The sequence below is a fragment of the Anomaloglossus baeobatrachus genome, chromosome 4 (assembly GCF_048569485.1).
Source record: "Anomaloglossus baeobatrachus isolate aAnoBae1 chromosome 4, aAnoBae1.hap1, whole genome shotgun sequence".
NCBI classification, from domain to species: domain Eukaryota; kingdom Metazoa; phylum Chordata; class Amphibia; order Anura; family Aromobatidae; genus Anomaloglossus; species Anomaloglossus baeobatrachus.
In genome coordinates this window covers 597,952,336-598,024,424 of record NC_134356.1, presented here as the reverse complement: position 1 = coordinate 598,024,424, position 72,089 = coordinate 597,952,336, and the positions used below count along the sequence as shown (strand labels likewise).

The window sequence follows — 72,089 nt, the reverse complement described above, 5'->3', positions numbered from 1 at the left end:
TTAGAACCGGTCATCAATCTCTGATCAGTGGGGGTTTAATACCCAGCACCCCCACCAATCAGGTTCTTCTAGTGCCGCCGCCAGCCAGAACGACTCAGTTACAGAGCTGGGCTGCATAGTTCCATCGATGGAGTAATAGTCACAGCCAGTCATAGTCACAGCTATTGATTTCAATAGGGGGAAAATATGCAGTACCCAGCCATGGCCACTATACAGTTGAAGGAGCTGTGCAGCGCGGCTCTGTAACTGAGTGCTTCCAGATGTCACACCCCCACCAATCAGACATTGATGACCTATCCTAAGGGTACATCATCAGTGTTATAGTATCGGACAACCTCTTTATGGTGCTGAACATTCTTATTCAGCTGGTTCTGATGCTGCCCTTTCTCTCTATGGAGAAGAAAGGGGATTGTCAGGGAACAATGAGGTTGTTTCATGACAATTCCTATTCTATATATATATATATATATATATATATATATATATAATCTTGAGAGATATATAATATATAAAGCTGAATGTGTGTGTGTGTATGTATGTATGTATGTATGTATGTATGTCTGTCCGGGATTGGTATCTGCACCGTCGCAGCTACAGCCACACAATTTTGCACACTCACACTTCTGGATCCCGAGAGCGTCATAGGCTATGTTTTGAGGGGAAATTTTAACCCCGCGCTTTACAGTTATTCGTCAAAAAACCTGCCTCCATTAAAGCGAATGGAGCTGGGAGCCACAGTGCAGCCAGAACTTCAGAAGAATGCATAGCCACGGCCTTATATGGAATGTTGGCGTGTCACAATGCAGCCAGGGAAAGAGAAAGACACAGACAGGGAAAGAGGCAGACACAGACAGGGTAAGAAACAGACATAGACAGGGTAAGAGACAGACACAAACAGACAGACACAGACAAAGAGACAGACTGACAGGGAAAGAGACAGACAGGGAAAGAGAGAGACCGGTTAAGAGACAAAGAGACAGAGACAGACACAGGGAAACAGACAGACAGGGAAAGAGAGGGAAAGAGACAGACAGGGTAAGAGACAGGGAAAGAGACAGACAGGGAAAGAGAGGGAAAGTGACAGAGATAGATAGACAGACAGGGAACGAGTTAGATAGACAGACAGGAAAGAGATTGAGACAGACGGAGAAAGAGACAGAGACAGTCAGAGACAGACAGGGAAAGAGAGAGACAGACAGACAAAGAGATAGAGAGAGAGACAGAGAGATATATACAGAGGGGGAGACCGACAGAGAATGGGAGAGAAACAGAGAGACAGTTACTATCCGGGGCGTTAATATACTCTTTTTATACATTCTATCTCGGGAATGTTAATACATTCTATTTTGTTAACAGCAGTTATTAACCCGGGTGAAGCCGGGTAGTACATATATATATATATATATATATATAAACTACCTTCTCACCTACCTTCTGTGGGTGGTTATTTGTCCTTCCTCATTCTCGGGTCCTCTACCAGAGGCCTGGGAGTTTGAGGGTTCTGCGCAGGATCTTAGTTGTTCCCAGCACTGCATTTTTCTGGACAGAGTTCAGATGTTGCTCCTGGAATCTGTTGCTGCCAACTTAGGGGTCACTGCTCCAAGTTCTCCTATCACCACTGGAATCACTGTTACCTTCACCTTCCACATCTTCTGCAGTTGTTCTTTAAGGCTCTGGTATTTCTCCAGCTTCTCATATTCCTTCTTTCTGATGTTACCGTCATTAGGCACTGCCACATCTATTATCATTGCTGTCTTCTGACCCTTGTCTACTATCACAATCTCTGGTTGGTTAGCTACCACTTGCTTATCTGTCTGGATCTTGAAGTCCCACAGGATTTTAGCCCTTTCATTCTCCACCACTTTTTCTGGGGTCTCCCACCTGGATGTTGGGGGACTTAGCCCATATGCTGTACAGATATCCCTGTATACAATTCCCGCAACTTGGTTGTGACGTTAGGTGTACGCTGTTCCTGCTTGCATTTTACATCCTGCCACTATATGTTGGATTGTTTCCGTGGTTTCTTTACATAGTCTGCACCTTGGCTCTTGTCTTGTGTGGTAGATCCCTGCTTCTATGGATCTGGTAGTTAGCGCCTGCTCTTGTGCTGATATGATTAGTGCCTCTGTGCTGTCCTGGAGTCCAGCTTTCTCCAGCCATTGGTAGCATTTCTTCATGTCAGCCACCAGAATATGAGGTGCCATGGCAAGACAATCCGCTGCATGGGATGTACTAATATATATATATATATATATATATATATATATCTCAAGCATAGGAATTCCTATAAGATCCAGAGGTGTAAGAGCTGACCTTCACATGATAAAATACTGTTATTGATCAATATAATTGTAGAATGGAAATAGGAAGTGGAAAACTGAATAAAGATGACTAAGAGACCAAAAAAGGGGAGGAGAAAAATTTGGTGTCAGAATCATTTAATTTTTTACTTGGTTTTCTTTTTAATTGATTTTTTTTTCAGCAAACTCTGCAAAATATGAAGGGGAATAAACTTCAGGAACACATAAAATCCAACAAAGACTAGAGTACAATTGCGCAAAAAATTTAGGATCAGCCAAAAACAACTTCAAAGCACACTGTAGCACCAGCGTTTCTGCAGAGATGCCGACTTACTCACTACCCTGGCCAGGTCATATCCTCCCCCGCACTTCCCTGGCCTTCCATGTGTGCTGCTGCTTCCTTCCCTTCCTGGGCTCTGTACATCCCACACAGGGTTCCCGGGAGTGACGCATGTGTGCACGCCGGTCCTCCTCTTAAAGGTCCGTCATGCCATTTTTCCAGAAATGCCTCTCAGCCTATGGTTGAGAGGCACTGTGTATTTAAGGCACGCACCCATTTGGGGAGATGCCTGCGCAACACATTCAGTTTAGTCAGTATACCAGTCTACTAGCTAGTTGTCAGGTCCAGTTTTCCCTGTGTCTGTCACCTGAGTGTTGCCTTCCCATACTTACCTAGCCCTGCTGTGCCCACCTTTCCTGTCCATACCTGCCTGTCCAGACTGCGTCACTCACCTTGCCTTTACCTGTCTATTCCTGAGTCCGTCACCTGCCCTCAGGGTCAGCTGCCACAGTCCCAGTCTGCCCTGGGGTTGGTATCTGCTGTCCGCCTCATGGTGGCTGTTTACTTAAGCCTCTCCCACTAAAAGGTAAGCCCGAGTCCCCCCTTTGGTCCAGTTGGTCCACTAACCTGCCGCAAGCGTTACACACTTATCTTAGCCCACACTGCCAAACAAGTGAACACATGTAAAATAGACTTTACAAAAGGTGTATATTGAAAGAAGACTGAGGCACAAATATAAAACAGAAGAAAAATATAAATAAAAGGGCAACAGTAATAATGGATTGGAGCCATCAGGTATATTGCGACCACAATGATCATAAGCGTTTTATGTCCTGAGAGAACTGCTATTGGTTGCATGGAAATTAAACATTATTGATTATGTATTAAGCCATACGGCATTTTCGTATAATTGAAATTCAGAGTCATTTTCTCATCTCTCCTTCTCTGGCCTTTGCCTTCACTATCCACCACTGTAGTAGTACGTTGGGTCCAATCTTGTTTGGAATAGGAGTTGCCTAATCCAGAACTGGCTAACACAGTGCCTGTCATAGCCTAACTCCTTCCAGCTTGCTAGAGTAATTACCCCTCTCTCAGCTCTAATTGCTCCCGGCTGTAATTACTACGGGTGGTAGACACCTTCTTATTCCATACAGTTGATCTCCACACTTCAGCCGCAAAGCAGTTGCTGATAGGTTACTTTTTTCTAAACATGCTATCATTATCTTCTTCCCCCGAGGTATTACTTTACTAGACATGTGGCCTGTATTCTGAACAACAGTATAAAACACTTTCTTCCTCTTCAGTAGCTTATCTCGAACGCCCTCACAACCAGGAATGAGCCTACTTAACCTGTCCCAACCTGGGCCGAACCCTAACAGTTAGCCCTAACTCCAATATCCATGAAAGTGCAGCCCACATAGAAATCAAACAAATAAAAAAGCATATATACTATACTAGATGGTGGCCCGATTCTAATGCATCGGGTATTCTAGAATTTATTGTGTAGTTAATGTAGGATTTTTGACTAATAATGGAAGGAAGACGCAGCATATTTTTGGTCAAAGATAAATTTTATTGTTTAAAAATTGTGAATGTTTAACATGAAGATGTAACTGTATGTAACTAAATATTGTTGGGAACTAACTGCATTAACAGTATACTGTGTGATTTAGCAATATCATTGAAAAATATTCTTGTACACAACATTGCGTTTGATATGAGCGGGGTTGTGTGTGTATGTATGCGTGGTGGTTTTTGTGTGCCGGTGTGTGTTTGTGTTGGGCAGTGGTGTAGCAACTGCTTTTGCTGCCCGGGGCGGTCGTCAAATTTGCCGCCCCCCTCCGTTGGCCGTCCATAATCCAGAAACCTTCAAAAATCCGGAAAGCCATCAAAATATTTATTTTTCATGGAACTACAATCAAAGATATAATTGTAGACTGCTGCTATTAGTCCTAGACTTTCACCTTTTTACACACATATGTAGGCCTATTATACACACACACAGCTCTGCTGCATACATATAGACACACACACACAGCTCTGCTGCATACATACAGACAGACAAACAGCTCTGCTGCATACATACACACACAGCTCTCCTACATACAAACAGACACACACACAGCTCTGCTGCATACATACAGACACACACACACAGCTCTGCTGCATACATACAGACACACACAGCTCTGCTACATACATACAGACACATATAGCTCTACTGCATACATACAGACACACACACACACACAGCTCTGCTGCATACATACAGACACACACAGCTCTGCTGCATACATACAGACACACACAGCTCTGCCACATACATACAGTCACACATAGCTCTACTGCATACATACAGACACACACACACACAGCTCTGCTGCATACATACAGACACACACAGCTCTGCTACATACATACAGACACACACAGCTCTACTGCATAAATACATACAGACACAACTCTGCTGCATACAGATAGACCCACACAGCTCTACTGGATACATATAGACACACACATGGCTCTTGGGGGCCCACACACGCAGGTCCGGGGGGCCAGCACATACGGCTCCGGGGGCCAGCACATACGGCTCCTGGGGAGGCATACACCCGGGGTGGGGAGAAGCCCATACAGCCCACTGGGACCCATAAACCGGGTGGGTGCAGCACATACCGCTCGGTCACGGAGGAGAGGGGGCCCCCACAGCGCCGCAGGGAAGCGCTGTGCTGGGGGTCGCTGGCTGGCACTGCACCTCCTTCATCTGTGGGACTCAGCAGGACACTGCGCGGTAGCTCCGCCCACAGATGAAGCTCGAACCAGGAGGACGCTGCGAACGCTGTGGTCTGTGCACCTTAAAGGGACGGCAGCCACAATTTCCTGCCGAGGACTGCAGTCCCCGGAATTCGGCCCGGGGGCAGCGGAACTGAAGGTCGAGTGGCCAAAATGCCGCCCCCCTGACACATGCCGCCCCCGGGGTGGACCGCCCCTCCATCTCCCCTTTGATACGCCACTGATGTTGGGCTGTGTGGGAGTCGTGGTGTGTGTGTGTTTGTGTGTGTGTGTGTGGCTTCATTTCCTGCTGGCCGTGAATAGTAATGATTGGCTCATGAGCACTCTGGGATGCAGCTCTCCCACTAACCACCGATGAATGCAGGGGAAGCACATAGCTACTTAAATATTAACACTGCAGTGAATGTTAAGTAGCCGCTCATGAATAGTAATGAGCGGCTCATGAATAGTAATGAGTGGCTCGTTTACATTCACAGCAGTGTTAATATTTAAGTAGCCATGTGCTTCCCCTGCATTTATTGTTGGTTAGTGGGAGAGCTGCGTCCCAGAGTGCTGGGTTCCTAGTGCGCCGCAGCTGTGTCTCCTCCGGTTCTTGTCACTCTGTGTGTCTTTGTGGTGCGGGGAAGCCCTGCAATGCCGCAGCTGCGTCTCCTCCAGTCCCCGTCCCTCTGTGTCTCTGTGGCGTAGTTGGGTCACTGACCTGCACTTTGGGGCCTCCTGTGGGTCGGGGTTTACTGTGCTCCGTCGCGTCGGGTGTAGGAAGCTTCTATGGCGGTGTCCCTTGTACCTGTCCACCGGCTGTGTCATGGCGTTGTCAGGGTTTCGGTGAGTGGGCATGTCCTAATTGAGCGGTCGTCGCTGCTGATTGGGTGTGGGTAGAGTAAGGTGTGGGTGTGTGGGGGATGTGATGCAGAGCCACTGCTGATTGGGTGAGGTGGAGTAAGAGGTGGGTGTGTGGGGGGGTGTTCGGCCCGTTGGAGCTGTGTGGGCATGGTTTAGGCGGTTTCAGCGTATGACGTCATTTCTTGGACAGACAGAGAGACAGAAAAGGGCAAGTATATATATAGATAAGAAGTCTTTAGAAAGAATTTTTGGATGATTTTACCTTTAAATGCCATATATTCCATAATGGACTTTTATTCTTCTTTAGTGATACACTTCCCAGAGGTCTCAACCTCAATTATTCAACCCTTGACAAGAAGGACATAGCAAGAAACTCTATAGAAGTATGTAACAAAAGCAGTATGTAAAAAAGTCCGTGGAGTCTCTGTTAGGCTGTTAGGAGTCTCGACACAGAAACCAGCCAGATATCCCTTCGGGAAGGACCCAGCCAAGGAGTGGCTCTTTTTAGGAGACCAACATAACCACCATATTAAGTGGCCCTTTAAGTCAATATCCAACTTTTTGACAAGTTTAAAGATATGACAAGGGAAATACCAATGTCGCGGGCGGGGAGGCAACCGCCGCCGCGCGCTCGCTAACGCTCGGGTCCGGCGCTGCTGCGATGGCTGCTCGGTGGCTCGAGCGGTGGGCCGGATACGGGGACTCGAGCGGCGCTCCTCGCCCGTGAGTGAAAGGGGTGGTTGGTTTGGGGGATTTAGTCCGTGACGCCACCCACAGGTCGTGGTGAAGATAGGCACCACCGCTGCTGGTGACGGGGATCCCGGGACCGATGGTAGGGAGCAGCTGGGATGTCGTTTCCCCCCTCCGTGGGTAGGGGTCGGTGGTCCCGGGGCCCAATGATGTGGTGACGGGGAGGCAGGGTCGGTGAGGTGCAGGGTCGCAGGGACAGCGTGGCGCGGTGCCGGATGGCACGGGTGTACTCACTCAGCAAGAAAGGTATAAAGTCCTCGGTAAACCAAACGGCTGGATGGATGGGTCCCGCAGCCGGCTGAAGTGTCTCTCCCCGGACAGGTGATGGCGGCTGTCTTTCCCTGCACCTTGATGTTCTTTTTCTGACTACTATGGATTCCCAACGGTAGTCCGCTCCCTGGTGTATGGGTACCGGAGGAGCCCGTTTGCCCGCAGGCGCTGGCCCTTGGTTGTCTAGCCCTAGGCGGTAGCTGTATACCCTCACAGTGTGGGCGGTTGCCTTCAATCGGAACTTTTGCTGTTGTGAAACCCCTAGGGTTCCAGTCACATTCGGATCTGACTATTGTCGGCGGCTCCAAGCTTGGTCGGGGTCCGATGGTCCTGCCTGTGTGTGCTGGCTTCACTTTGCTCCCCGGTCGGTACCTGCGCGCCGTCGCCCGTCCCCGGTCCTACGGTTCCGCGTTGCTCCACCACTCTCCCAGCGTGAGATACAGAGCGGGCAGCAGTCAGCTGGCCCTCCCCCTATGAAAGGAAGCAGGGCATGCCTCCTTACAAGTGATGGGTGCACAGCCGTGTCAACCTCCAGCCAGCAGATGCAGGCGTGCCCTCAGATGATGACGACTTCCGGTCAGCCGGGGCAGGCTCTCCCCTAGCCGATGACAACTTCCTGCCAGCAGGTGCTGGATCTCCAACATCAACTGATGCCTCCCGGCCAGCAGGTGCTTGGCTTGCCACTGCAAAGAATGCCACCTGGTCAGCAGGCGCTGGGCCTGCCACTGCAAGGGATGCTGTCCAGCCAGCAGGCACTGGGCCTGCCATCTCAAGGATTGCCTCCCAGCCAGCAGACACTGGGCCTGCCACTCCAAGGGATACTGTCTGGCCAGCAGGGATTGGGACCCTCCTCTCCGGATCATAATATGGCAGCAGTCAGTGATGAGGATACTGCTGGAGTTGGGCAGCAGACGGCTGGCCCACTCCCCGACGTCGACAGGGATGCACTCGCATCGAGCCTTCCCTCTCAAGGTCATAGGGGCTCTGCTGGAGTCATATCTGAAGATTCAAGACAGCATCAGGATTTCGGATCTTTGGCTGCTGGGCTCACAGCTTCCAGGCAGCCAAGTGAGAACCTCTTTATTTTTCTTCTAACTCTGTACTACCTTTCCCATAGTTAGTGGTTCTGGGGGGCCGTCGGGGGGGGAGGGACAGGTGTGGATATGTTAGCGCAAGGGCTACGCACATTAGAAGCTATGTTAAGTTTGGCAGGAGTCCAAAGTGGGATGTCACCGGCGGTTCTAGTTTAAGTTCGTTAACGGCCGGGGCTTGAGGGCTTGGCTTGCTGTCAGGGGTCGCCGCCAATCCTTCAATGGAGGTCGGGGCCTTAGCGAGTGCATTCGGCGTCGGGGTACATAGTAAATCCGCTCCGGTTAGTCAAGGTGAAAAGGAAAACAACGATGTTGTGCGGCTCGACGATTCAGCCAGGGGGGAAGTGTATGTGTGTTTTGAGGGGCCTCTGGGGGCCCATCTTAAACAAGAAGTATGGGAAAGGATTTGGTGTAATGAATACGTCGACATTTTCTCCCTTTTGCTACTTGAGCGTTTTAATTTAGACAGAGCGAAAAAAGATGAAGGAAAGAAAGAGGACGAGGAGAAAAGGAGGTACCATTTGATTACGCAAACTTTTTCTAACTGGCTACAGGTGTTCGCCATTTTAGCCAGCGTGATAGGGGAAAAAACACCGGATAATTGTTCCGGCCTTTTTTGTTACATGGATGATATTGGCGAACCATACTGGGTGTATGATGGACAGGGGTGGCTGAGATATGGCGAGCAATTTCGGCAACGCAAGGCCGTGCGTCACAGCATTCGTTGGGATCATAAAGATATTAGTCTTTGGATGAAGGTTTCTGCACCCAATAGATCTGGTTACGGGGGGCAGTCATTTCCAGGGAGCGGAGCCCGCCCTGTCCATTGAGGGCACACAGTTGCCATGCAAAAAGGATTATGCTTCCTTTTTAAGGAAGGGGCATGCAAGTTCGGGGGCAAGTGTAAATTCAAACACGAGTGCTCCGTGTGCAATGGGGGTCATAGCGCATAGCTGGACTTTTGGCAAGTGGCCGACGAAGTGGAGGTCCGCTGGTTTGTTGCAGAATGCAGCATTGATCGAACTGTTTCCCTTAGTAGTGTCACTGACACTGTGGGGTGACAGGTTCAGAAATAAGAAATTAAAGTTCTGGTGTAATAACGAAAAAGTGGTGTTGGCAATTAATTTGTTGTCAGCGGCGTCTTCCCCGGTAGTTAAGGTTTTGCAAAAACTGGTTCTTTTGTGTTTGTCATTAAATGCTTGGTTGGTGGTGGAATTTGAGGCAGGGGCACATAATCTCATTGCTGATTCATTTTCTCATTCCATTCACAGACTAAAATTTTTCAGAGATTGGCACCCATGGCAGATGCTATAGGCGTGGATTGTCCAGCGGAGTTGTGGGATCTGCCGTTCGAGCGGCAAGGGAGCTGATTTCTGGATCATTATCTGGTGGTACCTGGTCATCCTATTCATAGACATGGAAGGTCTGGGAGGATTGGAAGATATCTTTAGGGGAGGTATGAAGGAGGATGGTCAGTTGTTACTGCTAGTAGGTCACTGTTGGGAAGCCAGTTGGTCTGTCCCTAAAGTTAATCGTTTCTTAGCTGGTCTAGCTTTTGGCTTCAAGGTTAGGGGACTTAAGGATATATAACAAAATCCTTTTTAGTCGTGCAAGCTCTTAAAGGATGGAGGAGAGGTTGGAAAGTGGCAGATAAGAGAAGACCAGTTTCATACTATTTGTTGTTGACTTTGGGGAGTCAGGTGGAGAGTGTATGTACATCTCTCTGGGAGAAGCGTCTCTTTAGGTTAGCCTTTTCGTTGGAATTTTTTGCGGCTTTGCGTTTAGGGGAGCTAGTGAGTACTTCCAGATTTAAAAAGGATGGTCTGTTGAGAGAAAATGTGGATCTTTATGAGGATAGGATCGAAATATTAATCCGGTCTTCTAAGACTGACCAGATGGGAAAGGGTTGCAGAGAGGTGATATTCGGAGTCCCCAGATCGGCGATGTGTCCGGTCCGTTGTTTAACGGAATTCGATACAGTAGCTGGCGGGGCTAACATTCCGTTGTTGGTACATGCTGATGAGTCCTAATTGTCCCGTTTTCAATTTACAACCATTTTTAAATGTTGTTTAGAGCAGGGTAGTTTCTCATCAGCGGATATTGGCAGTCATTCCTTTAGAATAGGTACAGCTACTGAAGCAGCCAGGAGGGGGCTCAGCGATGAAGTGGGAAAGAGGATTGGACAGTGAGAATCTGCGAGATTCAAGTCCAATGTGCGTATTGACAGATTGTGACACATGGTAATGTTTAATTTCATGTTCAAGTGTCTAGTTTTTCTTCTTAGTTTTTTCCTTTGTTTGTTTCCTCAGGTGCTGGGCCCCTGCTAGTGTGGATTATGGGGCATTCTTTTGTCTTCTGGGCAGCGTTGCGTGCAGCGGTTCGTCCGAGTGGTAGGCAATTGCATTTCTCTAGGGAGGAGGCCATACTTCGTTAGATTGGTAAACGGGGCATGGTATGGAAGCAGTTCCTCCCTGAATTTCACTATTTTGTGAGGCTAGATCGGGCTCCTGATGTGCTAGTGTTGCACATCGGGGGCAATGATCTGGGAAAAAGGCCCTTTCGGGAACTGATAAAAGATATAAAATTTAATCTCTTGCAGTTGTGGGCAATGTACCCCAAGGTAACAACAGTGTGGTCAGATATTGTTCCAAGGAAGATCTGGCGTGATGCAAGATCCATGGATAGGGTAAAAAAGGCACGCATAAAGGTTAACAGAGCTGTGGGTCGCTTTATGGCCAGGAACGGGGCACTGGCGGTCCGTCATCCGAATTTGGAGCCAGGGGAAGGGGAATCTTGGAGACGGGATGGAGTCCATCTAAATGCGGTAGGTTTGGATATGTGGTGTGTGTCAATACAGGAAGGCATTGAGGTTGCTCTAAAGTTGTGGAGGGACAAAAATGTTTGAGGCGTCCAAATATTTATGCTGGTGGTGAAAGGGAAGAGGGTCCTCGAAGTTGGAATTTGGGGTTTGTGGAGGAATGGTGGGGGGGGGGGAACCCGTTAGGTTCTGGACCCCTCAACTGGACTCTTATATGCCGCTCGGGTAGAGGAATCCCGTGTTAGGCCTGGATGGGCCGCGGGTTGGGGCTTGTGTTCATATGAGGCCAGGTTGTTTGTTAACTGGTGCCTCTGAGCCGGTGCTTGAGCGGCTGGAGGTAAAGCTTCAGCCTGGTTACAGTTTAGGTAGAATACGCATCAGCAGGTTTGGGGCTTCGAGGACCACTCTCCGTTTTTTTGTGTTGAGAATATTTCTGGTATTTATGTTGTTTTGTTACAATAAAAGGCTGCTGTGGCCAATTAAATCCATATTGGTGTGCAGTCTGTTTATTTCGGGGGAGGTAAGGAAGGGGTTATTTGGAGTATTCCTTAATGACTCGACTATACCCTTGGTCATGTCATTATTCTTTCATCCTTAAAAGGGTTGTGTACGTTTTGATCCCTATGTTTCCCTCCAGTAAAATAATAACTTGTTTGGGGTTAATAAAGTGGTGAAAGAGGGTGGGTTTTTTTGTATTTTATTTCAAATAAAGGATTTTTTGGTGTTTGTGTTTATTTTCAGTTACAAATTAATATAAAGGGTCTCATAGACCCTCCCCATTACTAATCTAGGGCTTAGTGGAAGCTGTGAGCTGCATTAACCCCTTATTACCCCGATTTCGAGCGTACCAAGGCAATCAGCATGAGTTGGGTAAAGTACTGGGATTGTCCCATCTAATGGATGTGACAATTCTGTAGAAAAGGAAGGAATTCCAGCGACTCCAGGAGAGCATAGATTTTCTTTAAAAGCAATTTCTTTATTGATAATAAAAATATTCCATCAATGCAAGACAAAAATGAGGAGGCAAAAAGACAGAGGAGCTATTTCCTACGCGTTTCAACCTAAACAGGTCTTAATCATGGAATGCCAATTCCATGATTAAGACCTGTTTAGGTTGAAACGCGTAGGAAATAGCTCCTCTGTCTTTTTGCCTCCTCATTTTTGTCTTGCATTGATGGAATATTTTTATTATCAATAAAGAAATTGCTTTTAAAGAAAATCTATTCTCTCCTGGAGTTGCTGGAATTCCTTCCTTTTCTTCATGTGTTTCCACCCTGGTCAGGGTGTTTCCGTGCACCAGAGGTAAGATTTGGGAGTGAAGAGGGGTGAGCTGAAGTTTCTCTTCCTTTTGTTAATGACAATTCTGTAGGTTCCTATATTTAGGCTGAGGAGGCCAATAACCATGGGCCTCCACAGCCTGAGAATACTAGCCCCCAGATATCGGCTTTATCATGGCTGGGTATCAAAATTGGGTGGGACCACCCGCCATTTTTTAAAATTATTTATTTAAATAATTTTAAAAAGGGGTCCTTCTTATTTTGATACACAGTCAAGATAAGCATGCGACTGGGGGCTGCAGCCTTTTACCATATGCTTTATCAATTTTTTGAGCAAAAGGTCCCAGCCTTTCAAAGCCCTGCGAAAGTCATGATGTTTTGATTTAAGTGTAGATAATCACTTCAGCGGAAGACTGGAGTGGAGATGCACCAAATTTAGCAACGTTTTTAAACGTCGCAATTGATGAATCAGTTGAAAACATCTGCAATTCCTGTACTCCGCCCACGTAGCATAAAAAAAGAACAAAAACAGGCAATCACATATTAAATAGACTTAAAAAAAGAAAGAATGAATTGGGTAAAAACAAAAAAAGATGCAAAACGCGCAATACTAGACAAAACAGGTAGTCATGAATCAGGCCTATACGTTTTGCTAATAAACCTAATTTATAATGGTAGTTGAGAATAGAAATGTTTTAATTTAGGACAATTGCAACATATATGGAAGATGAGAAGATCCGATGGTGTAAATTGCTATTTCAGACCAATAAGAATGGTCAGACATCTGACCTATGAAAATACAAGAGAAATTCCATGATTGATTGTATCTGTAATTTAAGCCAAGTCAAACACATATTTCGTGAGAAACACTGAATGGTTTAATAGATGCAATAGAAACATTCTTCTCCGATATACACAATTTGTAAATATTAATTTACTCTTAATATTTTTTAAGATAAATACACTCTCAAATTATTTCTCGGATAAATTAATGGCTAACATCTGTGCTATAATAATTAATAAAAAGGCTCATAGTAAAGTGTTTCCCTAAGTGATTAATTCTCTGTTATTTGGGTGTGCCATAATGATTGATTTCCTCTTATGGGGTCATTTTTACCAATTGCTCACACCCAGTCCTTTGAGACTCTACTTGCCCTCATGTTTAGCTGTGAGGCAAGTGTGAGTGATGAGATGGAAACTGAGAAATGAAAGACAGTCTAAAATTAAGTAATCCCTTAAATGCACAACTGAGCATAATCCTCACCTTGGCCATAAACATATCAAGAACCAATGAAGAACTAATTTATCTAAGGTAGAATCGATGGGATAAGATCTCCAATAGGCTCATAGTAAGAGTTTAGGTTCCATATCACTGGATTACTGGTCTGTGGTAAAGTGACCTGTGGGCCTGTAAGGCTCTAATTGACAATAAATTACAAGGGTTATATGGAGGCTTTGAGACATTTCAAGTTGTGTCATCTATTCAAATACTGTTAATCATTTTCAGTAGTGTTAAAACAACCTGTAAATCAATGCTTGTAGATGACTTATTTGGCACCACCCTGCCTATTGGCATGAACTCAAGAGGAGCCAAGCAGATAGCACAGCTGCAAGATTCTTCCTAGACTGCTCTAGAATGAATTCAGGTGAAGTCTTATACTTTTTCATAGAGGCTCTTTGATTTAGAATTTTCTTTTAGCATTTTATAAAGAACACACAAGACAGAAATATATATCGCCAAGAACATTTACAGATGATTACTATAAAGTAAAAGCAAAATATAGATCCTCATTCCTGTTATTTCTTTGTGCAATTTCAATGCTTTCCCCAAAGTGGCTAACACAGTTCTTGTTAAAACCTCTTCCTCATCTTTTAGCTCTGGCTAAATGCTCCTCATCTTTTAGCTCTTGCTAAACCCTCCCTGTTATGGTCAGGAGATCGCAAAAAGATCTACAAAGATCCCATTAAAAGGTTGAAGACAATGCACAAAGAGTAGCTGGAAACTTAGCTGGCTGCAATCCCCTGACTACAACAACACAACTAGAAATAGCGGTGGAGCGTTCCTAACCAACCTAGACATCTCATCACCGCCAGAGAACTAGCTAACCTCAGAGGTGAAATGAGGAATCCTGACTTGCCTCGGAAGAGCCCCAAAGGAAAGTAAAAAGCCCCCAACATATAAAAATGTTGATGTAAGAAAAAACAACACACAGATGGAAAGTATAGGGTTAAGCAAAGTGAGGAATTGCTAGCTAGATATAAAAGGATAGGATTGATTACTGATTGCAGCCAGCAAAAACCCTGAAAAAATACCAATACCTGATAATAAAAAGATCACACGATCTTCCTCCCGCTATATCAGGAACTCTTGTACAAATACATTTAAGTGGAAAATGCAAATGTAATAGAAAAGATCGTAACTACAAAAAACACATGAGATACAAAAATACAAATCCTGATCAGACAGGGAGTAACAACTCCCTTTCTTGCTGGGAATAAATCGCTGGGAATAAATCGCTCTCCAAAAATGGTGCAGGAAGAGCACTTATTCACAAGCAAGAAACAAAAGATAATATTCTCAAACACAGTGTTCAGGAAAAGGCATAACTCAAGCAGGAAAGCCCTTCAGTGCAAATTCAGCCCCAACCAAGCCCAGACCCAGAGAGCAAAATACTTATCAGGCATTGCTGCAGACTCAGGATGACATGGGAACAGAACCAATACAAAGGAATGAAAAATGCTGTGGAAAGCATTCCTGGAGAATCCAAAAAAAGACTCAAAAGGTAAAACAAAAACCTAAAGAGGCAGGCAAAAAGCCCAAAGGCTGGCGGACAAGGATTCAGAACATCTTCCCATGAGGCAAAAACAATTATCACCGGCCAAGGTTAGACAGAGACAGCTTTCCTTTATACTCCCAGGCTGGACTCAATAGGCTACCTGAAATAGCAATCATTTTCTATACCTGTTTGAGCGACAGATGCAGAATCAGACTCACTACTAGCACTAGCCACCAAAGGGAGACCAGAAGCACTCCCAGGGACAGAACCATCTCTGATGGAATTCACAACACCTCCCTTCTTGCTAAACTCCCCTCACCTTTTAACTCTTGCCAACCCCCCTCATCTTTTAGCTCTTGCTAAACTCTCCTCATCTTTTAGCTCTTGCTAAACCCTCCTCATCTTTTAGCTCTTTCAAAACGCTCCTCATTTATTAGCTGTTGCTAAACCCTCCTCATCTTTTAGCTCTTGCTAAACTCTCCTCGTCTTTCAGCTCTTGTTAAAACCCTCTTCATCTTTTAGCTCTTGCTAAGACCTCCTCAACTCTCCTCATCTTTTAGCTTTTGCTAAACCTTCCTCATCTTTTAGCTCTTGCAAAACCCTCCTCATCTTTTAAAGGCCCCGTCACACTCTACGATATATCTAGCGGTGTCACTGAGTTTGTGACGCACATCCGGCATCGTTAGAGATGTTGTAGCGTGTGACACCTCCGAACGACTGTTAACAAGCAAAAATACTCACCTTATCGTTGCTCGTTGACACGTCGTTCATTTTCATAATGTCGTTTCTCCTTCTGTGCGCCGGTTGTTCATTGTTCCCGAGGCAGCACACATCGCTACGTGTGACACCCCGGGAACGATGAACACAGCTTACCTGCGGCCGCCAGCAATGCGGAAGGATAGAGGTGGGTGGGATGTTACGTCCCGCTCATCTCCACCCCTCCGCTTCTATTGAGTGGCCGCTGTGTGACGTCGCTGTGACGCCGAACGTCCCTCCCCCTTCAGGAAGAGGATGTTCGCCGCCCACAGCGACGTCGTTAGGGAGGTAAATACGTGTGACAGGGGGTTAATGACTTTGTGCGCCACGGGTAACTAATTGCTCGTGACGCATAAACGACGGGGGCGGGTGCGATTGCTCTTGTGATCGCACGATACATCGGCGCATGTGATGCCGCCTTAACTCTTGTTAAACTCTCATCTTTTCTCTTCTGGTAGAGAAGGTTGGCATCAGTCTTGCTGAGCCCAAATAATGAGTGGTGTTTCTGTTACAGATTTTGCATTAGTGCCTAGAAACTTCAAATTACTGTTCATTTCCTGTTGGGAGGATGTGTAATGATATTTCTTCATTTTAGTCTCAACATTTAAAGTGTCTCTCCTGCCCCCCCCCAAAAAAAAAAGAAACAAACAAAGATATCTGACAACTGCCATATTGTTCTCTGAATGCGCATTTCAGGGTTATATCCCCCTCCCCAAAAAGGTATATTTTACCCACAGGATGAAGGATACTTTGTTAATCTCTTGCATTCCGACCACTAGAACATCCAGTGATCTCGAGAATGGGGCTGTGGAATACTGGGAGCAGGCCTTTGCAGAACACTATCTTCAATGGAGCAAAGGTGTGTGCCGCCCCGTGCTCGGCAGCCGAGCCGCTCGGGTCCAGACCTTCAGTGGGTGGCTCGAGGGTCTCCGGACCCGGGGGTCCAGTGGTCACTCCGATCAAAAAGGTGTTGGCGGTGTGGGGACATAGGTGTACGGCCGGAGCCGTGTTTAAGTTCGTGACGCCACCCACGGGATGTGGTGAAGGTGGACACCACCGCTGCAGTTACGGGGCATCCGGGGGAGATGTTGCGCAGCAAGTTGTTAACCTCTCCGTGGGTAGGGATGGTGGCCCCGGGACCCGTTGGGGGAGTTGGGCGGTGCAGGGAGATGGGCGGCCGGAGGGCACTGATGTACTCACTATCCATCTGCCTCCTAGCCAAAGGTGCCCGGGCTCCTACCCTGGCACCTTTCAGTCTGCTACAGGCCTGTCACACAGGCCTGACCTCCTCCACTGAACTCTCAAACTGATCTACTGTCTTTTCCCGCCTCAGGCTATGCGAACTCCTCAGTGGGCGTGTACAACCGCCTGGCTCCACCCCCTGGTGTGTCCCTCAAGCACTGAGGGGGGTGACTAGGGTTTTAAGTGTTTGGCTGCTGTCACTTTGTTAGGGGACTGGTGTAATGCCGGGCCCTATCTGTGACTGCCTGGCCCGGCCAGGGCGTCACAGGTGCACATGCTTAACCTTTGGTCCATACATTGTCAATCTGACTACTAAAAAAAGCTAATTGTAGCTTTCAGTTTTCTCTGTCAGTCTCTTAAGCGGGCTTTACACGCTGCGATATCGGTACCGATATCGCTAGCGTGGGTACCCGCCCCCATCTGTTGTGCGACACGGGCAAATCGCTGCCCGTGCCGCACAACATCGCCCAGAGCTGTCACACATGCTTACCTGCCCGGCGACGTCACTGTGACCGGCGAACCGCCTCCTTTCTAAGGGGGGCGGTTCGTTCAGCATCACAGCGACGTCACAGCAGCGTCACAGCAGCGTCACTGAACCACCGCCCAATAGAAGCGGAGGGGCAGAGATGAGCGGGACATAACATCCCACCCACCTCCTTCCTTCCTCATTGTGGCCGGGAGGCAGGTAAGGTGAGGTTCCTCGTTCCTGTGGTGTCACACGGAGCGATGTGTGCTGCCGCAGGAACGAGGAACAACTTCGTTACTACTGCAGTAACGATATTTGAGAATGGACCCCCATGTCACCGATGAGCGATTTTGCACGTTTTTGCGACGATGCAAAATCGCTCATAGGTGTCACACGCAACGGCATCGCTAATGCGGCCGGATGTGCGTCACAAAGTTCGTGACCCCAACGACTTCACATTAGCAATATTGTAGCGTGTAAAGCCCCCTTTAGATAATTAATGCATTGGCATATTTGCTTAACCCCTTCACCCCCCCAGCCTGTTTTCACCTTCCTAACCGGTCCATTTTTTCAATTCTGACAAGTTTCACTTTATGAGTTTATAAGTCTGGAATCCTGGTGATTCTGAGGTTGTTTTTTCGTGACATACTGTACTGCATGATACAGGTAAATTTAGGATAATTGCATTTATTTGTGAACAAACTGGAAATCTGGCAAAAATGTTGAAAATTTTCCAATTTTCAAACTTTTCATTTTTATGCCCTTAAACTAGATAGTTATATCACACAAATAGTTACTAAATAACATATTTTTTATGTCAGGAAGTTAGAAGGGTTCAAAGTTTATCAGAAATTTTTCATTTTGTCATTCGCATTTGTAGGACACCTATCACTTAAGCCGAGCTCCCTACACCGATTGTGTCCGCAAGATCGCCAGTCATCATGACATAACTTTACATAAACGTACGTCAAATGTCTTAACGGGGTTATTAGTTCTGTTTTTAATAAAATTGTCTTTAAACCTTTAATAACCAGGCCATAAATAACCATTTATTTATTTACCTCTCCATTTTTCAGCAGTCATAACGATTTATTTTTTCATTCATATGGTTGTATAACTTTTTGCTTCATGTGCATCAAATTGTATTATTTCTTAGCACTGATTCAATGTACATATACAGTGCATCACTGTGTAATTTATTGTTTTATACACTGCAAATATTGAAAAAGTGATTTTTTTAAAAACGTTTTTGCAATGGGTGGCTTTTTTGCATTTGTATTTGTGGCGCCCCTGAGGCTTCTGTCGCCACAGGAATATTGCACCCCAGCCAGAGGTGTGATGTCCCATCCTAGGTAAGGAAAGGAGTAAACGCCGGTCCACAGGCAAATTTGCACTACACCCATTGCTAGTCATATATTGGGACCGGGGATAGTGGCAGCCACCCCCATGCTGTATGATGGGGGGCATAAGACCCATCCCTTCTCCCATAGGGTGGGGCTTAGCAACTGGGTGGGTGGGAGGAGCCAGCTGAGAGTAGAATAGTGACAGGAAGGTCAAGTTTAGTTAGTCGGATGAGAGGAGTTGAAGTAAGGAGGAGAGCTGAGAGCAGTAAGGAGAGAAACAGCAAGAGAAAGTGACGCTTCCTGGTGGAGACCCTGAGGCCCAGATAGGCTCAGGTGACACCACAGCAGAACACCACGGAAAGGATTCCAGGGTCACTGCAAAGCTTTCAAGCTTGTGGCCTGTTTCACCAAGTCACCGGGTGGAGGGATCAAGCTGCACACGGGGAACGGTCCCTAAAAACTGGAGGAAGAGAAGTCAATTCCAAAGGTGAACACCGAAGCCCAGGGTGGTTGCAAGTGCCCTGGGCCACATCCCACTGCAGAACCCCTGGGAAGAGGGCACAGTTCCAGCTAGGCAAGCCCTCTTGTCCAGAACCTGTAGTGGAGGCCAAGCCAGGTTAATCCAGCAAAGGCAAGGCTTTGAAGACAGCTAAAGAGAGGGACACAATAGAAGGGAGCACCAGCTTTTATTCCCAGATCTACCCGGGATCGGCGGAGGTCCCAGACATAGGGTTCCAGCAGTCCAAAGGCACCAGTGTGCTACAACCCAGGAACTGTGAGTAAACATCTTGAAACTGCACCCCCTGGTGTCGCCTCTGTTATTTCGGCTGCACTACACCATCTACAACACCCTTATAGACTCTTACAAGCACCAAAGGTTGCCCCGGGGTACCGCTCCACCTGTGGGGAGCAGGACCATCCAAGCTGCCATTCCACCAGCCCCGGAGGCCCCATACAGAAGCGGCGGCTTTATAGCCGCAAAACACAGATGGCGTCACGAATAACCTACAAACTTAATAATCACCCCCAACACCGCAGCCATATTAGTTGACCCCGCCAGGGTCACGGAGTCGGGCCCCGCCACCACTGACTACCCTCGGACTAGTCCGGCCCGACATCGGGTGTCCCATAGCCCTGGGGTGGGCGAGTCATATCTCTCTCACACACAGTATATCACAAAAGTGAGCACACCCATCACATTTGTGAAAATATTTTATTATATCATTTCATGGGACAACACTGAAGATATGATACTTTAATACAATATAAAGTAGTCAGTGTGCAGCTTGTATAACAGTGTAAATTTGGTTCCATCTAAGTAACTCAACACACAACCATTAATGTCATTACTGTTGGCAAAAAAAGAGAGTACACACCTAAGTGAAAATGGCCAAATTGTGACCAAGTTCCCTTTTTCCTTCCCTGATGTCATATGACTTATTAGTGTCACAAAGTTACAGGTGTGAATGGGGAGCAGGTGTGTTATATTTGGTGTTATCACTCACACACTCTCTCATACCGGTCACTGAAAGTTCAACATGGCTTCTCAGGACAAAGAATTCTCTGAGGATCTGAACCAATGTTGCTCTACATAAATATGGACTAGGCTATAAGAAGATTGCCAACATACCTAAAACTGAGCTTCAGCACGGTGACCAAGACCATACAGTGGTTAAACAAGACAGGTTCCATGCAGAAGAGGCCACACGATGGTCAACCAAAGAAGTTAAGTGCATGTAGTGGGCTCCTTTAGATGTAGTGGTTGCATTGCTTGCCCGGTTATAAAAACTGGAAAGGATTTTCTAGGTCATAATACGGGTAAAACATACTCAATAAGGTCATTTATCAATTGCCGTACATCTGGGGTAATTTACAAAGCCACCTGTTCTTGCCCTGTTGAATACGTGGGAAAGACGAAACGAGAGCTACGGCGCAGGGTTGGAGAACACCTGCGGGACATAATCAATAAACGAGATACCCCTCTGGCCAAACACATCTATCAAGCACATGGGGGGGATACAAGGGGTCTCACATTTATGGGCATTGACTCTGTCGACCGCCCCCTCTGGGGGGGTGACTGGGACAAGAGCCTTTTGCAGCGTGAGACCTTTTGGATCTACACTCTTAGGACCCAGGTCCCTATGGGATTAAACGAGATCCTCACTTTCAGCTGCTTTTTGTGAAGGGATAGTATAGGGCCAGATAGGGTGAGCCACCGTAGAGCGGGGGCGCCATGACGTGACGGATAGGGCGCCGACCTCCGCAGGCAGGTAGTTTCAGATGACAGTTTTTACTAGGGTCATTTTTTCGCTTTCTCTCTATTGTATTGTCCACCTGGAGGATTGATCAATGCTGTTTAATATTAATAACCTAAAAACCATCTAACATCCCTTAAGATATATAAAAAAAATTTTTTGTCTCTTTGTATCGTAATATCCTGTCCCTGTTGGTCAGGAGCTTGCAAAAAAATACCATATGATGTTCTGTATCCATTGGTTATGGATCAGTTGTTTTTTTGGACGGGGCTCTGTCCTTTTTTTTTATTATCACCTAGTTTAAGTAGAGGAAATGGCTATACCCAAATATTATACCTCCCCTCTTTTCTATATATCTGAACTCCCTTTTAGGGATGTATACAATCAAGGGGATATAGCTGTGATTTAACATATTGGGAAAATCGCACTGCATTCTAATACTATTTTACTTTTAAACTGATCTATATTCCACATATAACCTCCCTCTTTAGGGATTAAGCCTGACCGCTGACTATTTAGATGTGCTTGCTTGTTTATCTCCATAATACGTCCACTATTGCCTTGAAATGAAGGGCTGGGGCGGGGCTTGAATGGAGGTCACATGACCGCGGCTTCCCCTAATACTATTGGTCTTCATGTTCCTTGTTAGGAACCGGGCTTGGGGGCGCGGCCAAAACAATGACCACGTGACCGTGCTAAACATGATCATGGTCCAGCATGCATCTGACCAGGAATTAACCTGAGCATGTGACCGTGACTCATGACGCGATGGTCACGTGTCAAACAAGGATGACGCGGTGCTATGGCTCGGCGGTCATGTGACTAATGTCACATGGCGCGCGATTTTCAAAATGAGGCTAATTAGGACCGGATAAAAATGCCGGCGACCTAGTAATCTATGTGGACTTCACAAGAAGCGTGGTCCCCGGACCCGGTGTGTTATGGAAGCGCACACCTAGGACAATATAGGTCCCATGCTCCTCTGATAAGGTAACATCAGTTTATGATTTGGGGATATTTATAGTAATGTATTTTTCTCTATCTGAGCACCACTTAGACTGGTTAGTAGCTCATTATACCTTTTCCATACTACAGCCTCCAAATGGTAATTTTCCCCTGATGAATCGATAAGAGGAAACGCGTTGGGAAGAAAACAAGGAGGGCTTTGAGCATACCCTAGCTATTATCATTGGGCTGAATAAACAATGTGTATCATGCCCTACTAAGGTAATATCTATTTCTTTTTCTGTCAGAGAGGACGGGTGAAACATGATATCCTGCTTCTGTCAGATGCAAAATAGCATTTTGAGGTAAAAAACAGATATTTTGTGTAATTGCACTACCCTTTGGTTAAGAGCATTTGTTAATGAGGTTCTATGAGGGTAATTGATATCTGATCTTTCTCTTTCTAGTATGGTTATGTATACCTACTGGAATTGAATACTCAATTTGTTTGTGTCCGTCTGTTTGTGTGGTCACTATTCACGGGTGAAATTTTAGACCTTGAGTCAATTTTAATAAATAGAATTAAAAGTTAAATTTTAAACTTTATTACCATTTGCTGTATACTTGTCTATTTCTGGTAATAATTTTTCCTATTCCCATGTACTCAAGAGCCATATCCAGAGGTTGTCTTTTCAAAATAGATGCATGAATGCTGCCAGTATTGCTGCAGAGGTTAAAGGGGGGGGGGTTCACCTGTCAGTGCTCAGACCATACACACTGCATAAAATTAGTCTGCATGGCTGTCATCCCAGAAGAAAGCTTTTATAAAGATGATGCACAAGAAAGCTCGCAAGCAGTTTGCTGAAGACAAGCAGACTAAGGACATGGATTACTGGAACCATGTCCTGTGGTCTGATGAGGTCAAGAAAAACTTATCTGATTCAGATTGTGTCAAGTGTATGCGGCAGCAATCAGGTGAGGAGTACAAAGACAAGTGTGTCTTGCCTGTAGTCAGGCATGATGGTGGGAGTGTCATGGATGTGGCTGCATGAGTGCTGCCAGCTGTGGGGGAGCTACAGTTCATTGAGGTCAGCATGAATGCCAACATGTACTGTGACATACTGATGCGGAGCAACATACCCTTTTCGGAAACTGGGCCACAGGACTGTATTCAAATATGATAAAGACCCAAAACACGCCTCCAAGATTACCCCTGTCTTGCTAAAGAAACTGAGGTTAAAGTTGCTAGACCTAAACCCTATTGAGCACCTGTGGGGCCTTCTCAAATGAAAGCTGGAGGAGGGCAAGGTCTCTAACATCCAGCAGCTTCACAAAGTCGTCATGGAAGATGGAAGAGAATTCTAGCGGCTCCTGTGAATCTCTAGTGAATTCCATAGCCAAAAGAGTTAAAGTAGTGCTCGAAAATAATGATGGCTGCACAAAATGTTGACACTGTGGGCACAGTTTGCTCATTTTCATCCATATAGGGGTGTACTCACTTTTGATGTATGTGTGACGCCCATGGACTATTCAGGTCGTCACAGGGTACTGCACAAACTGCCCTCCCCGTGCAGTATTCAACCCCCTTGGCTCTGGGTCTCTGTCCTGCAGTGTTGCCTCAATCAGCATTCACAAATTCTAGTGACACCTTGCACCACACCTGTCAGGCACACCAGTGGGCTGCTTAAGCTGGAATAGGGCAGTTCACCTAGGGGTCAGACAGAGTGGTGGGAGGGAGGAAGTCAGCAAGGGAGGAAGTGCAGAGTAAAGCTGACAGGCAGAACAGAAGTAGCTCCCAGTGAGAGAGGAGCTGGGATAAGGAGCTCCCCAGTGAAAAGTTGGCTCCAGGGGAGCGAAGTGAGAGGAAGCTGGGAGTTGGAGCTCCCAGAGGAGGAGAATCCTAGGTCGCAGGCAGTGGTTTGGACCTAAAGGAGTCGGACCCCCAGTCGCAGGAGATTGTGGCTAGGTGCAAGAACCGGTCGGATGGATGGCCAGCAGCCTGGGCCTAATCGCCGGTCTGGGGTCGAAGGCACGACGGGGTGAATGGACCCTAGGTCGGGGAGAAGATGAATGCAACCTAGCAATTAACCGGAGGAGAACGGAGCCTTCATGATCTATTCCCACCAGCTCCAGAATCGGGGCACTAGCGCAACGAGGGGGATAGGGCTTTCCAAACAAGCCGCCCACTGAAATCCCGAGCGTGAGCCCTGAGAGCAGGCTCCTCCACTTACCCACAGTGGGGAGAGGGGCTCGGATAGCTCCAAGCTACTGGACCACAACGGATACTCTAAAATTTAGTGCCAGGAGGCAGGTTACAGACCACCAGCAACAGTGTAGGGGACGGGACCTGGACAAGCTCCCCTGTGAGAGACAACGGCAGTCAGAGACTTGGTTTACCCGGTTATCAGCGTCTGCTTAATGACTGAGTGAGCACTTGAGTGACCCCTGCATCCCACGGCATCCCACCAAGTCGCGGGGCCTTCCCCTACCCGTGGAGGGCAACGACACCTTGCTGCCCCACTCCATCACCCCGGGTACTTTCATCGGCAGTGGCAGTATCCCTTCATTACCGTACACCACGGGTGGCATCATGAACTATAACTCCCCTGTGAATAACTTCCCCCTTACATTTAGAGTTGCCCCAAGCCCCCAGGTCCGGAGACCATCGAGCCACAAGTAATCACACAGATCCAAGCGGTTCGATCTGCTGCAGGGGCGGCATACATATGACCATAAAAAATCCAGAGGGAATATAATCTACCATGGGAAAATATTATATAGACTTGATAGACTTGTAAAACAAAAAAATTGATAACTTGGTGCCTGTATAATAGAAATCACATAGCAACAATGATACTCAAATCAGCATCCCCAATGTAAAGTAAAGTGTAAATATAATCGACATAAAAAAGGCCAAAAAGAAATTTTAACAAAAAAAATCCCTTAAATGCAGGCAGCCAATCCAACACACATTTCGCATTTATCGCATCATCTGGATGTTCACTCTGACGAAATACTAAAAGACAAAAGACTGCCGGGAAAGAGCGCCGACACCTCCGGAGCTTCATTTTACCTGTGGAGCTTTTAACTTTAGCAGGTATAAAGTTGTCTAATAGTATTTTTGTCTTCTTGACAGACGACAGAGGTGTTTGGGCAATCTACTGAAAGCCTGAATGTGAACCCCATAGGCTTAAAATTCACTTTACGTTATGTACTGATTCATTGGCTTTTCTTCAAGTTACAGAAGATATAAAAACTATTGCAAATCCATGACTACTAACATTTTTCCTTAAATGGGCCATACTAAAGGAGTATTCCTAAAAGTATCACTCCAGCATATTGTTTTTATTTCATCTCTGAAGTGGTGCCCTAAATCTAAATCCCATGCCCCCTCATTTATACTCATTCTAAGGCATCTTCATCTGTTATCAGCATTGGTCCAGTCGGTCTCGGACACTTTGTGACCTGCCGCTAGCTCTAGTTTTTCATGGAGTGGCCGGAGGTCACAAATCAATATATCTCTATGAGAACCTCACTTTGGCCTCTTTCTGGCTCTCATAGACTTGTACTAAGAGCTTGTGATCTATCTTTTCACTTCCAGCCAGTCAGACGTTGGAGTCACAAGATGGCACCATGGAACAGGAACAGTATAAGTAAAAGGTGAAGACACCAAAAGGTGCATATAAGACCTGGGGCAAAGATCTTAGGGTAAAAGCACCACTATAGGGGTGAAAAACAAAGCTGGAGTGGTGTCAAACAGAGTTTTGCACTAACTTAGCTGACTTTCATGGTGGCTTTGGACTCTGTTCAGATTGCAGATTCTGACACTCCATCCAATGGTCTCTGGAATCTGGGATCAACACAGACAGTCTCGGGCGTCAACCTGTTGTGTGCTGATTCATAGGAAGGGTAGCAAGAGTTAATCTCTGCTAATTTGCTTGCTCCTTTAATCACATTTTGTGTGGAGATCTAATACATCTGCTTCCCTCCTATTTATACTGTTGGAATCCTTCTACCCATGCCACCTATAGTTTTTTTTAGTGTTTGTCTCTGAGGTGTGGTGTCCCAGACTCTCTCTGGTGAAAGTTATGCTTAGTTGTTGTTTTTTGCTTGGTACAGTTGTAGAGAGTACCCCAGTTATTTTGTACTTCCTTCCTGCTCTTTTTTTCCTCCTAAATTTTGTATTGTCTTATCCTGCTTGTACATGTCTTTCTTTTTCTGTGGTTTAAACACACTCCTGTCTGGTCCCTCCCTGGGAGGAGGGGAAGGAGGAATTAGATCAGGACTGGTCAGGAGCAGGGCCAGGAAGAGGGCTCAGTCCTCCCTACCATTAGACCTATACTTGAGGTTAGGGATAGTGTAGGGTCCCCTAGCTTGAGGGATAGCTTAGGCGCCTCGGTTCCCCACTATCCCAAAGTTGTTTGTTACAAGTGAAGTTTTAGGATTGAGAACATTTTCTAAGAAACAAGAATATATACACCAGAGTAGATTAATGCTCCAACGAGTCTATGAATGTGATTACGGTACCCTGGTAGGATAATTAAGCAGGCTTACAAGAGAGCACCAAATAGTGATTAAGTATCACTCTTGAGTCTTAAACACAAGATAGGCAGGGACAATATTATTAAATTGATCAGAATATTTGATAGGGCTGCGAAAGAAGTTAGAGAAATGCTACAATCTAACTGGACAATTCTAAAACTAGACCCCGAGATTCATGACACAGTGGGTGATTTCCTCATGATTTCATATAGCTGAGCGAGAATATTAAGGTTAGGCTTGTCCACACCACTGTCATTTTATCCCAATTTCACTCGAGGGTACCTGATTATAAAGGCAAATAGAAGGTTGTCACCATTGTAGTGATTATATAGTCTGTAAGCATCACCAGACAGGACAAAATTTCAGTGTATCCAGACGAATAAAACATACTTGGAGTATGTGAAGGAAACCATTACGGAGTGGGAGTGTTAGGGTATGTCTGACATCAGTGAAGAATACTCCACTAGTGATGTAGATTATTTACATAAGGGTAATCCAGATTGCATGAAATTTATGGGTATGAAACTGGTGAATCCCCAATGAGAGGTGGTAATTAGGTCATAATTAGGTCATACCCCAACATGAGAAATTTTGGATCTTCTAGCTTATGACAGTTGCCCAATGTGGTTTGAATGAACAGATGCATTTCATCTGTTTTATCTAGAACGTCTGTTTGCAATATATAACCTTGTTACCCTGGGAATACAACCGTGACCCTATTAGTTGTGTTTGTGTAGGTTAGTATTTTAGATCCCCCCTGTACATACCCAAACTCTCCTCCTGCTCCTTTCCTTCTACTTATTATCAACGTCTTCTTTTATTATGATCTACACTTCCATTATATTTATAAGAATTCTGAAATATTATTCCCCTCAGTCACCGTCAGCAGATGGGGCGGCCTTTAGCTATTTAGCATCATGTGTGATGCCAGTCCTTTGTTAGCCATACACTATTTGAAAACCCAATGATTCTCAGTCCCAGATCTTGGATTATGCAGTTCCTTGATGAATTTACTGAAACAAAGGCATTATAATGTTGATATTTTCTATCTATTTTTCCTCTATGGCTCTTTTCTGGAGTTAGGGTTACTGAGGGACATATGAATTATAGGTTTAAATTGTCAATTATAGAGTGAATTGAGCGTATATATTGGGACTTTAGGGTGATAGTTAACCAATTCAACACCCAGAACATCATAATCAAATCTTAGCAAATGTTAGTGACAGGGGACTCATTTTTGCCTTCTACTGTCCCTTTCAATATTTAGCTCCCAAATTCTCACCTCAAAGACACAAGTAAATATTATTGTATGGAGTAAGCAGACTGGTCCACTCAATAACTATTGATATTGATTGATGATACTTGTACTGCGCTGTCCGGAACCGCACACTCGGATTACTAATATGGCGATGGACTCTTCATATTGCAGAGTCCGACAGACAACCTGGTCTTTCATAAGTGCTCAGCTCTGCTGGGCATTGGCTGAGTTGTTTCACTGCTCCCAGTTGTGCAGGAGTTAATACTTTTTGGAGCATTGTGCAACCAGGTTGCCAATCACCATCCACTATTTAACGCTGGGAAGCATAGTATGAAATCGCCGAAGATAGCATCAGTGATCCCGGTCTCAGAGGTTGGTGACAGTTCATGGTGAACAACGGTTGCTTTTCTCCTTGGTGTGAACGTTCCCCTGCTGTAAGTTTTTCCCTACCCTTTTCTTTATTCCCTTGTCCACATATTGTCTCTCCTTTGTGTTTGAGTTATGTGTGTACAAGGTTTCGTTCTCCCTTGTCCTTATCTTTTCTGTGGGGTTTTGTTTCTGGGTTTCTGGCCTGTTCCCAGGGTGAGGGGGGGGGGGGGGGGGGGATCAGGGCTCGGAAATGATATAGGGTCACGTTGGGGCTTAGACCCAGCTACTATCAAGCTTACCTCCGAGAAGAGGCACAGCGCAGGGTCTCGAGTCTATGGGCCATTTAGGAACCCCTGGTCCGTCAGTATGTTCCCTGTGACAGATACACAATGTAGGTAAGACCTTCCCTTTACTTCTTTTATACATTTATGTATAGGGCTCGATATTTGTCTTTGTGTTACATACTAGTTAAGGTGATTGTCTTCTGTGACCACTTACATTCTTCCTACGTATATTTATAAAGGAATTCCCAGTTTCATATAAAGAAAATTAAAGATTATGGTTTACTTTACATCCTTCTCCATATTGGTACATTTTTTTGTGAAATATCAGAGGATAGAGATTTTAGATGCTGTTCCCCATTATTAAAGGTGTAGCTGACAAACCTTTAATGCTCATTTAGATAAGAGGATATCTGCTAATAAAACAGTACCAATTTAATATATGCAAGCAGATCAGTGCTGTATGGAGACAATTAATAATACAAACATTCAGCCTCTATATAGCATCATACTCTCGGCAGCATATATTCTTTTAAAGTTGTGTTCACATGTTGCTTTCTTGCTGCTTTTTTTAGTAGCAAAATGTTTTTGCTGCATGTTTTAGCTGTGTTTTTGGTGTGTCATTTGTCTGCAGTAAAGGAAAAGGAAAAGTCCAGGTCGCCGTTAGTATCACCAGGAGGCATTTTGGAACACAAAGACGCTCCAGCCGGGATGTGTAGAATAATTTAACAGAACTCCAGCTTCACAAACTTGTGCTCTCCTTTATTAATTACATTTTTTTAAATTACAGTATTGCCTAATTTCAGTACTTAATTATCCATGCGTATCCAAAATGCGTGGATAATTAACTACTAAAATTTGGGCAATACTATAATTTAAAGAATTTTAATGAATAAAGGAGAGCACAAGTTTGTGAAGCTGGAGTTCTTTGGAAATATTTATCTACAATACATGTTTAAATAAAGTTAGTTACATTTACCACAAAAGCAGCAAAAAACGTACTTCTCATCACTTTCAATGGTGAAAAAAGCTGCAAAAATGCTGAAAGTATTGACATGCTACTTCTTTCAAAGATGAAGCAATTTTTAATTTCCATGAGAATAAAAAAGCAAGTATTCATTGAAATTTTTCCAATTACAGCTTTGTCCAAAGTTAATTATCTACGCGTTTCATGATGAATATCTGAAACGCGTGGTTAAGATTTCTGAAATCCCGTAGCTTTTTGATGGTACTGTAAGAAGCAGATTGTAATTTGCATAAATCTCATGAAAAAAACATGCAAAAAAATGCAGCAAAACAAAAAAGCAACGTGTGAATATAGCCTTACAAGGTTTACGTGTTGTGAGCAGTCTACTTCCATGTATCCTAAAAAGGAATGTTCTATGCACTAATCTGCGCCGAGAGAGAATACGAAAGTGATGAAAGGAACATTTCCATGTTGTTTCATCACAGAAAGTACACAGGAAATGCTGAACATGTTTCTCTGTGGCCTTTTAGCTTTTTTACTAAATATTACAACACCCATCCAGTCATTGGTTATCATCTATTTCTATTTGTTTATGATTTCACAAAATTGTATCCCATTAAACAAATTTGCCTTGTACAAAAATTGCGATAACATTATCGAGCTCATGCGTCATTTTGATGTGGACTCTTTCCAATGATTACGAATTGAGGTGCTCCCTGTTTACCAAAGACTCATTATCAAGCATATATATGGGAGATACACTACCACTGCTCCCCTGCTTGTGGTCCTCTCCAACACACAGAATGAAGGCTGTAGTGAGTATCTGCCGTTTCACACTTTTCTGTCCATATGCTTTACTTTAGACTCTTCCAGAGAATGTTGGACTTTTGGGTAACTCTAACTTAAGACTCTTGCAGAGAATCTAGGGATGTTGAGTAACCCTTCCATAGAATGTTGGACTTTTTGGGTAACCTTAACTATTAATTCCACCATTATTGTTTATATTCGAAAAAAAATGCCTAATTCCAAAAATCCTGGCAGATTTGCAACTTTAGACTTTAAAAACAGTTGCCCTCACCTTTTTCGGGAGCTCCCATGGAGGCCAACTTTTTTAAACAAAGAAGAAAAATATTACAAAAAAGGGTCAACACGATGATAGAAAATGATTCTACAACTTGAATTACGAATAATGATGCTCACTATACATAGTAACTAGTGAAATTATTCTTCAGGACATGATTCATGTGATAGCAATGTCGGAATTTCTCATGACATCAGAATGATCAAGTGTCACGGCTGACTCACTGACTCCTCTATTTGCCTTTCAGATCCTCCTCGCGGCCCTCCTTGGCGTGGTTTTTGCAACTGATGTAGGTTACATGTCCTCCTAATCTATACATAATGACCCTGTACAAATTATGTGCCTATTAGCGGTGACTGATTAGAGATGGCTCATGATGGATGACAATGACTATGATTAACAGCATATTATTTTAAGGAGATAATTATTTTCAGCATGCCATCCATTCCACATTCCCACATATATCCCTAAAGGGAATTCTCTATATATCCATGTACTGAATTAGGAAACCTTTTTTCCTCATAAAGTTAGTTTTCTTTAATAATATATTATTTTTTTTTTTTACTAATTTTGGAATTTCCTTAAAAATGTTCTCCCTAAGTAATAATGTAACTAATTGTTAAACTATTCACTGGATGTCATGAAAAACATCTGTACAAATCTAATGTAACTGTACTTCATCATTCACAGAATATCAATATCAACAATCAGGGCAATGATGGAGGCAGTGTCCACCAGACTGTGAACATTGATAATCACAATAACATTGCCAATATAAACCATTATGATGGCTGGAACTCATGGAATTCCATGTGGGACTACGGAAATGTAAGTGTGCTGGACTTGTAATTCTAAACCAAGTACCCCTCACATGAATAAATTAAATGGAACCTGTCATCAGATTTAGTGACTATAAGCTGTGGCCATCACCAGTGAGCTCTTATATACAGCATTCTAGAATACTGTATATAAGAGCCCAGGCCGATCTGTATAACATAGAAAATACCTTTATAATATTCACCTAGGGGGGTGGTCCGGTCCGATAGGTGTCGCTGCTCTCCGGTCCGGCGCCTCGTCTTTCCGGTGATCGCCGTACTCCTTCTGAAGCCCGTGTGCATGACGAGTCCTATGTCATGCACACTGTCTGGCATTGAGGTCCTGAGCAGGCGCACTTTGATCTGCCCTGCTCAAGGCAGATTAAAGTATCCTAGTGCTCATGCATGGGTGGTCTTTAATCCTCGTGTCTGAGCATTACAGTACAGTACTTTGATCTGCCCTCAGTAGAGCAGATCAAAGTGCACCTGCTCAGGACCGCAATGTCGTCCTGTGTGGATGACATACACATATTATCCACACTGGGCTGGGTAGAAGGAGGACGGAAATTACAGTAGTGAGGAAGCGCTGGACCGGAGAGCAGTGACACTCATTGGACCGGACCACCCCCTAGGGGAGTATTATAAATTTGTTTTCTACATTTTACAATGCGGCCGTGGGACTTATATATAGTATCCTGGAATGCTGTATCCTATAAGACAGGTGACAGGTTCTCTATAAATCAATGTATCCCCAAACGCATAACTATTAGGGATGATCGAATACCTCAAATATTCGTCTTCGTGAATATTTGACGAATACGTCACCACTATTCGATTATTCGCGAATATTCGATGCACAATGTAAGTCTATAGGAAACCCGAATAACAACTATTTGGAACTATTTGGGCTTCCCATAAACTTTCATTGCGCATCAAATATTCGAATAGCGGCGACCTATTCGTTGGATATTCGCAAAGCCGAATATTTGAGATAATCGATCATCCCTAATAACTATGCACTGTATTGTGTTCCCCGTAGACACACAGGCTGACATTTATCAATGTGTTTGCACCAAGTTTTTTAGCATAAACTCTGGTAAAAGTTATTGAATGTTCTTACTTGTGCCAACATGGTGCACAAATTTTACTTTTTGTGCTGCACTCGCCATAAGGTAAAAAAAGAGGTTGAAATGTAGGCATTATGGGGTAGGGATTGGATTCCATTTTTAATACAAACCAGAAGCTAGAAAATAGCACATATTTTGGAATAAATCTATGGCTGTTCATAGTAGGAATATATTTTATTAGAGGGGAAGTAAAGTTCCAGCTCACCGTGATGTATCCTCTGCTGCTCGGAGAGCGGAAAGTCGGCTTAGAAAAAATGGATGAGGAAAAAGGAGCTGGATACTATATATTTCTCCTTTTTCCTCATCGATATATTTTATTGTCATACTTTCAGCTAGTCCCAAATTCACCATCTTTTTTAAAAGTTGTGCTTTTAAATTAATTTGGTACAAATCATTCTGACCCACTTTTTTTGGACTGGTGAAGATAATGCCAGTTTATGGTTTCTATCAGCTTGGAGAAGGATAGAGTTCATTGTTGATAGAAAAAGGTTTATATGTAATGATGATAACACAGGAGAATATCCAAGGTATGGTGGAACTGTTGGCTTATTTCCATTGGGAAGTTCTCATTATCACTTTCTTACACTCAGATATCTTCCCCCTTAAGACTCTTTACTACAGATTAGCCATATTCAATCTGTTAATAATATTTAGCTGTCTGAAAAATCATGCTGTGTAGTGTTATGTAGTTGTAGACAGCAACAATTTGGAGACCACTGGTTTAGATACATAAAAGCATGTCTGAACAATTCAAGAGCTGTGCGTTATAATCAAATTCAACACATTTTATTCAAGGGACTCTTTGCTGTGCGACTTATGGCCACCAGACATTGTGTGGTTAGCAGGATGAACAGGAATGTTGTCCCTACCCTGGAACAACTGCAAAGAGCCAGCCAAGAGAAACAGGTAAGCTTATTTTTTGTTTAAATATATATATATATATATATATATATATATATATATATAGTTATTGTCCAAGGGGCCTGTATCTCTAGTATTCTTGGCACAATATTGGGCAAAATGGGCCACCACAAGGAACCTGTTATCTTTAGAATTATTGGCCAATTATGGGCCTAAGGGGCCACCAAAAGGAACCTGTTACCTCTAAAATACTTAGCACAATATTGGGCCTAAGTTGCCACCACAAGGAACCTGTTATCTATAGAATACATGGCACAATATTAGGCATAAGGGACAACCACAAGGAACCTGTTATGTCTAGAATACTTGGCCAAGAATAGGCCTAAGAGGTCATCACAAGGATCCTGTTATCTTTAGAATACTTGGCACACTATTGGGCCTAAGGGGCCACCACAAGAAACTTGTTATCTCTAGAATACTTGGCACAATATTTGGCTTAAGGGACAACCACAAGGAGCCTGTTATGTCTAGAATACTTGGCCAAGAATAGGCCTAATGGACCACCAAAAGGAACATGTTACCTCTAGAACACTTGCCACACTATTGGGCCTAAGGGGCCACCACAAGAAAACAGTTCTCTAGAATACTTGGCACACTATTGGGCCTAAGGGGCCACCACAGGACAATCCCATTTTGCACTGACTTTAGAGCCAATGACTTCCTTCTAAGGTCTATTTTTATCAACTCAACTTTGGACCTTATTGATCATATGGTTTGTATGTGCACTTAAAACAACAAACTTCAGGATTAAATTACAAGATTGCATGTTCTGTATACATGAAGGTTGAGGCTTTTAGACTCATTTTCCTTGTTGGGCCCAATGATCCCCAGTCTGACAGTGGCCAAAAAAGTGATCTAGTAAAAACCATTAAGACTTTAAAGAATCTGTAATTTCATCACGACCATCCATCCATTTAACATATACGGGGTGTCCTGATTTTCCTCTGACGATAGACGTCAAGGAAAGAAGGATTGGGTATGTTGGATTTCAACAAAGAACTTATGTTTGGCTCATTTTAACAAGCATTTCTATGGAAGCGGGAAGCATTTCTATGGAAGCATTTCTATGAACAAGCTTATCCGAAATATATGGTCTTTCTCCTGTTACCCGTATGTGTCAGCAATAGGGCAGTGTGCCTTTAAATGTCCATAATATATTTCTAAAGGTGTAATTATTACATATACAACTCAGGCACACATTTTTAGTGAACATTATAGTGTCAGACTGACCTTGGGCTCACATCCAAAACTCCTTGCACATTTACATACACACACACATATGATTTAATCTTTATGTTATCTTTACACATCAATATTTAGATGTAACCCGCCAAGTCTAACTAAACAGGGGCGTGGGCTTGTAGATCTGGAAACATATTATTCTTTATTTCCCGTAAATGCAAATGAGAAAACATCTAATCTGAAATAAGAAGCCTCCCAACGTCACTGTATGGACCTCTCATCCAAGTCAACATCGAGTGTCTCCTGAAATGTCAGAGTACGAGATCACACAGCAACATATTCATGACTGAAAGGAGGGCAGAGATTTAGTTCTTTATGTTCTAGAAAACAACAAGATCTGATGTTATTTCACAAAATTCCACAGTTTGGTATAACCTCTACTGAATAGCAAAAAATGAAACCATCTGTATTACATGTTTTTGCAGGACCCCAATGCTCCTCCTCCAAAGTCCTTGTCCTACACAATCACTCAGACCAAAGTCAAGAATGTGGGACAGTTTGGTAATCACATTGAATCTCTTTGCAAGGGGGTCCCAACCTTCTATGCCCAAGAAAATCAAGGTATGTTAATGGGTAGCTAATTAATAGATAATTAGGTGAATGGATACCTTTAGAATTGACCTGTCAGCAGGTCAAAAGTGGCCTTTTTTATTGATTCCATGGATTATTCTGTTTTTTGTTGTTTTTTTTATATATATATTGGTTCCATAGATATATGACTTTTTATTCAGTATGTTATTTTTTTATAGTTTTTACTAAGGGGGTGTTGCTCACAGGGTAGCAATGCCGGGAATCCTAAAGACACACCCCAAGAGAGTCCTGTGAGCATAGCCCCCTTGGAATAGCATTTCAGATGTAAAAGACCTTGGCACTTTGATGAATTGGACAGGTGCAAGTGGCTATGCCCGGCCCAACACCCATTTAGGCAGAACTGATTCAAACTGGTGTGAAAGTTCCAAAAGTCTCCAAAATTTTGTGCAACTCAGCATTGTGCAAAACATTGCAACAATTCAAAGCCTTTATGCTACTGGATGATTGGCCCTAGCGTTTTTTTGTTTGTAGATGGCCACATCTCAAAGGGAACCTGAATTCCCACCTAAATGCTATAAAACAGGAGACGTTGGGCAGATTTATTTAAACTTTTATGAAAACAAATTGTAGCATAACTTGTACGGTAATTTATTCATTTAAATTTCTGCTCATTCTTGGCCTAAGAGTCTAGGGCTTTTGTCCCTAACTTTGATGTTGACACTAACCACTAGACTCATAAGCCCAGAATGAGCACGGATATCAATCAGTAAGTTAAAAATTATACAGATTTTTTTTGCACAAAATTGTATATCAATCTGCTCAGCTTCTGCTGATGTATAATATAATGCTAGTAGACTGGACAGTCTTTTCATGATGACAGGTTTCATGCCATAAGTAGCAGGGTTAAACAATTCTTCAGCTCTCCATTTTATCCTAAATAACTCTCAAGCCTACTGAATTCCTAGGAGTATAAGGGATTTTTTAATTAAAGGGAATATGTCAGTAGGATTAACCTCCTTATGCTGTCTATACGGACATGCTGGTCATAGAAAATTGAATACAATTATATCGTGATATCTATGATCCAATGTTTTTTCCAAAGAAGTCCATATTTTTTTTATATGCACATAAACAGTTAAGATCTATGGGCTGGACACAGATCTTCCTGAGAATCTGCCTCCAGAGCTTATTATAAATAGAAGCCGGAGGTATCGGTGTGAAACATGTAGAGCAGGAGAGTATACTGTCAGTCATTACATGTCTCAAACTGGCAACGGCCATTTTACTTTTTAATAACCTCTGGAGGCCGATTCTCAGGGGGATCTATGTCCAGCCTATAGATCTTAACAGCTCATTTAAATATTAAGAAAGGTGGATTTCTCTGGAATAAGACAGGATCACAGATAAAAAGATATAATTTTATTCAACTTCCCATGACCTACATGCCCATATAGACAACTTAGGTGGGCTGATCCTAGGCATAAAAACTAAGCATAAAAATCATCTCAGCTAGTACACTAAAATACACATACAATATAAAGCAAATTCCATTAGCGTTTTTTCAGATGCATGTTTTGAAGTCATTAACTGCTTGCACTTTCAAGGTCACTTAAAGGGAACCTGTCACCTACTCACTGATAATACAGTACAGTCCGATGGATGTCATTGTTTTCGGGTCCAGCGCCTCCTCTATCCTTGCTGTTCTCGGATCCGACACCTCCTCTATTAAGTAAATGGCTGTCCTCCTTATTGCGTGTGGATGACACGTACTGTGTCATCCACACCCCGGCCAGCATTTCGCTCCTGCGCATGCAGACTTCAATCTGCCCTGCTGAGGGCAGTTAATTACTGTAGTGTGCATGTGCGGGTCTTCTTTGACCTTTCCTCCGCACATGCGCACTACAGTACTTTACTCTGACCTCAGTATGGCAGATCAAAGTGTGCACGCGCAGGAGCGCAATGCAGACCGGGGTGTGGATGACGTAGGACGCGTCATTCACACGCAGCAAGGAGGATGTGATGGACTAAAAAGAGGTGACGCCGGACCCGAGAACAGCAAGGATAGACTAGGCGCCGGACCGAAAAACAATGACGCCCATCGCACTGGATTGTATCAGACCGCCAGGTTAGTGAGTGGGTGACGGGTTCCCTTTAATTTTCAAAGGTCTCAAGATATCCTAATATCTTAATTCCATATTTATTTTGCATGTCAAATTATCCTTGGCTCAACTGAAAAGGGTGAATGGGGCAATAACAAGCTGGTGTTACATGTCCTCTTGCTTTTTCTTAGGTGCTGGCTCTTTTGTGAACCTGCGTGGCTGTGCTAACCTCGGCATTCTGAGATTTTTGGGCATCTCTCTGTGTGGGAATATTGGATGCTAGACCTCCTGCCTTCATAGCTCCTAATCTAAATGAACGTGCCTGGCTGCTGTGATTAGACCTCCTCCACCCTGCATCTGATTTCCTCTCATATCTATTCTGCGTGTCCACTGGTCAGATAGTCCGTGTTTTTATACATTAAATAAGATGACATGTTTGTGAATAAAGAGCTACCATAAACACAGCTGCCGTGTTTTACCGCATCCAATGTTATTACGTTCAGCAAATATTTAGGACATATACTACAATAAGCAGCAAGACCCATAATAACATAAGAGGGCCTTTCATTTCATTCTCAGTGGTGGCTGAATCTGTGACTGTATCTTGATGGCATTTGCAAAAATCAAGTTCTTTGGGTTTATGGTAAAATATCAATTAGTTCAACTATAGGTAAAATATTTAGCGCCTCTTAAGAAAATCCTCAGATCATGATGACTGTAAAGCATTGTGGACATCAATGGTGCTATTTAAGCAAGTAAAATCAATACGGTAAATAAGAAAATAAAATGTTCAATTAGAGTAAGAATACAGCTCAGTCCTATTCAAGTGAATGAGTCCGAGCTGCAATACCAGACACAGGCACTACTTTAGTTGTCCAGTTAAAACAAGATATTCCCTATCCATAGGAAGAATAGGGCACTTTTAGCCTTGTTAGAATGTAGGGGGAGTGCGGATGCTTGACCTAATCTCCATTAATTTAATGGTGCTGCTAAACGCTGCAATCTGCTTTTTCCCTCAGCTCCATGGAAAATGAATGGAGTAGCAGTCAGGTGTTTGACCTGCCTTGCCATTTTGTAGCAGGGATAAAGTTCCTCACCAAGATAAGTTCCCCAAAGGACACTCACAAGTCAGTAAATTATCACCGATCCTGTGGATAACAGAAAACTGGTTTCAACCAAACTATTTAAAGGGATGGTTCACTACTTAGGACAGAGTACTGGCCACATCAATATAATGTCCAGAAACGAGGTTTCTCTCAAATAACTTGTGTTGCCAATAGTGCCTCTGAGTGTTATTATTGCCGTCCGCTCATCACCATCGCGTGACCTCTCATACCGGTGATGTCACATCAACTGAAGCAGGCCACAGTCTCCGCAAGTGACTAGGCTAGGGGCAGAGTTTCTCCGTTCTTCACAGCCCAGCGTCCCAGGGCTTTCTCCTTCACTGCAGAGTGCCTCAAACAGATGCGATGCTGGGCAGTGATGTGCAGGGAAATTCCGCCCACAGCCCTGTTACTAAGGGAGACTGGGGCCTGCCTCAGTTGACGTTCCATCACCGGATCTGAGAGGTCATGGAGCCCAGGGGTCATGCGATGGGGATGAGTGGTCTGCAATAGCGCTGCTCAAATGCACTATTGACAACACAAAGTATTTGAGAAAAGCCTTTTTCTGAACATTATATCAATGTGGCCAGTACTCCTAAGTAGTGACCACCTCTTTATGAACAGAGCTGCTGGGCCTGGTAAACAATAAAGAAGAACAGAAAGTGCTAAGACAGTCAGCTGATGGCAGGGGAACTGGGAGTTCGACTCCTACCAGAGACATAGCTTGGGTTTTGTTCAAGGGGGTGAAACTTTTGAGTAGGTGTCGTGGGCAGGGGGTGACTGACCACGTCAGGGGATGCTACCCGAGGCGCTTGGATCCGGGATCGTGGCTGGGGCTCGAGTGGAAGCCGGATCCGGGGCTCGTGCAGCGGCCCGTTGCCCACAACAATAAAAAGGGGGTATTTACAGAGGAAGAGTTTGTCAGTGACGCCACCTGTGGTTTGTGGTGATGGTTGGTGACACTGTGGCGCCCCTGACCTGGTCAGGCACCACTGAGTACTACACCAATGCTGGGGGCAGTACAACACAGGTAATCCCAGAGACTGAATAGGGTGTGGACACACGGAACACTCAGTAACCAGGAGCACACACAGTGCTAGAGGGGACCCCTGAGCAGACTCCGGGAGGGGGCGTGGCCCTCGCCTCCCAGCTAGTGGTGGGTGGAGTAACTGGGAACAGAGTGTATGCAGGGGCAGTTAGTGAGAGGAAGTGGAGGAGAGAAGTCGCGTCTGGTGAGGGCAGAGCAAAGTGGAGCAGAGCCCTTCCAGGCACTGCACCGTTCGTGGCTGCTGACGGGGGAGAAGGGGCTACCTGGTAGTGCCGCCCGAAAACCACCTGAGGCCGGAGTGCAGAGAGGTGGCTGAGTACGGGGACTGCCAGGAGACCTTGCCCGCACGGGGTACAGGTACCCAGAGCAGGGGCCCATTCATTTGGCCTGCTTCACCTGCTGGTGAGAGCACTGCAAGCTTACCACCAACCATATACAGAGTCCGGAGTCACGCAGCAATGAGGGGGCCCATAGGCGACAGAAAGCAGCAGCTAGAATCGTCTGGTCCACACTGCAAACAGACGGGCCAGAAAGGGGAGAACGGCGAATGCGACTTCCCTAGGTGATCCCAGCAAGACTTCAAGTCGGGGTCACCTCAAAACACGACGGCTAGGAAGGCGAGTGAGCAGTCACCCCTATTTCAGCAAAAGGGATACCTGGTTCTTCCTGGTCTTCCTGGTCTACTCACCCTGCCACCTGACGTGAGTAAAAACCCTGAAAGACACTCTGGTTGTGCGTGTGAGTCATTCTGCGACCTGTGGTTCCACACATCCAAACTGGGCCCTGGGGCTAGCCTCACTCTCGGGAGGCCACTATATCTAGCTGCATCCAACATCAGCCCCAGGCATCCCCTAATATGTAGTGGCAGTCCCCCTGACCGCAATACCGAGAGTGGCGTCACGAATCCTAAGAAGACAACCTACCTGTGACCAGACTGTCCCTCCACGTGGAGTCCCTGAAGACCCTGAAAGTAATGCAGACCTGGGCTGGGCTCCACAACACCGCCGCTGCCTTGGTATGGGGGTGCCCGGGGCTGATGGAGTAGGGCAGCAAGGTGGAGTCCCCTCCACGGGTAGGGGAGGTGTAGTCCCGGGGCCCTGAAGATAGTGAGGGTGCAAGGAGCAGTCATTAGGAAGTAACCGGATGGTACCGGTGTACTCACTGTGGTAATAAAACACACAAAGTCTGTATTGTAAACCAAGGCCGGATGCCAGGAGCCTCTGGAGAGGTGTGCTTGGTCCCGCACACGGGCTAACAGGGCAGGGGCCCTTCCTCCTGCACTTGTAGTTTCTTGTGTGTTGACTTATACCGCATAAAACGGGAGAAGTCCGCTCCCTGTGATTCTGTGTGTTGGGAGCTCTTGCCCGTGAAAACTGACTTGTGGGATCTCTGGACTCTGGCGGAAGCCCTATCCCCCTCGTTGGGCTTCCGTTTCACTCTCTGGGCTACTCGTGGGACAAGATCTAGAACCTTGTCCCCTGCTGGCGCTAATCAGTAAAGTGCTTGAAGCGGTCCTTGCCCTGGGGTCCAGGTACCCCGACTGTGCACGGCCTCCAGACCGGATCCCCGCTGTTGGCACCGGTGGGCTACAACCCTTTTAGAAAATTACTAAACCTGTGTCATGGAAATGGCTCAGTTTTATAGAGGGAAGAACTCCAATGATACATGCAACAATTCTACACAGCAATATATCTTCCTTGCATTGAACAAAGATCATAATTTGTCATTTGCTTTTATTAAAACAAGGTACACCCACATACCACCCCTCTGGTGGTAACAGGGCTGCTCATGAGATGTGGTTTCAGTCTCTAGAAAATTATGATATCCCCAACTTTAGGATATCTCTGCGCCTGGAGGACCAGGTTGGAAGATATTGTTGTTGGTTATTGTCGGTTATAAATTATTTAGTGACAAAATATATAATTGGTAGAGGAAGATTGAACTAGATGCACCTAGGTCTTTTTTCAAGCTATGTAACTATGTTACCATGTGGTAATGTTTCTTATCATGATTTTACCTTTTAGTAAGGATGAAACATGGGATGGATAGCATCAACCATGTAACCGATATTAATTTGGGGATGATGCACTGATTGCACATTTGTATAAAAATGTGCATGTTCTTCCCCTCGGGATTGTGAAGCTGAAAATGGATATATCCCATCTCCAGAGACAAAATGAGATGTCTTTTTTGGAGTTTTTAATTTCTCTTTGACAACGTTTCCTGTTAGTGGTGGCATGGGAGACTGAGTTGCAGATTGTCTCCCAAGCCCATTTCACGGCACAGCCTTCCTTGATCCCATTTGGACTCGGACACAGGCATCTCCGTGAAGTCATTCAGTGCCTTAAGACGGTCATCTATAGGTAGTGCAGTCCAAAACTCCTGGCTAGAGGTAACCAGAAGTGATGTTAAGGCCTCAACCTCAAAGGAACACGCTGGAACTTTCTCTGGGTTAGTAACTGGTTTGGTTATCCCGCTGGATGATTGTGTCCAGAGAGCAGTGCATTGCCTGCATTCAAGGCACACTGACTGTGGGTGACAGCATCTATGTAGGCAGTCTCCTTGGGGGATAACACTGTTCCATCTGCCTGAAAAGCTGTGAGTAACCCTTTCCCTTCACCTTCAGAGACTCTGGATAACACTTTCCCATCACCCTGACAGGCTATGGGTACCACATTGCCATCACTCTTACAAACTGTGAATACCACATTTTCCTCACCTTGACAGGCTGTGGGACACATTTTGCTACCATCCTGACAGGCTGGGAATAAGACTTTCCAATCACCCTAACATACTATGGGTACTGCTTTCCCATCAATCTTACAGGTTGTGAGTACAACATTTTAAACATTCTAACAACCTGTGGCAAGCACTTTCCCATTACCCTACAGGCTGTGGGTAACACTTTTCCAACACCCTGACAGGCTGTGGGAACCACTTTCCCATCATTCTAACAGGTTATGGGTAACATTTTCCCACCACCCTTACAGGTTATGGGTACCACTTACCCAAAATCCTGACAGGAGGTGAGTACCACATTCCCACCATCCTGACAGTTTGTGGAAAACACTTTCCAATCATCCTAACAGGCTGTGGGTAACACTTTCCATCCACACTGACAGATCATGGATATCACTTTCCCAGCATCTTGACAGGCTATGAGTACCACTTTCCCAACATCCTGACAGGCTGTGGGAAACGCTTTCCCCTCTTCTCAGAAAAACCTCAATATCAGTGATAATCATGGAGAAGTTTCCACTGGCCATGTCACAGACTGCTTTGACACTGACAAGCTGCACGTGACCACGTGCCTGTCTTTGACGCACCCACGGGGTTCTTGGGGATTACTCGTCGCCAGGCCGGTGTAGGAGAGGGATGTCACAGTGGCCTGGCCCGGTTCTGTGACCCCAGTGGTGTCAATAAGATGGAGTGGCTATTTACAGGGGAGTTTGTAGAGTTTGTATTCGTGATGCCACCTGTGGTTTGCGGCTATTATAGTAGCCGCCGCTGCGGGAGGTATTCCCTGGGGCAGATCGTGATGCAGCTGGTTGGTGTGGCTCTCCAGAGGTAGAACTGAGGGCCCAGGGATGTTGGGAGTAGTAATAGTCTTTGCCGAGGAGCGCAGGGTCAGAGGCGGCAAAGAAAGGGAGCGACACAAGGGTTGCAATCAAAGTTCTTTTACTCACTGAGATGTCACTGTGCCGCCCCCGTGCCAGCAGCCAGTGCTGCTCTGATCCGGATCTACGGTACGGCTCAAGGGGTTCTCCAGACTCGGGGGGGTCGTGTGGACACTCCGAATAATAGGGGGACGTGTTTATACGGGGTTGTTTGCAAAATGTCTGTGACGCCACCCACGGTGTGTGGTGATATGTAGCACCACCGCTGCAGTTGTGGAACTCCTGGGGTGATGGTCTGGAAGCTGGATGTTAACCCCCCTGTGGGTAGGGATGGATGTCCCGGGGCCTAGTGTCTCTATGCTGAGGAGGGTGGTTGCAGGGGCTGTTACTCACGGTCAAATAAAGCACGCAAGTCCTGTGGTAAACCAAGGTGATGGTGGTCGGCTGCCGCAGACGGGTGTATCTGATCCCACACCCGGGTTGGTAGTCAAAGTCTCTCTCCTCTGCACTCAGTGTTTTGTAGGTAGGACTTCCCGTTTTGAAACACAGGAGTCCGCTCCCAAACCTTTTGTTGGGAGCCGTGCCTGTCTGATGCTGACCCGTGGGATCTACAGGCCCTGGCAGTGGCGCTATCCCTCTCGGTGGGTGGTTGTCTCCTTTTCGGGACTTAGGTTGGGACAGGACCTAAAATCCTGCCCTCAATTGGTTAATTAGCTAGGCTGTCGGTGCCGGTCCTGGCTTCAGGGTCCAAGTACCTCCTCGGTGCACACGGTTTCGGGGTAAGTTCTCCGGTGTCGGTAATGGCAGGCTCCAAACCTGTCCCCGTCCACCTCGGATCCACCTAGCCATCTTCCCGTCTCCTGCAGACTCTGGCTACCGTCTGCCACCTAGCCAAGGTGTCAGGGCTCCGACTTTGCACCTGTCAATTAGCCTGACCTCCACTCCAAACTTGAACTTGAACTTCACTGACTGTTTTCCCACCCCAGGCTCTCCAGAACCCTAGGTGGGCGTTACCAACTGCCTGGCCCCACCTACTGGTGTGTCCGTCCTTCCCTGAGGGGGGGTGACTAGGGTTTCAGGTCGGCTGTTTTAACCCTGTGTGGGATTGGTGTTCTGGGGGGGCCTATATGTAGAACTACCTGGTTTTCCGGGGTGCTACATCACCACCTTTGGACTGCCGGACTCTGCTGTCATGGGCTCGAGCCAATCCCGGATAGTTTGAAGGTCAGAACCGGTGTTTCTTTCAGTGAGTCCTTCCTCCCTGCACTCTATTGTGTTAATCCCTGCAGCTTGAAGCTACGCTGGGACCGGAGTCCTGGGAATTGTTCCGTTCACGTCCTGTATAGCAGGCAGCGCGAGTCCGTAGTTGGTGCCGTCCTTTTGGTCATGACTCCTGGCTCTATATGCTGCTGTACCCCGGGCACTTTGGGTGGGCCAGAAGACTTGAAATCCTCTACCCGGCGGATTCTGCTGGCGGAACGTGAAGTGCCCCCCAGCCTAGGGCTCCGCATCCTGTTCTGTGTACCCGGTCCTGAGGGGGCAATGGCGCAGCTCTCCCCTCAGCGACTGTGTTCTCCTACGCCTCATTGGTTCCGTGTCAGTCACCATCCGGTGTCAGCGTCTGTAAGTGTGTGGGTGTGTCGCCTTGCTTCCCTGTGTCAAGCTCCTCCCCCCAGGTTCCAGAACTAGTGAGCAGAGGGTCCACTAATTAGTGATGGCCACCCCCAATATCTCTACCCTAACCCAGTCCCAGTGAGAGGGCATCTAACTGTGTGTTTTGGTGGATGATTGTGGTTAACTGGCAATGACCTCCTCCTTACCTGAGATGAATACTGCACCTCTGGTGAGCTGCAGTACCCTGTGGCGACTGAAGCTTCAGGGGCACCCCATCTTCACCTCCTTAAGCCTACTTTCACACTTGCGTTGGACGGCTTCCATTGCTATCCGCAGCCTTGAGGAATTACGGTAACCGTTGCAGGAAACCGTTATATTCCTCTTAGACTTCTATTAGCTACGGATAGCAACGGATGATCTTGCGTTGCATCCGCTGCACGACACAGCGTCGTTATTTTGACACTGCGTTGGGCGGAGGGAATGCTGTATGTAACGTTTTTTGAGCAGCGCAATTCATAGGATTTCGCTGCACATGCTCTCTCTGGCTTCCTGCACTCGTAACCAGGGTAAACATCGGGTTACTAAACAATGCGCTTTCCCTAGTTACCCGATATTTACCCTGGCTACGGGTGCAAGGAGCCCGACACTTTCCCGCTCGGCTCCGCCCCATCCCGCACTTCACTCCACGTGTACACATGCACGCACACTCACCTGTTCCCAGCCTTGCATTCCTCGCTGCACTGATGTCCTCAGTGCCATGGTCCCGCTCGGCTCCACAAACCCCGCACTCCGCCCCCCTCACACATTCTCGGCGGCCGAACGATCAGCTGATCACCCGGCGACCAGCTGCTGTGAGCGATCAGCTGATCACCCGGCGACCGGCTGCTGTGAGCGATCAGCTGATAGTTCACAATAGTCTGCCGCCGGAAAAACGAAAGAAGAAAAAAAACATAAAAAAAAAATAAATAAAGATTCCGTCGTTTTGTACGATCCGTTGCATCCGTTGTGTCACTAAATGCAACACATCCATTGCATCCGTCACACAACGCAATGCAACGGATGCCGTTCAACGCAAGTGTGAAAGTAGCCTTACTTATTTCAGGGGGCCTGACTAACCTCACCCGCAGTGTGACATGGCTAAGTTCTCCTGTACAATGAATCACATTACTTTGTGATACCACAGGGTCAGTGCTAATCATAGAGCAGCTACCACTGACCATATCACTGTCCGCGATGATACTAAGAAGCTGCATGAGATCATGTTCTTCTTAGACTTCATGCCTGCCTCCATCGCCCTTAGCGCTGAATCTTACTCCTTTGAGGGGACCCTTAGCAACATCACCTTACAGCGTGATGTGACTTAGTTTCCCTGTACCATCAAACATATTATTATCATGTACAACATTGATATCCACATCATCAACGTTTAGCTTAAATTAATTACCAGATCAGGGAGGGTTGTCAGAAACATATTGAGTGGCCAACCATCCCAGATCAGTGCCCAATAAAACAATTGTTGGGAGGTTCTTAGACACCCTCTCTTGCCTCAACCCCCCTCCTGACACCCCAGTCCAGGAAAACTCGGGATATCAGTAAAGGTCGGCGAAAATCCTACTTAAAAAGTAAGTATGATTGCAAAGTTATGAATTTTTTTATTAGTTCATTACTTTATTACTTCTCTCCCAAACACTAGTCCATAAAACTTTAGAAGCTGCTTTCTACTGTTGTTAAACCAAGATCCATACTCTAGGTACAACAAATCACACACATTTCCTTATCTGAGTACAGGAGTGCAGAGCAGAGAGGCCCATATAGGGGAATTGCCATAAGCTGATGCTTTGTATATAGTATGGATCTTGGCTGAGCAGCAGCTGAAATCAGCTTCTAAAGAAGTGTGAACTCCATGTGTGGAAAAAGCCCAATAACATAGTGTTTGGAAGAAAAAGATGGGTATTCTCATCTTCTTAAATATCAGGGAGTCTGCAAACCCTACACTATTATTATTGGTTGATTCACTTATAATTCAAAGATAATTTTAGCTTTTTTTGATGATATAAGGTATTGCAAGTGACAGCAAATTTTGCATTGCAAGTGACAGCACATTTCACAATGGAATTATAGGTGTCCATACAAAGGTTTTGTGCAGCTATAGGGTTAACTTGTCAACTATATTACCTATATCGCAGGAATACAATTCACTCCTCAATTAGGCTGGTGTCACATTTGCATGTGAATCGCATGGCACTGCCTGGACCGGCCGCTGGCTCTCCTGACAGGAGCTGGTCAGCTGCATGTATTTCTATGCAGCTGCACACTCCAGTCAGAAAAGCAGCTGGACAGTCCAGGCAGTGCGATGAGATCCTCGCGCAAGTCACACGCAAATGTGACTTCAGCCCTAATTAAGATGCTTATAAGCATTGGTGTCTTCAAGAACTGTTACATTAGAGATAGTTGGAAATCAGTTTTTGCTAAAGGTGATGCATTTTATTTAAATTGGAACAAAGGCTGGATTAGTTTGAAAATCCCAGAATTCATTTAATCCTATTAAATATGAGTTTACTTTTTTCATTTGCTTTTCTGCCATGCCTAAAATTTAGGATGACCTTTAAGAACCTCCATGGTGATTTTCACATATCCCCTATTCTGTCCAACTGTAGGCATCATTTTTTAGAATCTAATATATAAAGCTGAGTGTATGTATGTGTGTGTGTATGTGTGTATGTATGTGTGTGTGTATGTGTGTGTATGTGTGTGTGTGTGTGTGTGTATGTGTGTGTGTATGTGTGTATGTGCACTAAAGGAATCCGCACCGTCTCATTTACAATCACAAAATTTTGGACAGACGCCTCATATGACACAGAGAACGTCTTAGACTATGTTTTGATGGGAAAATTTAACCCCGCGCTTTACAGTTATTCGCCAAAAAACCTGCTAGCATTACAGTCAATAGAGCTGGGAGCTACAGGTCATTAATTGGTTGCTATAGGCAACAAAGGACATTCTTAGTATAAGAAGCTTATGTGTCAGTTAACGTGATTTCGGTAAAGAGATGGATAGAGGGAGAGACAGACAGAGAAAGACAGACATAGAGACAGGCTGACAGAAAGAGAGACAGAGAGAGACAGAGAGAGGCAGACAGGGAGAGAGACAGGGGGAGAGACAGAGAGAGAGGCAGAGAGAGACAGAGAAAGACAGAGATAGAAACAGAGAGACAGACAGAAAGAGAGAGTCAGACAGGGAAAGAGACAGACAGGGAGAGACAGACAGAGAAAGAGAGAACCAGATAGGGAAAACTAGAGAGACAAAGAGAGACAGAGAGAAAAACAGAGAGACGGATAGAGAGAGACAGATAGAGAGAGATGGTTAGAGAGAGGCAGACAAAGAGCAAAATAGAGAGAGAGACAGACAGAGAGAGACCGGCAGACAGGAAGAGAGAGCGAAAGAGTGGGAGAGAGACAATTAATATCCCAGGCAATGCCGGATACTACAGCTAGTTTAAAATAAAATCTAATATCTAAAATTCTAATCTTACAATCAGAATACTATTTTAAAAATGTAAAAAGAGACCCCAGTTGCTCACAATGAGAGGTGGTAGTTACTGCACATAGAAAGTTTCCAACATTTCAAACTGAAAATCAGGATCATGCCTGAGACTAGCTCTTAAGAATTTTTCTTACTTGGTATCAACTATGCAGAAACAACTACTATGCTTCCAGGTACAGACTGGGACTAAAATTCAGCCCTGACATTTGAAAGCACACAGGCTGATGCTGGGTATGTCCCCTTCCCAAGATTGAGGTCTCTATTACTTATATTACCCTCCCAGCAGGAAATCATGATTTACTACCTATAAACAACCTTAACACGTTTACCCCCGGTCGATTTTCTATTTTTCATTTAATCTTTTTGCTCCCCTTCTTCCGAGAACCGTAACATTTTTATTTTTCAGTCAATTTTGCCACATGAGAGCTTGTTTTTGCGGGACAAGTTCTACTTTTACATCAAACCATAAGTTTTACCATATAGAGTACTAGAAAATGGCAAACAAATTCTAATTGCAGAAAAATTGCAAAAAAAGTGCGATTGCATGATAGTTTTTGGGATATTTTATTCACTGTGTTCACTATATGGTAAAAATGATGTGTCAGTGTAATGTCTCAGGTTAGTACACGTTCATAGACACCAAACATGTATAGGGGTACTTTTATCTAAGGGATTAAAAAAAAACAGAAATTTGTCCAAAAAAGTGGTGCTCTTTTTGTGCCATTTTCCGCGACCTGTAGTGTTCTCATTTATGGCTCAGTAATGGCTTACTGGCATCTCAAGCTGACATTTTTAATGGTACCATTTTTACGCAGATGCTACGTTTTGATCGCTTGTTATTGCATTTTGCGCAAAATTTGCGCCAACCAAAAAACGTAATTTTGGTGTTTGGATTTTTTTTTGCTGCTACACTGTTTACCGATCAGTATAATCTAATATATAAAGCTGAATGTGTGTATGTATGTATGTGTGTATGTCCGGGATTGGCATCTGCACCGTTGCAGCTACAGCCACAAAATTTTGCACACTCATACGTCTGGACCCCGTGAGCATCATAGGCTATGTTGTGAAGCGAAATTTTAACCCTGCGCGTTCCAATTTGCCAATCAATTTTGCCCCTATCTACATAATGGGGAAAAAGTGAAACGAAAAGTGTATCCGCACCGTCACATTTACAGTCACGAAATTTTCCACAGACACCTCATGTGACCCCCCAGGAAACGTCGTAGACTATGATTTGACAGGAAAATGTAACCCCGCGCTTTACAGTTACTCTCCAAAAAACATGGCTCCATTAAAGTAAATGGAGCCTGGAACTACAGGTTATTAGTAAGACCTGTGATTGGTTGCTATAGGAACAAAAGATATTCATAGAATAAGAAGCTTATATGTGAGGTAATAAGATGTCGGTGGGGAGACGGATAGAGAGAGACAGAGAGAGACAGACAGAGAGACAGACAGAGATAGACAGACAGGGAAAGAGACAGAGACAAATGGTGAAAGAGACAGACAGACAGACGGTGAAAGAGACAGACAGAGACAGACGGTGAAAGAGACAGACAGAGACAGACAGGGAAAGAGACAGACAGAGACAGACCTGGAAAGAGACAGACCTGGAAAGAGACAGATGGGGAAAGAGACAGATGGGGAAAGAGACAGACAGACATGCAGACAGGGACAGAGACAAGCAGACAGGGAAGGAGGAGACAGCCAGAGAGACAAAGATAGATGGGGAAAGACACAGACCTTGATAGAGACAGACGACGAAAGAGACAGGGAAATAGAGACAGACAAGGAAAGAGACAGACAGGGACAGGCAGACAGGGAGAGAGACAGACAGGAAAAGACACAGACAAAGACGGGGAGACAAACGGGGAAAGAGACAGACCTGGGAAAGAGACAGACCTAGAAAGAGACAGATGAGGAAAGAAACAGAGAGATAGAGACAGACAAAAAAATAGACAGGCAGACGGGGAAAGAGACAGACTGGGAAAGAGACAGACGGGGAAAGAGACAGATGGGGAAAGAGACAGACGGAGCACATTACTTGGCCAATTTAGTTAAATCTGTGTGGAATATCTGTGGTGTTGAAATATATGTTATGACATGCTTCTATTAGCTTAGTTTTTGCCTTTTAATAATTACATTTCTGTCTATTTGTTTTGTGGTTTTTGTGTGCAGAATAAATTTTTGTTAATACATTCTATTTTGTTAACAACAGTTATTAACCCAGGCGAAGCTGGGTAGTACAGCTAGTTGATTTTATATTTTGATAGATCGGGCGTTTCTGAACACGGTGATACCAAATGTGTGTATATTTTTTCTTTTTTTAACCCTTTAATTTTTAATAGGGCAAACTTATAAGTTTTTTTTATTTTTTAAAACTATTTTTATTCTACTAGTCCCCCTATGGGACTATAAGGATCAGCAGTCTGATTGCTCGTTCATTTCTGTTGATCACAGCTACACAGCTGAGATCACCAGAAATGCTCATCTCTTGTAACAGCCAGCACTCGCCCGGCTGTTACAGGAAGTTAGTCATGTGAGCTACAGGAGTCATCACATGCTACCATGGGAACCATCGGCTTACAGTTATCACATCATGGTGCCGCCGATGGAGCTGGGTGAGTGAACATTTACCACTCCAGGCATTTAAATTACACTGTCACATTTTGATAGCGTGGTTTAAGGGGTTAACAGGAGTGGGGGATAACGGATCCACATGCGCTTGCAAGGCACACATGCTGTACATTTGCTGTACAAATCAGCAGATATGTGCGCGAATCACTGCCGACTGCCCACAGCAGCCACAGGTGATTACACTACGATGGCTTAGGACGTACCAGTATGGCCCACAATCGTTAAGGGATTAATCCTCTGTGTGGCGACTGCCTCTAGCAGGCTGCAGGTATGAAGTTTCCTGTGGCATGCCAGAGTAAGTGACGGAACACTTCGCCACAGCTGTTAAAAGTATCAGCATCCTAAAGAAGCCAATACTGTTAGCAGTGTTGCAATTTATGTGGTCCATGGCCAGTATGGCCCATTTGACATTTGCCAGAATTGCATGATTGTCAGTCAGGCCATGTATATTACTGATGCCTCACACATCCTATCCTCTCCCTGATATCTCCACTCCCCTCCGTAGCTCTAGATCCTTCCTACTCATGCTCGGCAGCAAATACTGTTGTGTCAGTCTGTAGAAGAGCATTGTCTCTGTAGTAGATCTGAGTAGTTGGAGCGTAATTATAGCACTACCTTACATGTTGTAATAAACGGGCATACAGCAATGTCTATGAAAGGCAAAATGAATAATAGGAACTGTAGTTTGCTTTAGTACTCCCATAAGCAGCAAGTCTTGTAGCATAAAACTAAAGCTGGGTTTACACAATGAGACTTTCTAGCGATCCAACCTAGCCGGGATCGCTACAAAGTCTCTGGTGAGCTGTCAAACAGGCAAACCTGGCCAACGACGCAACAGCGATCCGGACCTGCAGAGCGACCTAGCTGGTTGTTGGGGACGTGTCAAAGCTGCTATTTGAAAGGGAAGTCGCTGTAAAGTCCCCTTTACACACTGAAACCTTCTAGCGATCATGCTGCACAGCAGGAAACAAAGGACCTAGGAATGGTCCTGAACGATTTATAGCGATCACAACTTCACAGCAGGGGCCAGGTCGCTGATGTGTTTCACACACTGCAATGTCGCTGGGGAGGTCGCTGTAACGTCACAAAACCGGTGACGTTACAGCGATGTCATTTGCGATGTTGCAGTGTGTAAAGCCACCTTAACTGTGCTACAGAGAAGTGGGCAATATAAAGAAAAGGAAAAAATTACCTCTAAGCTATAAGAACATCATCTAGTGGTAATTCACATACAGTACATTTAGGAAGGTTTCTATCTTTTATATAAGGGTTAAAAACTTTGCTAAGGCTATGTTCACACTACTGTTTTAAATTTTCTGTTTTTTCCTATTGATTATAATGCATTTGTCGCGGGCGGGGAGGAGGGTGTCAGCACACCGCGCTCACCCCTTCTGCTCGGGTCCGGCAGCTGTCCAGTGGTGGCTCGAGCTGTGGGCCGGATCCCAGGGTTTCTCGAGCGACACTCCTCGCCCGTGAGTGAAAGGGGATTTGTGGTTGGGTGTGGGGGATGGTTATAGTTCGTGACGCCACCCACGGTTGTGGTGATTTCACCACCGCTGCTCAATTCGGGGGTCCCGGGGATGGTGATGCGGAGCAGCCAGGTGTTGTGTTGCCCCTCCGTGGGTAGGGGTTGGTGATCCCGGGGCCCGGGGGTGGAGAAGGAGGTGCGGGGCCTGGTGGGCGCAGGGACGCGGGGGCAGCGCTGTGCCTTGCGGCACTGTGGTACTCACTCAGCCTGAGACACGGACACAGTTTGTACGGTAAACCAAACGGCTGGTAGGACGGTCCCACAGACGGCTGCACCTGCACTCCCGGTAGTTGACGGTGATGTCCCTCTTCCTTGCACCTATGGTTGACTTGTGGTAGCGGTGGATTCCCTCCGGTTACCCGCTCCCCGACTACAATCTGGGCCGGAGGAGCTCTACACTTTGCCCGCAGGCGCTGGCCCTGAGAAACTGGTGCCTTGGCGGTGGCGGTGTCTCTCTGCTTCAGGTTGGGCTGTTGCCTTCAATCGGGACTTGGTTGTTGGGGGATCTACGTCCCCTTCACTGACGGATTCGGCAAATTTGGCAACTCCTAGCCTTGCCAGGGTCCGAGAGGCCCCTGCCCTAGTGCTGACTGTCCTTCGGAACACTGCTCCAGACCACCGGGCACACAGCCAACGGGGTCCTTCCAGGAACTTCCAAACGGTCCCCCTCCAGACAGTCACCGCCGTCGCTGACCTTGCTGTTCTGGCCCTACACAAAGCTGGGCCCTCAGGCTTTGCACACTCTCTGCTCTGTCACCACTTCTTGCTCTCCTCCTTTTCCACTTTTCTTTCCTTCACTTTCCACTTGCTGTTTACTTTAGCCCTGCCTGGGCTACTCTTCCACTCCTTCCACTTCCTCCTCCCTGACTGTTCTGCTCACTCAAGCTCGTCCCTGAGCTGACTGCTCACACAAGCCCTGCCTGGGCTAATCTGCCTGGTTTCTCCCGCCTCCAGAACTGTGATCTCCTTGGTGGGCGGAGCCAACCACCTGGCCCACCCCCTGGTGTTGATAAGGCCGTAATTTAGGTTGATGCAATCTAATCATGCATCCCTCTTAAACTGTCTGCAGTCCAAATTATGAGTCACTCGTGGTAGCATGCATAACCACAATCTTTCACACACACACCAGAGACGTGCTCAGATATGAATAGAAAGTAAGACTGATTTATTTCCGGAAGTTGTACAAATATATATAACCTTATTGGCTAGGTGCCAAGAATACGTAACACGTCTCCTATTGGATAAAGTAGAACAGCTTATTCTGTGATATACAATTTACTGTAATGTGCTTGGTTCCTCATTTATATTAAGCAATGTCAGCATGATTCACTGGTCACAAGAATAGCCCAGACTGTCTGTCTGAGTCTTATGCCAAGAGATATGTGGGGTACAGTTCAAACAACATCTTAAATCTTGTTCTTTATGGATATCTCCATGTAACTCCTATATACTCATAATAATGATAATCTTGTCCATAACAGTCCCCCCTTTGGAGATAGCCAAAAAGTCTTTCCTTACTTTTCCCGAGTCTATTGATCTGTCCTACTGCCGATGGTTACCTCACTCACATACGAGATACCCCATCCCTTGTGGATGAATCTTCCCACCCAACAGACTATGCATAGGAAGCCAGATCCTGATCGTATTCTCTAGACTGTCCTCATGGCTATGTTCTGCTGGCCCACGTTATTCAGGAAGGGGGAACGTGGCAGTAGTCCTCTAATGGGCTAATATTTATCAGGGTTGGTTTCACTCAAAGTCTCATGCTCCTCAGTCCTCAGGCGGTAATGGTGAGACATCATCAAAGGTGGGATGCACAGTCGTCTTCTGGTCCACATGCTTAGATATCATCATCCTGGCACAAAGTATCGGGTAGAAGAGGGAAGACAGCCATCTCCTGGTCTCAGGCAGGTCCGACATCTCTTTGTAGTGGAATGCATGGATCTTCGTCCGAAAGAAAAAGAGTGAGAGAAGAGAGAGAGAAAGATTGAGAAGAGAGAGAGAGGAAAAGAGAAAAGAGAGAGGAAAAGAGAGAGGAAAAGAGGAGAGAGAAAAAGAAAAGAGAGAGAAATCTAGATCTGGTTGGATCTGGAGGAGAAAACTCAAAAACGTGTATTAGGCACATGTTTAAACAAACAACAAGCTTAGTTGAAGTATCTGGGGGTACTTCTAAACAGGATTTCATAGGGTCTCAACCTAGTGATCCCTGCTGGGGTGTGTCTGACACTGAACAATGCAAGCGAAGACTCTCATGCCCTTGCCTTCTACACTGCCCCATCCTCCCAACCTTCCCTCTATTCTGTGGCTGGTATGGGGTGTGTAGAGTCAGTTCTGTGTCTAAGGCCTGCCATATCTCTTTGGCTGGCAGTGAAAGCAGGTCACTAGCCACTTCCTATGGTCTCCGGGAGCCCACAGCTGCACCCTATCTCAGTCCTCTTCTTCTTCTGGGACTTGCTCTTGTAGGGTCAGGACAACGTTTTCTCAAGACTTTCCATCCTTCCTTTCTTCTTCACATCTGGGTCATTCGAAAAGCACAGATTGACTGACTGTTTCTCTCGTAAGTGGTCTTGGGGCTTCTTTGGATGTTCTGTCAGTGAGGGCACTTCTAACTGCTTCCCTTGACTCCTCCAATGTAGGCCTCAACCCTGCTCACCGCGACTCTGTCTGGCAATAGCAAAGCTTCCATCCATTCTTCTATGGCCTCATGGCGGCGTACAGTTCCATTGGCAGTGATCAAGTCTCTTGTCCTCCACAGAGTAGATGCTGGCTGCCATCTTGCAGGCTTCAGCGAGAGCACATACATCTGCTTCTTCACAGACAGGCATGCGGGTAGCGACTGCTCTATCAGCACAGCGTCTTCTGCCACCAGCACCATACCCATGTGGAACCGTCTTCTTGATGCACATCTTGATCCATCCGCAAAGGTGTTAAGTCAGGGTCCAAAGGTGTTAAGTCAGGGTATCGAATCCAGAGTTTCAGCTATGCCAGAGTCGACTACCTCTTCCACCAAGGTGTCAGAGGTGGGACACTCCCCCCTTGGAAGAGGGAGAAGTTCAGCAGGATTAAGGACCCCACACCGAGAGATGGTGACTTTGTCAGGGAGCAGTGATGTCATACGGGCACTGATCTTCAACTGGTGCTTTAGGTAGGTGTTCAATCTGGCTGAGTAGTGTTCAAAGGGCTGCTGTCTTCCTCCATGGCAAACGGGTGGAATGACTTCTGGGCTGGAGATGACATGATGATACTCTTCAGGTGACTGTAACTCAGGTGACTGTAACTCAGGTGACTGTGACTGTAACTCAGGTGACTGTGACTGTAACTCAGGTGTTACCAGCTGTAGTTTACATGTGGGCTCTCGGAGACCTGATACAAAGGACTATACCCAGGTTTGTAAGAAAGAGCAATGGGTGTAACTTTGGGGTCAGGAGAACACTGAAATTCTAAAAACTAAAATCCCCTAAAATCCCGGGGAAAGAGAAAAGAGCACAAGAGGGTTTGGAAACTACCAAGCAGCACCCCCTGACTACATATACACAACTAGGAAAAAGCAGTGGAGCGTATCTACTCTACCTCTCCTGTGCTGACCCTGTAACTCGGGGCCCTGCACTCTCCCTCATCCCGACGGTAGACCTGATGGTGGTCAGGGTCGAGCCTCCAGCGTATCCCTCTCTCCTGTCAGACCCTGTAAACTAAGACACAAAGGATTACTGGATGCTGCCAACGAAAACCCTAATATATGCCAACTCCTGATGATCAATGTCCCCTTGGGACCACATGAACCTCCACCCTCTCTATCAGGGAACTCTTGTGCAAGATATCAGGCAGGATAACATACAAGTGAAAATATCTCAAACCAGGCTAAGTAACAACTGCCATAGGCCGAAAAATATTCACTGTCCACCAGGACTAATAGTGAGCAGTCTATATGGTCTACTAAACACTGTATACTAGATACAGCAAAAACAAACATGCAAAAGTGAAGGGAAAAGTTTCCACAGGACTATCAGCAATAACCTCTGCTAAGGTTCATTAGTGGGAACACAATGGGGAACAACTGCATATATGACCAAAAACGGAGTGTGTGTTTCAGGTCCCTGTCTCCCCCCTCTGCAGTCCCTGCTATGTCAGCAATAAACAGAGCAGTGGCTGTAGCTGCTGAAACAAAAATGGGGAACTGGGTGTCGGCTGGACTAAAATGGCGTCTAAAAATGAACTATGTAGTGTCTGAGTTAAAACGTCCACTAAAGATAATTACCGATAAGAAACAGCCGCTAAAAGAGGAAGTAGGTGTTGGCCAAAAATGGCATCTGAAGAGTCCTGGGAGGGAGTGACATGTATTGTGACATCTACATTCAGGAGGTATTCAATCTGTCACTGGGAATACGGATTATATAGGGACCCCTGGGCTGACCCTGTAACTAGGGACCCTGTACTCGCCCTCATCTCGACGGTAGACCTGATGGTGGTCAGGGCCGAGCCTCCAGCGTATCCCTATCTCCTGTCAGACCCTGATAACTATCCCCATACCATACCCCACCCAGGGCTGAGTATAACACTGAGTGACAGAAAGAAATCTACATTCAGAACAGAAAATAATGGGGTGGGCTTACGTGGACACAGTGCTCCACAGACAGGTAAAATACACATAGTGCAGTTGCTAGATTCAGAATTACTCATCAATTCTCATCTAGAATTCTCCATTTCAACATACGTGTGTCATTTACAACTAAACTTCACAGAATTTCATTCACAGGACTGAAATGGAAACTAACACTTCCCTGTTTTTTGTTTTTTTTTTTCTTTCCTTTCAACTCTCCTACGGTGTTTCACACCAAAAACTGCGTACATTATACATAAAACATCTTCCAGTGTCACTTGGGTGATAAGGTACACGCACCCTCACTGTAAACCTGCAAACCTGGCTCCATTACTGGCCAGAAAGAATCCCCAGCTTTAATCTGGGTGAAAACATCTTTCAGGGAAAACTATATATGAGATATTATGTCAGAGAGAGAATTCACGATATACATACACCTCCATGAGAACGGTCTATCGACTACTCAATAATTCCGATTAAGACCAAAGTTTAGGGGTCTTCCCCAATGTATTCAATTCTAGGTAAGAATACATTGACATCCACTAAAACAAGACCAGTGAGTACGCATACAACGTTCAACTCACTGCTTAGCAGGAAAACCGTACCAGGTAACAGTCTAACAGTCAGGGCTCTTTCACCCACTTTTTCCTTAACACTGCACCTGTACATCAGGTCCAAGGTATCAAACATCAATTATTGATGACACGTCACTCATAGGTGTATATATCTCATTGTTCCTTCACAAGGACTGCAGCCTCTTGGGGCTTCCATGTCACATATTTAGGGCGTTCTTGTCTGGGGCTATCGGAATAATGGTGCGATGCCATGTGTGGCCTGACGTCCTCAAATAAGGACAGCACCTGTGGTTTACCTCTACTAGGGACAGTGTTGGTGGTGGGGTGGATCATTGTTAAATCATTGTCATCTTCCTGACACCCCTCGGTGTCTTCTGCTGCTCCAGCAACAAATAGGCCAGTGGCCTTGGGACTTAAGATGGCCGGAAAAGGGAACTAGGTGCGGCCCAACCTGAATTGATGAGTAATTCTGAATCTAGCAACTGCACTATGTGTATTTTACCTGTCTGTGGAGCACTGTGTCCACGTAAGCCCACCCCATTATTTTCTGTTCTGAATGTAGATTTCTTTCTGTCACTCAGTGTTATACTCAGCCCTGGGTGGGGTATGGTATGGGGATAGTTATCAGGGTCTGACAGGAGATAGGGATACGCTGGAGGCTCGGCCCTGACCACCATCAGGTCTACCGTCGAGATGAGGGCGAGTACAGGGTCCCTAGTTACAGGGTCAGCCCAGGGGTCCCTATATAATCCGTATTCCCAGTGACAGATTGAATACCTCCTGAATGTAGATGTCACAATACATGTCACTCCCTCCCAGGACTCTTCAGATGCCATTTTTGGCCAACACCTACTTCCTCTTTTAGCGGCTGTTTCTTATCGGTAATTATCTTTAGTGGACGTTTTAACTCAGACACTACATAGTTCATTTTTAGACGCCATTTTAGTCCAGCCGACACCCAGTTCCCCATTTTTGTTTCAGCAGCTACAGCCACTGCTCTGTTTATTGCTGACATAGCAGGGACTGCAGAGGGGGGAGACAGGGACCTGAAACACACACTCCGTTTTTGGTCATATATGCAGCGTATATAACAACTTCCTCTTTTTCCCTTGCAGTTGTCAGAGAAAAATAAAACATAGAACTTCTGCTTTTCTCCTAGAGCAGACAAAACCACATTACATTTCATGTGATTTACAATTACATTACATAAATTACAGACAGCTTAAGGTGAACCTGACCACCTTGGTGTGGGATCTCTTAGGACGGCTTATCTCATGCGAGATGGCGGTCATTAGGTGTCTAGACTGGGACAGCCCAACCCCCCCTTCGAAATGCAAGTACACGCATGAGGTTGCAAGGCGAGATCATACAAATGTGCTCACCTGCAGCTGGAGTTGCGCAATTCTCCACCTCTCACGTAGTTGCCTTTCGACTGAAGGTGTCAGCACGGCCGTCTGCCATCCAGAGCTCTGTCCTAAGGTTCGTTGGGCGCCAAATGATAAGGCCGTAATTTAGGTTGATGCAATCTAATCATGCATCCCTCTTAAACTGTCTGCAGTCCAAATTATGAGTCACTCGTGGTAGCATGCATAACCACAATCTTTCACACACACACCAGAGACGTGCTCAGATATGAATAGAAAGTAAGACTGATTTATTTCCGGAAGTTGTACAAATATATATAACCTTATTGGCTAGGTGCCAAGAATACGTAACACGTCTCCTATTGGATAAAGTAGAACAGCTTATTCTGTGATATACAATTTACTGTAATGTGCTTGGTTCCTCATTTATATTAAGCAATGTCAGCATGATTCACTGGTCACAAGAATAGCCCAGACTGTCTGTCTGAGTCTTATGCCAAGAGATATGTGGGGTACAGTTCAAACAACATCTTAAATCTTGTTCTTTATGGATATCTCCATGTAACTCCTATATACTCATAATAATGATAATCTTGTCCATAACAGTGTGAATCATCAGCCTCTGGAAGAAGGCAACAAGGATTTCTGGTTAGCTGTGATGTGCCTACCTGGAGTGTGGGGTGTGGTGGTGTTGTGACCTGTGACCCCTGGCTTGCCCAGGGCGACACACATTCTGTCTGGTTTACATTATGCTATCCATCATTTTACAAACCAAATAGGGAAAACATAGTAAGCTAGTATGAGCAGAGCCTAAAAACACAAAAGAAGTTCCCTGAATAATAAAACAATTAATGTTGTCTTGTTATCAGCATGCCACGATGCAGAACTTTATCATAATACGTAATAAAGTTGTTTCTAGTAATTGTTGTCTGCTTTATATTCTAGATCCAAGCTACTATGGAACAGGTTGCTCCACCACTGGTATCCTAAACATACTGGGAATCACTATCTGCTGCGGGGTGCCGTCAAACTGCTTCCAGTAAATTTCTACTATTTTGTTTCTTGTTAATTTTCAATGATTCAGTAGTTCTTCAAGGAATTTAAATAAATTATCTTTATCAACTCTCTTTTCTAAAATAAAGTTTTAGTTTACAAAGCGGAGTCTTTGTTGTTCTTCATTGTTAGAATTTCTTAACCTTAAGGCCGCTTTACACGCAACGACATCGTTAACGAGATATCATTGGGGTCACGGAATTCGTGACGCACATCCGGCCTTGTTAGCGACGTCGTTGCGTGTGACACGTACGAGCGACCGCTAACGATCAAAAATACTTACCACATCGTTGATTGTTGACACGTTCATTTTCAAAATGTCGTTGCTCAGTCAGGACGCAGGTTGTTTGTTGTTCCTGAGGCAGCACACATCGCTACGTGTGACACCCCAGGAACGACGAACAACAGTGTACCTGCGTCCTCCAGCAACAAGGTGCGAGTGACGATCCTACGGCTCCACTCCGCCCCTCCGCTTCAATTAGTGGGCCGCTGTGTGACGTCGCTATGATGCCGAATGAACCGCCCCTTTAAAGAAGAGTTGTTCTCCGCCCACAGCAACGTTGCTAAGAAGGTAAGTACGTTTAACGCGTCCTGACGATATCGTGCGCCACGGGCAGCGATTTGCCCGTGACGCACAGACGGGGGCGGGTGCTTCCACTAGTGACATCGCTAGCGATGTCGCTACGTGTAAAGCGGTCTTTAAAATCTATGGGTCTGCAATAACCAGACATGTTTTTAGGGCTACAATAGGAAGGAAGTTGATTTGTATGCCATTGAGTGGGTGAAGCTCAATTTATGGAGTGACTTTACATTTTTATCAGTGTTTCTTTGCAATAATAACTATTGTTGAGAAAAGTATGAAAAAGGTCAGTTAGATAAATGATTATTGTGAGAGGGGCATTAAGTGTTGGTACTCCTTCTGTGTAACTCTGGACCCTCTTGATACAGTCACTCACAGGTGGTTGGTCTTCTATACCCGGTATAGTCAGTATAGAGGCTATCTTCCCTTCAGTGACAAAGCCTAAGGTGATGAACTTGTGCCTGTCTCTCATCTACAAGTTACAGGCTTGTGTTTGGCATAGTGCTCCAACTACTGCTCGTGTCCTCTATGACTAACCTCAGGTGGTGGGAAACACAGACGTTTTGCACTAAGGCCCTTTTCACATTGAGTTCCGAACTCTGTTCAGTGGTCCCATTGGGGCTTCCATCCAAACCCCCCGCAAAATAATTTTCTGGTGTATGCGGCCATTGACCATAATAGTGCTGATGAAGTCACCATATGTTCTGTCGTGCACCATTTTTGAGAGTATACACTTTCCGGAGGTGAACACCCAGACGTAGTAAGAGTCTGGGTGTCCGCCTCCAAAAAGTGTATACTTCCGAAAATGGTGCACAACAGAACACATGGTGATTCCGTCTGCACCATTATAGTCAATGGCCCCATCAGAGCATATCTCTGAAACCCATTTTGCTGGGGCGTTTGGACGAAAGCCCCGACAGGACCACTGAACAGAAATCAGAACTCAATGTGAAAGGGGCCTAAGGCATGCTGTGAGTTTTCTGATGCTTTTCCACATGCTTAGTCCCACCCTACAACTCTTAGCTCCAATTCCAATCAAGTAGACACATTTTCGAACCATACTGTCACTACATAGTTATATCCCTTTTATATATATATATATATATATATATATATATATATGTGGCGCCCCTGACCTGGTCAGGCACCACTGAGTACTGCACCCATGCTGGGGACAGTACAACACAGGTAATCCAGAAGGCTGACCGGGGTGTGGAACACAGGCGCATAGTGATCAGGTCTCACACATGTACCCATGAGAGGACCCCTGGGGATCCCAGGAGGGGGAAAAGCCTTGACCTTCACTGGAATAGTGGAGGGGGCCAAAAGCCTCCATCTCCTCTCAAGGGGTGTGGTAAGAGAGTCTGGTTGCTAGGTGGCGTAGGCAAGAACAGGAGAGGAGGGGCAGTGAGTCAGTTAGAGCAGAACTCCATAGGGCTCAGTGAGGAGCAGACCTGTGGGGCTGTTGCTGTCTAACAGCGCCCGCGCAGTGGCTACTGACGGGGGAGAACGGTCAACTAGGAGTGCTACCCGAAATCCATCTTCAGCTAAAGAAAGGGCACGGAGTGGGAAGTAAGGAGACTGCTAGAGAGTACCAGGCCCAAACGGGCGGCAGATCCCGGAGCGGAGATAGATCCAACTTTCTTTTGCTAAACCTGCCGGTGTGGGGCTCTCAAAGCCCACGCCACAACACCACAAAAGCCGCAGCCACGTAGCCACAGTTAGGGCCCATAGCTCACAGGAGGCAAGAAGCTGGAGTGATCTGGCCCAGGCAACAAGCACACGGCAAACGAAGGGGAGTGAGGCTTCAGCAACTTCCCTGGGTGACCCCCATAGGGACTAAAAGTCGGGGTCACCCCAAACCACCAAGGGCTAAGGAAGGCGAGTTAGTAGTCACCCTCACAAGTCAGCCTGAAGGACACCTGGTTCCCGCCTGGTTCATCCCAGCTACGCCCGGGTTACTCACCCTGCCACCTGAAGTGAGTAAAAACCCTGAAAGACATTCTGCCTGTGTGGAGTTATTCTGCGCCTTGTGGTACTACGCACCTACATCGGGCCCTGGGGCTTGCCTCACTCTCAGGAGGCTATTCCAACTGACTGCACATACCATCAGCCCCAGGCGACCCCCCAACCTGCAGTGGCGGTCCCTGCTGGCCGCAATACTGAGAGTGGCGTCACGACAAGAAGATCTCCTACCTGTGACCAGATCCAGCCGAGTGGAGTCCCTGAAGGTAATGCACCGACACAACACCTGTGGGGCTTCACATCTGGCGTCACGAACAGGATAAGGACTAGACCTGTTCAGACAGGTGACCATGTGCCTAGGCGGTCCGCTTGAAAAATTGGAAGCGCCGCCATATTGCCACCATGAAAAGCGCGCTGAAAAACAACAGCAGCCCGCGCTGGAAGAAGTTACCGCCCACGAAGAGGTGTGGCTACCCAGAGATCCCCTGCAGAGTTCGGACCTCGCTTGTGAAGAGAGCGGAAGCGTCCAGAGACGGCGGAGCAGAAGAGAAGCCAGCAGCTTGCTAGAGAAAATGGCGTCTGAGTGCAGAGACCCAGAGCCAGGCTCCGCTGCCTGGTGGTGTCGGGAGCTCGCCGAGTTCTGCGATCAACTGGAAGCCAGGGTCGGAAGGCTGATCAGAGAGGGACGCGAGGAGTTTCTATGGATGACCGTGGCGGTTCGGGCCTACGAGGAGAGAGCCGCGCACCGAGTGCCAGACCGGGTGGTGACGACTCAGACCCCGATGCTGCTACCGATGGGTGAGTCCAGTGTTGCCCCTGCCGGCCCGGATGCCCCGACCCCTGCTGCCACGCCCGCGGTCCCTGAAGAGGCGCCCGGTGTGGCGACGCTGAGCCAGGCCGCAGCCACGCCAGGTGCGGCCCGCCAAGCCCAGTCCGCCGCAGCGATGCCCTGCTCGGCCCGCAAAGAACCGGCTGCCACCGCGACCCTCATCCGCGCCGCAGGCGTAACGCTGACCCAGGCCGCCGCCCTGCTAGGCCCGGCCCGCCAAGACCCCACCGCCGCAGCAACGCTCGTCCGCGCCGCAAGTGAGGTGCTGAACCAGGCCGCAGCCCCGCCAGGTGCGGCCCGCAAAGCTCAGACTGCTGCAGCGACGTCCAGCCCAGCCTGCACAGAGCCCCCTGCAACAGCGACGCTGATCCAGGCCGCCGCCACGCCAGGCTCGGCCCGCCAAGACCAGGCCGCCGCCATGACGGGCGCGGCCCGCCAAGAAAAGACTACCTCATCATTTTCCCCGGCCTGCAAGGCCAGAGCAGATACCGCTCCCCGGTCTGAGGAAGTCCCTACTAGGAAATCCCTGATAGGTGAAGACTCCGCATACTGGCAGCTGAAGGCTGACCTGGAGGCCAAGTTCCCACAGGAGATGGTGGACAGATACATGCTCCCTCCGCACACCCCTAAGGCAACCCCTGCAGCAACCACGCTGAAGAGTCCACCGCCTGGGCCAGCTGAGGAACACTCATCCCCAGCGCTGCCACAACCAGAGTGCAGCGAAGAACTAAGGGGGAGAGGAGGCCAGGAAGCTGAGGAGCTGATTCCGGAGCCACCAGCAGTGGATCTATACTCAGAGCCGGAGATGTTGCCCTATTCCCGCTGGGATGAGGAGGACCTGACACCGTCCGCTGACGAAGATCTGCCTAAAAGTCTCACCTGGGAGCTTGCAAGCTGTACCACGCAGAGTTCAGGCCGCAAGACAAGGCGTCGCAACAGAACAACGCTGTCCCCTGCACCGCCATCCCCAGAGCAGAGAGAAGTCACGGCCAGAGACCTACAAGAAAAAAGGTTCCTGAGAAGGTCCAAAGCCCAGGTCAGAGGACCCCTTTGTAGAGGAATTGTGGAAGATTTTAGCCTAAAGTCAGGATACGGGTTCATTGTTGCACCTGGTATCAAAGAAGGTATCTTCGTCAATAGAAGAGATGTGAGAGCTCATCTGCCCAGAGGACACCCTGGCAGAAACTTAAAGATGGGAGACACAGTGCAGTTCACCATGCACCAAGGAGAAAGAGGCTGGTATGCCTTAGATGTAGCACCATGTCCCAAAGAAGAAAGAAAAGACAGAGATAAATAAACAGATGCAGCAAAGGAAACAGATGAAGATCAAGAAAGAAAAGACAAGGAACCTACAGATGAGACTACCTCAGACGACGACAAAGAGCAAGAAAGCAGCAGGTGCCGCAGCCCAACAGGCCCAAGCCCTGGTATGGAGGAGTAAAAGAAAGTAAGAAGTACAGCAAGTTTTGACCAGTTTGGAAAGTTTGTTTTGCAACGTTCTCAAGTTCAAGTAATGTGCCCACAAAAACTATTGTGAGAAATAAACCTTAAGGCTATGAACTGGCTATAGCCACAAACTCTCGCAGTGTAAATAGTTACACCAGAGGGCACCACCACCACCAGAGTCAGCCTGTTTAGGGGCTTGGCTCGTCTGCAACCAGGAGGAGTCCGTCCGTATATAGGGCCTTGGCTTGCCTGCGACCAGAGAGCATGCCTGTTTATGGGGCCTGGCTCTCCACCACAAAGAGGGTACCTGGTCAGCACCAACTGTGGAGGCCGCCTCTGAATCCTGCCAGAAGAGGCTGAAGGCGCGGATCCACCAGGCCAGGTATACCCTGAAACCACCAGCCCATGTAAGCCGCCTCTACATCCTGCCAGAAGTGGCTGAAGCCGCGGCCAACGTGAGAGGGTTTTGGGTGGGTTAACGGACTTGTGGGTGGAGGGTGGTGATGTATGGTACCTGGTGCTTTTAAAATGTTTTACATGTTTTAATGTTTTATGCATTGTAAAATGTTGTCTTGCAGCCCGAGGACGTGCTGGTGATAACTAAGGGGGAATGTGGCGCCCCTGACCTGGTCAGGCACCACTGAGTACTGCACCCATGCTGGGGACAGTACAACACAGGTAATCCAGAAGGCTGACCGGGGTGTGGAACACAGGCGCATAGTGATCAGGTCTCACACATGTACCCATGAGAGGACCCCTGGGGATCCCAGGAGGGGGAAAAGCCTTGACCTTCACTGGAATAGTGGAGGGGGCCAAAAGCCTCCATCTCCTCTCAAGGGGTGTGGTAAGAGAGTCTGGTTGCTAGGTGGCGTAGGCAAGAACAGGAGAGGAGGGGCAGTGAGTCAGTTAGAGCAGAACTCCATAGGGCTCAGTGAGGAGCAGACCTGTGGGGCTGTTGCTGTCTAACAGCGCCCGCGCAGTGGCTACTGACGGGGGAGAACGGTCAACTAGGAGTGCTACCCGAAATCCATCTTCAGCTAAAGAAAGGGCACGGAGTGGGAAGTAAGGAGACTGCTAGAGAGTACCAGGCCCAAACGGGCGGCAGATCCCGGAGCGGAGATAGATCCAACTTTCTTTTGCTAAACCTGCCGGTGTGGGGCTCTCAAAGCCCACGCCACAACACCACAAAAGCCGCAGCCACGTAGCCACAGTTAGGGCCCATAGCTCACAGGAGGCAAGAAGCTGGAGTGATCTGGCCCAGGCAACAAGCACACGGCAAACGAAGGGGAGTGAGGCTTCAGCAACTTCCCTGGGTGACCCCCATAGGGACTAAAAGTCGGGGTCACTCCAAACCACCAAGGGCTAAGGAAGGCGAGTTAGTAGTCACCCTCACAAGTCAGCCTGAAGGACACCTGGTTCCCGCCTGGTTCATCCCAGCTACGCCCGGGTTACTCACCCTGCCACCTGAAGTGAGTAAAAACCCTGAAAGACATTCTGCCTGTGTGGAGTTATTCTGCGCCTTGTGGTACTACGCACCTACATCGGGCCCTGGGGCTTGCCTCACTCTCAGGAGGCTATTCCAACTGACTGCACATACCATCAGCCCCAGGCGACCCCCCAACCTGCAGTGGCGGTCCCTGCTGGCCGCAATACTGAGAGTGGCGTCACGACAAGAAGATCTCCTACCTGTGACCAGATCCAGCCGAGTGGAGTCCCTGAAGGTAATGCACCGACACAACACCTGTGGGGCTTCACATATACACTCAAACAGGGATACAGTCTGGAGCCTTTTCGGCCAAGCGCCATTCTTGCACAAATTCCCTTTCACACAACTCAGTGTAGTATAGCATAGGGGCAACAGTACAAATATCAAATGCACAAATAAAGAGTGATACACCCAACAAGAATATTACCAACATGGCAAAATATAATATAACTAACATTATACTGGAAGCAGAACAGTACAACAAACAAGGTGGAAAATGTCTTTTGTGGAAAGGTCTTGCTGCAGTCCATTTCAACCCTCTTACAGACAAGTATGTTGATCTTCAGGGGCTGCATATGTGGGGTGGTGGACACAATTGTGAAATTACTGTCTTGGGCAGCAAGAGGCTGGCTCCTGTGTGCTTCCTCTTATGAACATAAACACTCTTACACATGGGTAACGGAAAAAAGGAAGCCCTACTATAGGAAGATGCTGCACCTGCAACTAACTGGTCCCTGTGCAGACTAGAAAAACCCTAGATAAACAGCACAAAACATCACTTCAGATATGACTGCCTAAAAGGCCATCGAGGAGTTTCTCATACCTTTTGAAGTATCGGGGAGGCCGCAACACACTGCCAACTAGGGAAGAGGAAGGTATGCAGGAAGATACAAAAACCGAAAGAGAAAACGAAAACACATTCATATAAGGTTGAGAGGGAAAGCCAAACAGAGTTAAAATTTAGTGGGACAAGTAAAACCTCATCTAAATGAGGTGAAAGGAAACGATGCTGGCATGGAAAACAAACCTACTCACTGAAGGAATTATATTAGTGTTTACCCAATAAAGTAAACCCCTTAGCTAAAGGCCTAGAACTCCTAAGCACAAGTCCACCTAGAGGAATAGCCAGCAAGGAAGTTTAGTGAAAAATGAACATAGAAAATCCAACCAAGAATGTGATAGGGCAAGCCAAAATGGGAACATGAGAAACATCAATAGCCATGTTAGCAACTGGCATTACTGTGATTAGCCTACCACAACATACCATTGGGTGATGTGACAGTCAGCTTACTTTACTCTGGAAACAGTGTAGGGATAGATGCTGCAAGAGGGATAGATAAGGATTAGAGAAATATAAGCAGGAATTAGAGCCTTATAATCCTTACTGCTACACCCTAAAACCAAAAATCCTTTGTCAGGCCTACATCTATTATTTTCACTATTATTATTTAATACCGCTGTTTTCTGCATAAAGTGTAGGGAGAGCTGCTGTAGGAAAGGGATAGGTTTGTATTATAGTCATATAGGCAGGGATTATAGCCTCACAGTCCTTGCTGCTGCATGCTAAAACCAGAAGTTCCTTGTCCGGGCTCATCTATTTTATTCCCTATTAAGACCACTGTTGCCTGCATTCACTGTACGGCTAGTTGCTGGAGGAGGGATAGGTTTGGATTACAGGCATAAAGGCATGGATTAGACATTTACAGAACTGACTGCTACATCCTAAAACCGAAAATCCTTTGTCAAGACTACATTCTATTCATTATTAATTCCACTCTTTGCTGCATTTAGTGTAGAGAAAGCTGCTGGAGGAGGGATAGACTAGGATTACAGGCATAAAGGCAGAGATTATAGCCTTACAGTTATTGATGCTAGACTCTAAAATTAAAAGTCCCTTGTCAGGGCTACATCTAAACTATTCCCTATTAATACCGCTGTTACCAGCTTTCAGTGTAGGGCAAGCTGCTGGAGGAGGGATAGGTTTGGATTACAAGCATATAGGCAGGAATTAAAGCCTTACATTTCTTGCTGCTGTAACCTAAAACCCAAAAGTCCTTTTCATGCCTAGATCTATTCTATTCCCAATCCCTATTGATACTGTGATGCCCTGGCAAAGCCAGGTTGTCACAGAAAGAGTTAATCCTCCTTGGTAACCTGATCCCACACCGGTGCAGCAGGACAAACCACATCCCCCAGTGTAAGAACAAAACAGAGCAGGAGGGGAGGGGCTGGAGCAGAGTGTGTGGAGAGAGAGACAAGAGAGGAGTCCGGAGTTGTAGCTCCCAGGCTGCTACAGAAGCGTGCTCCGAAAGGGCCGGGACAGGCTGTTAGTGAGTAAGGGGCCAGAGGTAGCCGGGGCAGGGGAGTGGACTCCCCGTTCCCGGTTGAGGAGAAAGAGGAAGAGAGTGGAGAGAGAGGCATCTGGCTCCAAGGAAAGAACAGGGGCTGCTGCACCGTGTGTGGGACACTAACACCCTCCATACCGAAGGCTGTGGGCTCCGGCAGTTTCTGGTTAATTCCTGACTCTGTGTGAATTTTCTTGCAAAGCAAACTGTGAGTAACAACATCCCCCAGTCCAACCGGACGCACAGCTCTCAGACCGTCTCCATCTCCTCCCTGCACCACCTCACCGGGGTCCCGGGACACCAACACCCTACCTGTGGAGGGAAATCACCACCTTGCTGCCCACCACCATCCCCGGGATCCATTAACCGGCAGCGGCGGTGCTCCGTTACCTCACCGCACACCACGGGTGGCGTCACGGACAATCTCCCTTACCTAATCCCCTTCTTACTGTGTAGCCTGGGATCCCAGACCGGGTCACACCACTGTGATACCCACAGAAGTGACCCCGTGGCCCGGATCTGAGTACCCCTTGTCCCTGGGCGACACAATACCATAAAGTTTGCAGGCATATATCAGCTACCTAGTTTATTATGCACAAGACATAGTAAGTGGACATGTTGCTGATGGTGCACACAGAGGCTGAGGCTGTAGACCAGGTGAAAATGTACCATTTGCAGGAGCACAAGAAACATGCTCAGCCACGAGATCTATTTTTCTGTTCTGCTTTGCAGGGTGCGCCGCACACCGCTCTTGAAACCAGAACAATGTGAGGAGTTGGTCGGTTAGATTTCAGATCATGCTTCCTGTATGTTTATCAGCACCACCCTGTCTTTGGACACTTTCATACGTCCCTGTCTACCTACATATGGTGTCCATTTTCACAGGAACCAGACACAAGGTCACACGCATACTATTTAAAATCAATGGGGATCATCACACCTCCATGTTTTCACAGGGACCAAGTGTCAGTGGGATCCATAAGGAAACATGTCCGGTCCTTTTCGGAAGCACTGATGAAATATGTACAGCACACAGATGGCATCCATGCGACATCCATGTGACAGGTACCAGAAAACAAAAACAGATGATACTGAAAATAAGGTTTTTTTATGTGTAAAAGATGTGCAAAGATAGATAAAAACTAGATAGATAGATAATACCTACATACAGCTGTCTGCTGTGCTTTGGCTGGTTATTAGAGATGAGCGAACCGGTCCCGGTTCGGCTCGAGGTCGGTTCGCCGAACGGACCTCCCGTTCGAGTTCGGCTCGTCGAACGTTCGACGAACCGAACTCGAGCCAATAGGAAACAATGGCAGGCAATCACAAACACAGTAAAACACCTAGAAAACACCCTCAAAGGTGTCCAAAAGGTGACAAACAACTCAAACACATTGGAAAGTGACAAGGACATATACTCATGCGAAAACAAAACAGCTGGACAAGGAAAAAGAGGAGGACACACAGATATAGGCATGGCACGCCATTCTAAAATCATGTAAAACACCGCAAGGTGACTCCAAGCATAGTCTCCCTTTTTTTCCAAAAATTGGGCCCCACACCCACCCACCCATTCAGTGGCAGCAGTTGGGCCCCAGTTGTACAATTCACAGCTAGATTTGCAGCAAGCACATTCAAAAATACGCCATTCTTATCCGTCCCCAGGATGACACCGGGGTAGGTAGCAAAGTCTTTCCTGATCCCAGCTCTGTTCATCTTGGCTTCTTTTAAAAACACAGCAAGCAAGGGTTACTCCAAGCGGAGTCTCCCTTTTTTTCCAAAAATTGTGCCCCACACACACCCACCCATTCAGTGGCAGCACTTGTGCCCTAGTTGTACACTTCACAGCTACATTTGCATCAAGCACATTCCAAAATACGCCATTCTTATCCGTCCCCAGGATGACACCGGGGTAGGTAGATAAAGTCTTTGCTGACCCATGACTTGTTCATCTTGGCTTCTTTTAAAAACAATGTAAGCAAGGGTTACTCCAAGCGGAGTCTCCCTTTTTTTCCAAAAATTGTGCCCCACACACACCCACCCATTCAGTGGCAGCACTTGTGCCCCAGTTGTACACTTCACAGCTACATTTGCATCAAGCACATTCCAAAATACGCCATTCTTATCCGTCCCCAGGATGACACCGGGGTAGGTAGCAAAGTCTTTCCTGATCCCAGCTCTGTTCATCTTGGCTTCTTTTAAAAACACAGCAAGCAAGGGTTACTCCAAGCGGAGTCTCCCTTTTTTTCCAAAAATTGGGCCCCACACACACCCACCCATTCAGTGGCAGCACTTGTGCCCTAGTTGTACACTTCACAGCTAGATTTGCATCAAGCACATTCCAAAATACGCCATTCTTATCCGTCCCCAGGATGACACCGGGGTAGGTAGATAAAGTCTTTGCTGACCCATGACTTGTTCATCTTGGCTTCTTTTAAAAACAATGTAAGCAAGGGTTACTCCAAGCGGAGTCTCCCTTTTTTTCCAAAAATTGTGCCCCACACACACCCACCCATTCAGTGGCAGCACTTGTGCCCTAGTTGTACACTTCACAGCTAGATTTGCATCAAGCACATTCCAAAATACGCCATTCTTATCCGTCCCCAGGATGACACCGGGGTAGGTAGATAAAGTCTTTGCTGACCCATGACTTGTTCATCTTGGCTTCTTTTAAAAACAATGTAAGCAAGGGTTACTCCAAGCGGAGTCTCCCTTTTTTTCCAAAAATTGTGCCCCACACACACCCACCCATTCAGTGGCAGCACTTGTGCCCTAGTTGTACACTTCACAGCTACATTTGCATCAAGCACATTCCAAAATACGCCATTCTTATCCGTCCCCAGGATGACACCGGGGTAGGTAGCAAAGTCTTTCCTGATCCCAGCTCTGTTCATCTTGGCTTCTTTTAAAAACACAGCAAGCAAGGGTTACTCCAAGCGGAGTCTCCCTTTTTTTCCAAAAATTGGGCCCCACACACACCCACCCATTCAGTGGCAGCACTTGTGCCCTAGTTGTACACTTCACAGCTAGATTTGCATCAAGCACATTCCAAAATACGCCATTCTTATCCGTCCCCAGGATGACACCGGGGTAGGTAGATAAAGTCTTTGCTGACCCATGACTTGTTCATCTTGGCTTCTTTTAAAAACAATGTAAGCAAGGGTTACTCCAAGCGGAGTCTCCCTTTTTTTCCAAAAATTGTGCCCCACACACACCCACCCATTCAGTGGCAGCACTTGTGCCCTAGTTGTACACTTCACAGCTACATTTGCATCAAGCACATTCAAAAATACGCCATAATTAACCGTCCCCAGCATGAC

General features: G+C 46.2%; 1 protein-coding gene across 2 annotated transcripts; it reads left to right on the top strand.

The window, feature by feature from the left end:
* The first annotated feature begins 30,375 nt into the window (after positions 1-30,375).
* LOC142301876 (gastrokine-1-like) lies at positions 30,376-60,221 on the top strand. Of its 2 annotated transcripts, none has more exons than XM_075342915.1 (6): positions 30,376-30,435; positions 30,949-30,990; positions 31,392-31,529; positions 33,439-33,549; positions 35,232-35,367; positions 60,011-60,221. In XM_075342915.1, the coding sequence occupies exons 1-6, from the start codon at positions 30,424-30,426 to the stop codon at positions 60,106-60,108; spliced, it is 537 nt and encodes a 178-aa protein (XP_075199030.1). In that variant the 5' UTR covers positions 30,376-30,423; the 3' UTR covers positions 60,109-60,221. The 2 variants fall into 2 exon arrangements, with proteins under 2 accessions (XP_075199030.1, XP_075199031.1); XM_075342916.1 differs by lacking the exon at positions 60,011-60,221 and adding an exon at positions 37,628-37,900 and having other exon boundaries at positions 30,377-30,435.
* Positions 60,222-72,089: the final 11,868 nt, after the last annotated feature.

Excerpts from the sequence above, each read along its gene's own strand:
- LOC142301876 (XM_075342915.1), top strand. Across the intron at positions 30,991-31,391 it reads GCGTGGTTTTTGCAACTGAT|AATATCAATATCAACAATCA; the intron begins GTAGGTTACATG and ends CATCATTCACAG. Across the intron at positions 33,550-35,231 it reads GAGCCAGCCAAGAGAAACAG|GACCCCAATGCTCCTCCTCC; the intron begins GTAAGCTTATTT and ends ATGTTTTTGCAG.